This window comes from Balaenoptera ricei, chromosome 16, assembly GCF_028023285.1.
Source record: "Balaenoptera ricei isolate mBalRic1 chromosome 16, mBalRic1.hap2, whole genome shotgun sequence".
NCBI classification, from domain to species: Eukaryota; Metazoa; Chordata; class Mammalia; order Artiodactyla; family Balaenopteridae; genus Balaenoptera; species Balaenoptera ricei.
This window is the reverse complement of record NC_082654.1, coordinates 33,023,881-33,095,969: the sequence shown is the minus strand read 5'-3', so window position 1 is coordinate 33,095,969 and position 72,089 is coordinate 33,023,881. Positions and strand designations below refer to the sequence as shown.

Genomic DNA, 72,089 nt, shown 5'->3' with positions numbered 1-72,089 from the left:
TTTTCTCATTCATGACAGTAATAATATTTGCACTCAGGAGTTATTGTTTATACAATATCGTCTAATACACAACCTATATTTAAATTTTTCCAACTTTCCTAGAATATCTTTTATAGCCTTTCTCTTTGCAATTCAGTCTCCAGTGAAGGAACAAGCATATCATTTGGTTATCTTTTTCCTTTGGTCTCCTGTAATCAAGAACAGTTCTCTTTGTTTCTTTATTTCTTTTCAGTACATTTACCTTTTTGGAGTCCAGGCTAGTAGTCATGTAAAATGTTTGATTGTTTTCTAGATATTAGATTCCAGTTATGATTTTGGTGAGAGAACTATATAGGTAATATGCATGTCCCACTGAATCTCACTGGGGAGGTGAGGGCACATAATATCACTTACCCCATTATTGGTTATGTCAACCTTCTCACTAAATAAAGTGGTATCTCCCAGATGTCTACATTGCAGAGGTTCCATTATTTAATACATAATTAATAAAAATTTATGGCATGGTACTTTAAGACCCTGTGAATATCCTACACCCAAAGCGTTCACCCAACAGCGTTAGCATTTATTGATGGTCCTAAGCTGAATTGTTGCAAAACGATAATTTTTTCTATTTTTATCATCCCTTCTGTGTTTTTAAGCTAGGATAATCCATAGTGAAGATCTCCCCCATATTTTTAAATTAAGGGAAACAAATTACACGGCAGTGATAAATACTCCATAATTGTTATTGTACTTCTTCTCATGATCTCAGAAGAGGTCCTTTTTTATTAGGTCAGACTTCTATTTACAAAAGCCCTGGGAATGGATACTCTGGACATTTCAAGTGCCTACAGAGACTTTCATTTTAAGCCACATGTGAGGTAAATGAAAACTGAAGTAATGAAATAGAGCAGCAGATGGGTACAGACACCAGTGTCCAATCTTGATGAAAGCAGAATGGATTCAGAAGGTCTGGTAGCCAAGCCCCCATGTACTCAGTACTTCAGATGCTATGGGAGGCCACTTTAACAAGATCGCTGCCACTGGCCTTAAACTCATTACTGTTAATTGCTTTGTCTGTCTGGCTTGAAATGCCTCTGCTCTTCTTTGGACCTAGGTTTCCTTATCTGTGGACTGAGTTGCAACGTTTCTTTCAGCTCCATGACTTCTTCATAACACATTCCAGGGCACAACCATATTTACATCTCTGACTTCTGTGCTAGATGATGACAAAGAATTCCCCAACCCAGAGGTGTTTGACCCTGCCCACTTCCTGGATGAGAGTGGCAACTTTGAGAAAAGCGACAGGCAGCAGAAATTTATTTCCTTCAGTATTTCATGGAACAAGATACCTTTCTGAGATCAGATACAACTTACATGGTGTCCACTCTGGGGCTGGCAGGCTTGCTCTTTGTCCATGAACAGAAGCACCAGTCCCAATGTCTATGTGCTTCCCCTGCCTCGTGATGCATCATTATTGGGCCAGATCACTGAGGCTTAGAGTTGACCCAGTTCTTCCAAATTGAGAAAACTAGAGTATGAATTGATGAAATTCTTCCCCTAGACACATCACTGAAATATACAAGAGCTCCTCAGAAAGTAAAACTCATTAAGACTTTCCTTACCTGCTGTGAGAAAGGTTCATAACTCCACGACTTCACTGAATATTTCCTATGTGATATCCCTCTCTCCCCAGGCTGAGCTCTGGATGGGCACAAAAGGGCCTCACTTTTCAGTTAGGGAAGCAGATAAGTAAATAGGTCATTGTAATCCAGTACAACTAGTGCTGTGAAAGAGGGAAGCAGACTTCTGGGGGGCGGGGGGTGGAGTTTTGGCAGAGGGAAAAGTGTGCTTCCTCATACTCTCTTATACTCATACCATGGTGGAAGCCACATTTTAATAACAGAAATGATATTTGAGGTACTTCAAAGGGGGCAGAGAAAAGAAGAGAAGGCAGGACATTTTAAAGGAGCTAATGAACCATAAGAATAGGACATTTGCTCTAGATAAAGGATGTCAGAACCTTCTGCCAAATAACCACAGGGTCAGGGAAGCATTGGGAATGTGGCAAAATACCCTGTAATGATTCCAGTGCACCCTGCTCTTCCTCCAGTCATGATTCTATATCTTGAATATTGGATCTCCACACCTGTAATGTGTGCGCCGAGTCATGGACTCCCCTTCCTTTATTCTATGGGGTTTTATTCCTGCTTTGAGTCTGATACCAACATAAGGACAGAGCCTTCCTTCAAGAACTCATATAACAAGGCTTCCCTGGTGGCGCAGTGGTTAAGAATCTGCCTGCCAATGCAGGGGACACGGGTTCGAGCCCTGGTCCGGGAAGATCCCACATGCTGCGGAGCAACTAAGCCCGTGTGCCACAACTACTGAGCCTGTGCTCTAGAGCCCGCGAGCCACAACTGCTGAGCCCGCATGCCAAAACTACTGAAGCCCGCACACCACAACTACTGAAGCCCACGCACCTAGAGCCTGTGCTCTGCAACAAGAGAAGCCACCTCAATAAAAAGCCCACGCATCGCAACAAAGAGTAGCCCCTGCTCGCCACAACTAGAGAAAGCCCATGCGCAGCAACGAAGACCCAATTCAGCCAAAGATAGATAGAGAGATAAATAAATAAATAAGTTTATTAAAAAAAATAAATATGTTTGATGCTGCACTGAAAAATTTTCTATGAGAAAGCACATGATTTTTTAGAAATTATGAATAGCATTTATGTTTACCATTCTACAGAAAGCTAATGTAAAAGATAGTTCATAATTGCTTCTTAGTTTTCACTAGAAATTAAGGTTTTTAAAGGTTTTCGACTGAAAAAAAAACCCCTCAATGTAAGAGCCATGAGCTGAGCACTATTCAGTGTCTTACTGAAGACTATAGCCTGGAAGACAGCCTCTCAGATACCTCTGAGGAACCCCTCGAAAGAGGTAAAAGAGGAGCCAATATATATATGCATTTTTTGGCTGGGAAATACATGTAGTCAAAATATATTTTGGAGGGCTTCCCTGGTGGCGCAGTGGTTGAGAATCTGCCTGCCAATGCAGGGGACACGGGTTCGAGCCCTGGTCTGGGAAGATCCCACATGCCACGGAGCAACTGGGCCCGTGAGCCACAACTACTGAGCCTGCGCTCCGCAACGAGAGGCCGCGATAGTGAGATGCCTGCGCACCGCGAGGAAGAGTGGCCCCCGCTTGCTGCAACTAGAGAAAGCCCTCGCACAGAAACAAAGACCCAGCACAGCCAAAAATAAATATAAAAATAAAATTTAAAATATATATATATTTTGGTAAAAAAAATTACTGCTGATTAAAAAAAAGAAATTGATTTAATGATTTTAGTGCTTATATATGGGAAAATGCAAGACTCTGGGGTCGTTAAAATTCTTTCTTAGATATGCACCTTAACTATCTAGGGGCCCATATATCCAAAACACAGAATGCTTAATCCTGAATTCCTTTCAGGGTGTACTTGCAGGTCAGCAACTGTAGTGGCTAATGACCTGATCCTTGTAGAACTGGAATGGAGGGCAACATTCTTTGTTTACAAGGTTAACAATTCTGATTAGTATATGTAATTAAAACTACTAAAATTAATAAGGAAAACATCTTATGCAAGGAAGTTTTTTTTTTTTTTTTTTTTAAAGATACAAAGAATAGAAATGCATTTTGTTAAGGGAAAAGAAAGTGAATTTGCCCTGAAGCTGGTTCTTTCTTTTTTTGTTTTGGCTGCGCGGGGTCTTCGTTGCGGCACGCCAGATCTTTGTTGCTGTGTGCTGGACCTTCCTTGTGGCATTCGGAATCTTTAGTTGTGGCATGCGGGCTCTTAGTTGCAGCATGCATGCGGGATCTAGTTCCGTGACCAGGGATTGAACCCAGGCACCCTGCATTGGGAGGGCAGAGTCTTAACCGCTGGACCACCAGGGAAGTCCCTGGTTATTTCTAAATGGAAAAGAAAATAAGGAATGAACTAATATGGAAGTAGAAAGTTGTAGAAGGTTTGTGAGAAAAACAGAAATCTTTAGAAAGGAATTTTATGGGTGGTCAGGACTGGCTAAAACTGAAAAAGTGAATGAGTTTTAGTAGTAAAAGCAAGGTGGTGTAAAAGTAGGATTTGTTTTTCTGTTAAGAGGGCAAAGTTTTCTTGGAATATTGATCAACTTTTGATAACAGATTGTAAAGTTTCTCTAACCTGTTAAGTAATCTGTTGAAACTTTCTGTATTTGCCTTTGAAATCTTTTTGTCTCATTGGTTAAGTAAATAAGTATCGTTTCATAGTGACCTACGATCCTATCTGACCAAGTGTTTTAAAATCTGCTGATATCTTTGACAAACTTCCCTAAGTCAAATTCTAAATGAAGGTCTTTTGACCTCTAGCTAAATTTGGGATGCTTCAGAAGTTCCCTGAAACATCTCAAAGAGAGAGATTAATTAGGCTTATTTGGTATGTTGAATTACATGGGGAGCATTGTCAAATGAGTAAAGATAAACTTTCTTAGGTTATATGGGTAAACATTATTAATATAAATGTTCTAGAAATTATGTGAAATTCCTAAAATTGGATATGTCCTGGTATAATGTTATGTCATAATTTTACTTATCTTAAGATGTTATATGTTGCATAAATAACCAAATTTGTCAATTTCATTGTAATCAGGTCTTTAACCATGCCATTTAACGTCTTTTTTTTTTTTTTAACATCTTTATTGGAGTATAATTGCTTTACAATGGTGTGTTAGTTTCTGCTTTATAACAAAGTGAATCAGTTATACATATACATATGTTCCCATATCTCTTCCCTCTTGTGTCTCCCTCCCTCCCACCCTCCCTATCCCACCCCTCTAGGTGGTCACAAAGCACCGAACTGATCTCCCTGTGCTGTGCGGCTGCTTCCCACTAGCTATCTGTTTTACGTTTGGTAGTGTATATATGTCCATGCCACTCTCTCACCCTGTCACATCTTACCCCTCCCCCTCCCCATATCCTCAAGTCCATTCTCTAGTAGGTCTGTGGCTTTATTCCCGTCTTGCCACTAGGTTCTTCATGACCTTTTTTTTTTTTTCTTTTTCCTTAGATTCCATATATATGTGTTAGCATACTGTATTTGTTTTTCTCTTTCTGACTTACTTCACTCTGTATGACAGACTCTAACTTCATCCACCTCACTACAAATAACTCAATTTCGTTTCTTTTTATGGCTGAGTAATATTCCATTGTATATATGTGCCACATCTTCTTTATCCATTCATCTGTTGATGGACACTTAAGTTGCTTCCATGTCCTGGCTATTGTAAATACAGCTGCTATGAACATTTTGGTACATGACTCTTTTTGAATTATGGGTTTTTCAGGGTATATGCCCAGTAGTGGGATTGCTGGGTCATATGGTAGTTCTATTTTTAATTTTTTAAGGAACCTCCATACTGTTCTCCATAGTGGCTGTATCCATTTACATTCCCACCAACAGTGCAGGAGTTTTCCCTTTTATCCACACCCTCTCCAGCATTTATTGTTTCTAGATTTTTTGATGATGGCCATTCTGACCGGTGTGAGATGATATCTCATTGTAGTTTTGATTTGCATTTCTCTAATGATTAATGATGTTGAGCATTCTTTCATGTGTCTGTTGGAAATCTGTATATCTTCTTTGGAGAAATGTCTATTTAGGTCTTCTGCCCATTTTTGGATTGGGTTGTTTGTTTTTTTGTTATTGAGCTGCATGAGCTGCTTGTAAATCTTGGAGATTAATCCTTTCTCAGTTGCTTCATTTGCAAATATTTTCTCCCATTCTGAGGGTTGCCTTTTGGTCTTGTTTATGGTTTCCTTTGCTGTGCTAAAGCTTTGAGGTTTCATTAGGTCCCATTTGTTTATTTGTGTTTTTATTTCCATTTCTCTAGGAGTTGGGTCAAAAAGGATCTTGCTGTGATTTATGTCATAGAGTGTTCTGCCTATGTTTTCCTCTAAGAGTTTTATACTGTCTGGCCTTACATTTAGGTCTTTAATCCATTTTGAGTTTATTTTTGTGTATGGTGTTAGGGAGTGTTCTAATTTCACTCTTTTACATGTAGCTGTCCAGTTTTCCCAGCACCACTTATTGAAGAGGCTGTCTTTTCTCCACTGTATATGCTTGCCTCCTTTATCAAAGATAAGGTGACCATATGTGCCTGGGTTTATCTCTGGTCTTTCTATCCTGTTCCATTGATCTATGTTTCTGTTTTTGTACCAGTACCAAACTGTCTTGATTACTGTAGCTTTGTGATATAGTCTGAAGTCAGGGAGCCTGATTCCTCCAGCTCCATTTTTCATTCTCAAGATTGCTTTGGCTATTCGGGGTCTTTTGTGTTTCCATACAAATTGTGAAATTTTTTGTTCTAGTTCTGTGAAAAATGCCAGTGGTAGTTTGATAGGGATTGCATTGAATCTGTAGATTGCTTTGGGTAGTAGAGTCATTTTCACAATGTTGATTCTTCCAATCCAAGAACGTGGTATATCTCTCCATCTATTTGTATCATCTTTAATTTCTTTCATCAGTGTCTTATAATTTTCTGCATACAGGTATTTTGTCTCCTTAGGTAGGTTTATTCCTAGATATTTTATTCTTTTTGTTGCAATGGTAAACGGGAGTGTTTTCTTAATTTCACTTTCAGATTTTTCATCATTAGTGTATAGGAATGCAAGAGACTTCTGTGCATTAATTTTGTATCCTGCTACTTTACCAGATTCATTGATTAGCTCTAGTAGTTTTCTGGTAGCATCTTTAGGATTCTCTATGTATAGTATCATGTCATCTGCAAACAGTGACAGCTTTACTTCTTCTTTTCCGATTTGGATTCCTTTTATTTCTTTTTCTTCTCTGATTGCTGTGGCTAACACTTCCAAAACTATGTTGAATAATAGTGGTGAGAGTGGGCAGCCTTGTCTTGTTCCTGATCTTAGTGGAAATGGTTTCAGTTTTTCACCATTGAGGACAATGTTGGCTGTGGGTTTGTCATATATGTGCCTTATTATGTTGAGGAAAGTTCCCTCTATTCCTACTTTCTGCAGGGCTTTTATCATAAATGGGTGTTGAATTTTGTTGAAAGCTTTCTCTGCATCTATTGAGATGATCATATGGTTTTTCTCCTTCAATTTGTTAATATGATGTATCACGTTGATTGATTTGCATATACTGAAGAATCCTTGCATTCCTGGGATGAACCCCACTTGATCGTGGTGTATGATCCTTTTCATGTGCTGTTGAATTCTGTTTGCTAGTATTTTGTTGAGGATTTTTGCATCTATGTTCATCAGTGATATTGGCCTGTAGTTTTCTTTCTTTGTGACATCTTTGTCTGGTTTTGGTATCAGGGTGATGGTGGCCTCGTAGAATGAGTTTGGGAGTGTTCCTCCTTCTGCAATATTTTGGAAGAGTTTGAGAAGGATAGGTGTTAGCTCTTCTCTAAATGTTTGATAGAATTCGCCTGTGAAGCCATGTGGTCCCAGGCTTTTGTTTGTTGGAAGATTTTTAATCACAGTTTCAATTTCAGTGCTTGTGATTGGTCTGTTCATATTTTCTATTTCTTCCTGGTTCAGTCTCGGAAGGTTGTTCATTTCTAAGAATTTGTCCATTTCTTCCAGGTTGTCCATTTTATTGGCATAGAGTTGCTTGTAGTAATCTCTCATGATCGTTTGTATTTCTGCAGTGTCAGTTGTTACTTCTCCTTTTTCATTTCTAATTCTATTGATTTGAGTCTTCTCCCTTTTTCTCTTGATGAGTCTGGCTAATGGTTTATCAATTTTGTTTATCTTCTCAAAGAACCAGCTTTTAGTTTTATTGATCTTCGCTATTGTCTCCTTCATTTCTTTTTCATTTATTTCTGATCTGATCTTTATGGTTTCTTTCCTTCTGCTAGCTTTGGGGTTTTTTTGTTCTTCTTTCTCTAATTGCTTTAGGTGCAAGTTTAGGTTGTTTATTTGAGATGTTTCCTGTTTCTTGATGTAGGCTTGTATTGCTATAAACTTCCCTCTTAGAACTGCTTTTGCTGCATCCCATAGGTTTTGGGTCGTCGTGTCTCCATTGTCATTTGTTTCTAGGTATTTTTTGATTTCCCCTTTGATTTCTTCAGTGATCACTTCGTTATTAGTGTATTGTGTAGCCTCCATGTGTTTGTATTCTTTACAGATCTTTTCCTGTAATTGATATCTAGTCTCATAGCGTTGTGGTCGGAAAAGATACTTGATACACTTTCAATTTTCTTAAATTTACCAAGGCTTGATTTGTGACCCAAGATATGATCTATCCTGGAGAATGTTCCATGAGCACTTGAGAAAAATGTGTATTCTGTTGTTTTTGGGTGGAATGTCCTATAAGTATCAATTAAGTCCATCTTGTTTAATGTATCATTTAAAGCTTGTGTTTCCTTATTTATTTTCATTTTGGATGATCTGTCCATTGGTGAAAGTGGGGTGTTAAAGTCCCCTACTATGATTGTGTTGCTGTCGATTTCCCCTTTTATGGCTGTTAGTATTTGCCTTATGTATTGAGGTGCTCCTGTGTTGGGTGCATAAATATTTACAATTGTTATACCATCTTCTTGGATCGATCCCTTGATCATTGTATAGTGTCCTTCTTTGTCTCTTGTAATAGTCTTTATTTTAAATTCTATTTTGTCTGATATGAGAATTGCTACTCCAGCTTTCTTTTGATTTCCATTTGCATGGAATATCTTTTTCCATCCCCTCACTTTCAGTCTGTATGTGTCCCTAGGTCTGAAGTGGGTCTCTTGTAGACAGCATATATATGGGTCTTGTTTTTGTATCCATTCAGCCAGTCTGTGTCTTTTGGTGGGAGCATTTAGTCCATTTACATTTAAGGTAATTATCGATATATATGTTCCTATTCCCATTTTCTTAAATGTTTTGGGTTTGTTATTGTAGGCGTTTTCCTTCTCTTGTGTTTCTTGCCTAGAGAAGTTCCTTTAGCATTTGTTGTAAAGCTGGTTTGGTGGTGCTGAACTCTCTCAGCTTTTGCTTGTCTGTAAAGGTTTTAATTTCTCCATCAAATCTGAATGAGTTGCTGGGTAGAGTAATCTTGGTTGTAGGTTTTTCTCCTTCATCACTTTAAGTATATCCTGCCACTCCCTTCTGGCTTGCAGAGTTTCTGCTGAAAGATCAGCTGTTAACCTTATGGGGATTCCCTTGTGTGTTATTTGTTGCTTTTCCCTTGCTGCTTTTAATATGTTTTCTTTATATTTAATTTTTGATAGTTTGATTAATATGTGTCTTGGCGTGTTTCTCCTTGGATTTATCCTGTATGGGACTCTCTGTGCTTCCAGGACTTGATTAACTATTTCCTTTCCCATATTAGGGGAGTTTTCAACTATAATCTCTTCTTCTTCTGGGACCCCTATAATTCGAATGTTGGTGTGTTTAATGTTGTCCCAGAGGTCTCTGAGACTGTCCTCAGTTCTTTTCATTCTTTTTTCTTTATTCTGCTCTGCAGTAGTTATTTCCACTATTTTATCTTCCAGGTCACTTACCCGTTCTTCTTCCTCAGTTATTCTGCTATTGATCCCTTCTAGAGTATCTTAAATTTCATTTATTGTGTTTTTCATCATTGCTTGGTTCCTCTTTAGTTCTTCTACGTCCTTGTTAAATGTTTCTTGCATTTTGTCTGTTCTATGTCCAAGATTTTGGATCATCTTTACTATCATTATTCTGAATTCTTTTTCAGGTAGGCTGCCTATTTCCTCTTCATTTGTTAGGTCTGGTGTGTTTTGCCCCTGCTCCTTCATCTGCTGTGTGTTTTTGCTTATCTTACTGTGTTTGGGGTCTCCTTTTCACAGGCTGCAGGTTCGTAGTTCCTGTTGTTTTTGGTATCTGTCCCCAGTGGCTAAGGTTGGTTCAGTGGGTTGTGCAGGCTTCCTGGTGGAGGGGACTAGTGCCTGTGTTCTGGTGGATGAGGCTGGATCTTGTCTTTCTGGTGGGCACGTCCACGTCCGGTGGTGTGTTTTGGGGTGTCTGTGGCCTTATTATGATTTTAGGCAGCCTCTCTGCTAATGGATGGGGCTGTGTTCCTGTCTTGCTAGTTGTTTGGCATAGGGTGTCCAGCACTGTAGCTTGCTGGTCGTTGAGTGAAGCTGGGTCTTGATGCTGAGATGGAGAGCTCTGAGAGATTTTCGCCATTTCGTATTACGTGGAGCTGGGAGGTCTCTTGTGGACCAGTGTCCTGAAGTTGGCTCTCCCACCTCAGAGGCACAGCCCTGATGCCTGGCTGGAGTACCAAGAGCCTTTCATCCACATGGCTCAGAATAAAAGGGAGGAAAAATAGAAAGAAAGAAAGAAAGAGGATAAAATAAAATAAAATAAAATAAAATAAATCTATTGTAATAAAAAATAAGAAAAAAATTATTAAGAAAAAATTTATTAAGAAAAATTTTTTTTTAATTTTTAAAAATATATTAATTTTTTACAATAAAAATAAGAAAAAAATTTATTTAGAAAAAAATTTTTTTTAATTTTTTAAAATAAAAAATAAGAAAATTATTAAGAAAAAATTTATTAAGAAAAAAAATTTTTTTAATTTTTAAAATAAAAAAGAATTATTAAAAATTTTTTTAATTTTTTAAAATAAAAAATAAGGGAAAAATTATTAAGAAAAAATTTATTAAGAAAAAAATTTTTTAAGTAAAAAAAAAAAAACGGACGGACCGAACCCTAGGACAAATGGTGAAAGCAAAGCTATACAGACAAAATCTCACCCAGAAGCATACACATATACACTCACAAAAAAAGGAAAAGGGGAAAAATTAATATATCCTACTCCCAAAGTCCACCTCCTGAATTTGGGATGATTCGTTGTCTATTCAGGTATTCAGCAGATGCAGGTACATCCAGTTGTTTGTGGAGCTTTAATCTGCTGCTTCTGAGGCTGCTGGGAGAGATTTCCCTTTCTCTTCTTTGTTCGTACAGCTCCCGGGGTTCAGCTTTGGATTTGGACCCGCCTCTGCTTGTAGGTCACCTGAGGGCGTCTGTTCTTCGCTCACACAGGATGGGGTTAAAGGAGCAGCTGCTTCGGGGGCTCTGGCTCACTCAGGCCTGGGGAGGGAGGGGTACGGATGCGGGGCGAGCCTGTGGTGGCAGAGGTCGGCGTGACGTTGCAGCAGCCTGAGGCGCGCCGTGCGTTCTCCCGGGGAAGTTGTCCCTGGGTCACGGAATGCTGGCAGTGGCGGGCTGCACCGGCTCCCGGGAAGGGAGATGTGGATAGTGACCTGTGCTCGCACCCAGGCTTCTTGGTGGCGGCAGAAGCAGCCTTAGCGTCTCATGCCCGTCTCTGGGGTCCGCGCTAATAGCCGCGGCTCGCGCCCTTCTCTGGAGCTCGTTTAGGCGGCACTCTTTGTTTCCTGGTGCGAGAGGAAAGGTGATTCAGAGGCAAGAAAAAGTCTCTTGCCTCTTCGTCAGGTCCAGACCTTTTCCCGGACTCCCTCCTGGCTAGCTGTGGTGCACTAGCCCCCTTCAGGCTGTGTTCACGCCGCCAACCCCAGTCCTCTCCCTGGGATCCGACCGAAGCCCGAGCCTCAGCTCCCAGCCCCCGCCCGCCCCGGCGGGTGAGCAGACAAGCCTCTCGGGCTGGTGAGTGCTGGGCGGCACTGATCCTCCGTGCGGGAATCTCTCTGCTTTGCCCTCCGCACCCCTGTTGCTGCGCTCTCCTCCGTGGCTCCGAAGCTTCCCCCCTCTGCCACCCGCAGTCTCCGCCTGCGAAGGGGCTTCCTAGTGTGTGCAAACCTTTCCTCCTTCACAGTTCCCTCCCACTGGTACAGGTCCCGTCCCTATTCTTTTGTCTCTGTTATTTCTTTTTTCTTTTGCCCTACCCAGGTACGTGGGGAGTTTCTTGCCTTTTGGGAGGTCTGACATCTTCTGCCAGCGTTCAGTGGGTGTTCTGTAGGAGCAGTTCCACGTGTAGATGTATTTCTAATGTATCTGTGGGAAGGAAGGTGATCTCCGCGTCTTACTCTTCCGCCATCTTGCCCCCCATTTAAAGTCTTTGACATTTATATTACTCTGATGCTTTTACAAAAATGAAGATCTTCAAGAAGTTTCATAGAAAGGACTTTTTAGAAACATAGGTTTCTGATACCTTTTAGATCATACCACTGAACTGGGTGAGAAATTACAGAATTCTAACGGAAAACCTGATGGCTTCATAAACTTCTAACAAGAGATCAAGATCAATAAGAATTAATTACATGGGACCGAATGAACTGATGAATATGATTTATAAGTTTTCTGACTTTTTGTCTGAAATGGTACTGGCTTTTAATATTTGTTTTCTAGATATGAGGAAACCTTTCCTCTTATGCTAACTATGACTATGTATAATGTACACAAATATTTAAATTCTATCACATATTATCACTGTTTTATACATTTTTTATTTATTTGGAGTTACCCACATATTTAATTTTGTTCCTGCTTCTCCACTCTTTTATCTGGGATTTCCCCTCTTCTTCTTAAAAAATATTTTTTACTATTACCCTTTAGTTCGTTATGCTAATGACAAATCTGTTGTTGTTTTTCTGTAAATGTTTTCATTTTTTTCAAAAGATATTTTTGCTTGTATACAATTCTTAGGTTTGTTATTATAGCACATTAAAGCTACTTTTCCATTGAGGTCCAGTTTCCATTTTTGCTGTTGCAAAATTAATTATCAGTTTAAGTTTTTCTTCTTAGGTGGAATCTCTTTCTCTTTCTTTTCCTTCTTTCTTTCTTCCTTCCTGTTCTCTTTCTTTCTTTCTTTCCTTTCCTTCCTTTCCTTTCCTTTCCCTTCCTTCCTTCCTTCCTTTTCTTTCTTCCTTTCTTCCTTCCTTCTTGTCTTTCCTTTCCTTTTCCTTCCTTCCTTCCTTCCTCCCTTCCTCCCTCCCTCCCTTCCTTCCTTTCTTTCCTCTTTTTACTCCCTTCTGACTAAAGTATACCTATGTAAACAAAGATGAAGCATTTATCTTTTTATCTCTACCTGATCCATCCAGAATTTGGCTTTTTCAGCTGGCTTCCCTCTGGACTTGGTAGTGTACTGTGATCCAGATTGCAACCAGTTATACTAATCATTGTTCTAATTTGTTCTTTGTTGTTTTTAAACTGTTTATGCTTTGTGTCTCTCATTGCTGTACTATAGCCTTATTAATGCTATTAGCGCTATTACTCATACCATATTTTATAAGATTGTTGTTTCTTGTATTACCCAATGTGTAACCAGGTCTCTGACAAAATTAACGATGGTTAACGATGGCTAAATGTCTTGAGGCAATTGGTCACATATATGTATGTGACCAATCTCCATAAAATTAATTGTAATAGTGTAACTCTAAATATGGGAAAAAGCAATAAGGGAGAAACATTTCCTGGATCATAATAGGCTAGTAAGATAGATGATCCGGAGACTCTTTAGGAATAACAAGGCCTAATTCAGAATAGCACACGAATAGCCTATCAGCGAAATCCTCACCTGACCTAGGAATGAGTCTTCCCAGCTCCATGGGACAAATTGGTCATGAAATCCCTACCAAACCTTGGTCAAATTTATGACCAAAAGTGGGAAGTGAACAAAAAAGAACCATGAGCATCAGTCATCACCCAGTTATGCAAGTGGGTTAAATCACAACCCACCGCAGTCAGCCACCAACAGTGCACCCTGAGGGGAATTCATGAAAAGCAGGATGAGGCACTCTGCTTTGGATAAACAGGCCCCTAGATAATTAGATGCATATCTCAGGAAGAATTTCAAGGACCCCAGATTCTTGCATCTTCCCATATGTAGAAAAACCTAAAATCACTAACTTGAGACATCTGTTCTTTGTGATTAGCAGTGATCTTTTACCAAGTTGCATGCCTGACTACACGTATTTCCCAGCCCCAAAAAATTCATGTGTATCCTGGCTCCTCGCCCACCTCTTCAGAGCAGTTCCTCAGAGCTACTGAGTGGCTGTCTCCCGGGTGGGAGTCCTCAGTAAGACCCCGAGTCAAACTTAAACCCGCAATTCTCATGTTGTGCATTTTTCTTTAAGTCAGCATAGGGTTTGGCTGGAGAAATCATCGGGACGCTTTCAAAATAGCTGTCCTACTGGAGGACGGGCAGAATTGAGAAGCCAGAGTGCAAGGCAATTAGAAGAGATTTGGTGGACACATGGGAACAAGGGAAAAGAACATGGTATCTAGAAGCGAAGCAGAAATCCAAGATGTCTTGTTTTAAGGTAGGTGCAGGTTGTGTGGTCCAATAACCTAGCCAGTAGCTACACATGCCTATTGAGAATTTGACACGTGGCTAGTGGCATAGATTAAAATGATAACACTTTGGATATATGGCACTAAATACAATATATTATTAAAATTGATTTATTGATTTTACCTTTTTCTTTTTCTATGTGGCTATTAGAAAGTTTTAAATTACATATGTGGCTTTCATTGTACTTCTTTGGACAATGGTGAAGCATCCATTTACAGATTCATTCACCAAACATTTGTGGACTATCTCCCTGCTCAGTGCTGAGTAGACGAAGCTGATACAGATAGAGGAACAGCTCTTATGGGGGCTTCATTCTTTTCAGGAGACTATGATTAGTGTCTTACGTGATGTGTGCCCAGGAGGTGTGCCCTGGATACAGGATCACAACAGATCCTAGGCATGGTGGGCCAGCAGAGAAGGCTATCTAGAGGAGGGACGCTGGGGCTTCGTCCTGAAAGACCACTGATGTTAACTAAATCAAGAAGTGGAAGAAGAGCGTTCCAAGTCAGAGGGAATCACTTCATCAAAGTCTGTGACTCTGGCTGTTTTTCCTCTCCAGGAAGTTGTCCAAAAGCTTAGTAATTAAAGAATGATGCAAGTCAGATCAGAGATATTCCAATACATTTCTTCCATTTTGCCTTCATTTTAGAGTAAGCGTGACAGAAGAAATAAAATCAGATGAACATGGTAGGCAAGAAGGACAAGAAATAGGTCAAATCTTAAATTGCTCTTGGCAGGAAATAACTCTATCAATATAAACTAAAGGCTGGAGGAAAAGAGGAGTTCTTGGCCACAAAACACAACTTGCACTGAGGACAGTAATGCTGACATCCTGTTTCATTTTTTGGGGAAACAAATTAGCCTTGGAGGCCATGGATAACAGCCATAGTGGTCACTTGACACTCCCGGTATCTGGCCTCCACCGGAAGGGAGGCACCCTGTATGTAAGATCCACTCCTAAGAAGTAATACTGTCGTTGAACAAGAAAAGCATCAGACATTTGGCACATTATCTGAGGAAAAGGACTGGAGAAAGTTCTAAGAATGTATATTACCCATTCATCCCCCTCCAGTCAATAAACCCAAGTCACAGTTGTTACTGTATTTGTAAATGCATCAAACTTGCTGTGGTTCAGAGCTTTCATTTTATGTTGATTTGCCCAAATTACGAAGTTTCAGCCACCTTGCCTTTTACAAACTTAGAAACAGAAAGAGTTTAAAGTAAGGATTAATAGAAAGAGGAAGGAAGGAAGGAAGGAAAAGATAGAAAGAAAAATCAAGAGCTTTAACATGAAGTAATTTTCTGCCTGAAACTTTTTCTTCAGTCTTATAGATTAGAACTGCTTGTGTCTAAACTGTCTGCAGTGTGTCCAAGTTTCAGAGATCTGCAAAGTGAAATCCCAGCGCCACCATCTAACTAGAATCCTTACTATTAGAAAGCTAGTCCCTTCATCAGTAAAGGACATCAGCTATTGCCCGGGGTGATAAGGGTAGATAATTTGCTGTTTCAGAGGAAGAAGGGTTGGTGGAGTGACCTGTCCATCTCTCTTAACAAATCAGTCTCTAGAGCAACGGGGGTGCTACTGTTTGAGCAAATGACTCCTTTAGTGGTTGGTCACCAAGAGATGACCTACGGTAACCTAAGATCTCTGACTCAAGGCCCCTTAACGGCCAGGGTTCCAGGTCTCTTCCTGGAGGAGAATGCATTTGCCACTTCCCTGAGCAACCTGCAGGTTTAGGGCTGCTGGCCACGGTCCTGAGTTTGCTTCCCTTCACAAAGGAGAGGGGTTGTGATGGCAGCAAACCAGCCTGGTAAAGCTCACCATCTGTTATTTGGAAAGCATTCATTTCCTCTAAGTCCCCAAACATCCAGATGTAAAGAAAACATTTCATCACAACATAACTATCTTATATTAGCATCAGAGAAAGATAATTTGGAGCAGTCTTCAAAGAAATGTAAGAACATGGCTGTTGGGAAGTGCCTGGTGGTCCAGTGGTTAGGACTGCGAGCTCTCACTGCCAAGGGCCCGGGTTCAATCCCTGCTCGGGGAACTAAGGTCCCCATTTGCCACATGGTGGGGCCAGAAAAAAAAAAAAAAAAAGGCTGTTTTCAGATGCCAGTTTTCTCACACCTGGAGGAGAAGGTGTGCAAATCTCAGAGGTATGGGAACCCCCAAACAAGAGGAGAGGCCTCAGAAATCTCGTCTGGCTTGAGACAGGAAATAGGATACATGGTCACATGAAAAAGAGACACCACACTGCCTTGAAGTCTATTAATTTATTGGGTGAAACGAAATCATTGTCAGACATATTAAATTTGGTTTGGTTCAAGTTTGGCTGATGTCCATTTGCAGCAGAGATGAATGGAGGAGAAGAGAAGACACAGTGATGCTGGTAACGGGACACTGAACAAAACCATCTTCTGTTAATTATAAAAGCGGGCATCACACAGCCAGCGTGAGTCAGTTAGCTGACGAGCAGGGATAAAACCAAAGCGAGAACTTTCTAGATAAGAGAAGCCAGAGCTTTCAGAGGACAAGATGCAGCAGGGGCTCGTTGGGAGACCAGCGTTCGGTGCTGAGCTGCCGGCTCACTTGGGGAACACAGTGATCACATCGTAGCCCTCAGGTGGAGTGACCCGCTCCCGGGCGTGCTTTTCACAGTAGATCTGATCCTCCACAAAGAAATGGCCCTTCTGTTTCAGGTTGGTGCCACAGTCGGTGCACACGTAACACTCAGGGTGGCGGTGACGGTCCCGCAGCTTCACAAACACGCCGCTGCAGGAGGGAGGGAGGAGAGGGGCTCCTTTAGTGACAAGCACCTGAAGGGGGCACCAGGCCTGGGGGCTCCTCCCAAGGGGCCCATGTGGCAGATCAGGGCCTCCTCCCAAGGGGCCCAGCTGGCAGATCAGAGCCTCCTAACTGGCCTCCAGTCATAAAGGGGCTTTCTCATGCCTGGGGTCCAAAGACATTACCCTTGAAGCCTTCGGGAAGTCCTTCCCACTTCAATAGAGCAGCCCTGCTTTCTCTGGTTTTACATGTTCATACCCTAAGGGTTCTACAGCCAAGGAAAGCCTTCACCACCTGGCTCTGGGACACAGGACCTACCTGGCCTCTCTGCTCCATTTTCCAGGTAGGATTTTTTTCTCCATCACACCCGAAATGTGCAACATCCAGCACTTTCCACATTTTCATGGTTTACCCAACCTGCAGGGCCTCTGATGCCCTGGAAGGCAGATACTCACACAATGCCGGTGCCACACTTGTCACACATGGGCAGCTTCTGGGCATTTCCAATCGATGCAGCCACTTTGGTGACTGGAGCCTTAACACTTCTGAATCCTGAGGGCTTGTTGGGATCCCCTAAAAGGAGGAGAACACTTGGGTTGGCCGGAAGTGTAGGATTGCATAAGTATCATTTAGCTCCTTCAGATTCACTTATATGTATGTTCCAGCAAGGTCATGGGCACTGAAGTCAAACAGACTTGACTCTGCTGTGTGATCCTGGGCAAGTTACTTCTCTGGTCTGCAGTTTCCTTTTCTATGAAACAGGAGATCATTTCCCCTTCACAGTGGGACAAAAAGATTAAAAAAGACACATAAAGCCCTCCCTGGCACATGGTCAGCCCTCAAAACACAAATTACATTACATGCTGATTAAATACATGCAAACTCTGATATGGGACTTAAAAATGCTTTATATAGATAGAAAAAAATAAATAAAAATGTCTGATGATCGAAAGGCAATGTAGTCAGATGCCAAAAGAAACCCACATTACAAAGAGAACAAAATCATTATAGTAGAGTGTGCTACAAGCAGCCAGATAAAAACCACCTGCTACAGGGCAGAGTCGGCAGCAGCCTTCCTGCAGTCAGCTTTCTGTGTACAAAACAAAGCTCCTAAGTTGCTGGGTGCTGAACTGCCTACAGCCCAGTTCATCACCTGTGTACAGCCCTGTGTTATGGTAGCTATTAATAATGGTAAGCTACGAAAATTACCGTTATCGCTATATATTTGGCTGGCTGTGTTTCCACATCACATTTTCTTTTACTGTGATGTGGCCTAGCAAGCATTGTTAGGTTTGTCAGCTATTTACACATGTCTCTCCGTCTGGACTGCAAATTACTGGAGCACCAGAACCCTATTTCATATATTTTTCAATACTCCACAGAGCCTACCACGGGCTTAACAAATAATAGAGGCTCAATAAATACACAAGAAATAGATGATGAAATGCCATGACAAATGCATGATGGTCCCTCTCTTAGTCCAACATGCTTTGGCTCAGGAAGCTGGAGAAGTCTCTACACTCATGGTTCTGAATGGGCATCTGTGAGCATCCTGGGCACCAGGAGAGATTTCATAAAATTCACAGACCAGGCTCTACCCCACACCTGCTGAAGGAGCATCTCCAGGTGCAGGGGCCCCAGGATCCTGTTCTATACTCCAGGTTAAAATCCACTTCTTTAGACTAAGACAGCTGTTCTCAAATGCTGTTGTGCATCAGAATCACCAGGCAGGCTCATTAAAACCCGGATTGCTGGGCCCACTCGTAGAGTTTCTGATCAAGCAGGCCTGAGGTGGGGCCCAAGAATTTGCATTTTTAACAAGTTCTCAGGGGCTGCTGCTGCTGGTCCAGGAACCACACTTTGAGAACCACTGAATAAGAGCGAAAAATGGCTTTCTGTGTCAGGTGAGGGGGCGAGGAGAGGGTCATCCCGTATCTGCAGCCATGCTGGGTAATCTGGGGCCGACAGATGAGGGCCCTAGCTTGCTCGTCCTTTTCAAAAACGAGTCCCCATATGTCGGCTGGTGCTTCTGAACCAAAAATTGAGATTGTGTGTGACATAAGGGGCATTTAGAGTTGGCTAGGCGTGGTAGACTGTATATTTTATCTGCAGTTATCCGTACCCTCCCATGCTTCCCAGTAGGTCAGTGAGTCTCTACTGGTGGTGATCTTGTTCCCTAGCAACAGTTTTGGTTGTCTCAGTTGCAAGGGAGTGCTATTGGCATCTAGTGGGTAGAGGCCAGGGATGTGGCTGTGTCCTGAAACGCACAGGACAGCCCACCACAAGGACTCACCTGGCCCAAAGTGTCAGCAGCACTAAGGCTGAGGAAAACTTGCTCTTGGTGGAGTATACTCCCCCATCCCATCGACTTTGGGTTTGGCCACAAGACTTGCTTTGGCCATCGGAGTGTGAGCAGATGTGAGCCCTCTTTGGGCAGAAGCATGAAGTGCACTTGTGTGGCTTAGCCCTAACCCCACTGAGCTGCTGCCCTCTGCCATAGGAAATCTTGCCATGTGCAACAACACGGATGGACCTGGAGGGGATGACGCTTAGTGAAATAAGTCAGGCAGAGAAAGACTAATGCTCTGTTATCACTTATATGTGGAATCTAAACAATAAAACAAACAAATGAATAGAACAAAACAGAAAGGGACTCACAGATATGGAGAACAAACCAGTGGTTACCAGTGGGGAGAGAGAACGTGGTGGGCAAGATAAGGGTAGGGGATTAAGAGGTACAAACTACCATGTACAAAATAATAAGCTACAAGGATATACTGTAAAGCACAGCAAATATAGCCCATATTTTACAATAACTTGAAACAGAGTCTAATCTATTAAATCACTATGTTGTACACCTGCAACTTAGTAATATTGTACATCAACTATACTACAATTAAAAAAAAAAAAAAAAAAAAAGAACAGCAAGCCCTGGAGAGTGACACCGCTCTCTGCTGGGCTCCCCGATAAAGCCCGCCTCGCTGCAGCTTGTTCAGCTCTGCAGCGCCACCTGCTGGCTCCATTTTCTTCTCTCACCTATTCAGCCAACACTGCAAATGCAAAAGAAATTTCCTTTCTTCCTTCCCTCTCCACTAGCTTACAGTAAAAATAGCTCCTTTCAGACTGTGGGCTACTACAAAAATTTTCGAATCTCTCTCCTTCCAATGAAGCTTGCATCTCAAAGCTTTTGGGAAAAATGTGACAATGAATGGAGTAAAGCACAGCCTTTTTACTATCCACTTCAATGCTCAACAACCCTCTGTGACTACATTACCTATAGAATCAAATTCATGGTCCTTAACCTTGCACCTGGTGGTCCTCCCTGATCTGACTGCAGACCATCTGAGGATTTTCCTGGAAGCCTGGGAACCAGCCAAAATGAGCCTAGATGCTTCCTGAGCAAGTCTCCAGCTTTCTTATCTCAGAGCCTGGGGTCCCCACTGTGTTTCTCAGTCCATGATGGCTGGGGACAGATGAATGAATAAACAAGATGCAGTGTATACATACCACAGAATATTATTCTGCCTTAAAAAGGAGGGAAATGCTGGCACATGCTACAACATGGGTGAACCTTGAGGACATTATGCTAAGTGAAATAAGCCACGTACAAAAGGACAAATACTGCATGATTCCACTCATATGAAATACATGGAATAGTCAAATTCATGGAAACAGAAAGTAGAACGGTGGTTTCCATGGGCTGGGGAGGAGGGAGCCATGAGGAGTGGGTGTAGAGTTTTGGCTTTGCAAGCTGAAGAGTTCTGTGGATGGACGGTGATGGCAGCACAACAGTATGAATGTCCTCGGTGCCATGGAATCATATGCTTAAAAATGGTTAAGACGGTAAATTTTGTGTTAGATGTATATCCCCACAGTGAAAAAAATATACAGCCTCCTTCTCCCTGCAATTTTTAGAACTTGATCCAGAGCAAGAGAAAGTGTGAGGAACCCAGGACCCTTTCTCCTAGTCCAGAGGCTGAATTTCACCCCAAATGAGAAGACCCACATTGAGTCTGGAGATTTATCACCAAGCCCTGCTGCAGCCAAACCTCCCTCGGGGGCCTCACTGACTGTGTGCCTGGCACATTACACGCACCGTTTCCCTTAAGGCTTTAAACTACCCGTGAAGTAGCCATTATTAGCCTCACCAGATGTGTGCAGAGAGAGTAGGACTTAGAGAGACGAGCCACTTGCTGGAGGTCTCGTGGTGCGTCTCGGGCAGATCCTGGACACCAGTGCTGGTGGTGCAGCGCTGCTTCATGAACCACAGGCCTTCTCGAATGACAGTAACCCTCACGGAGTGCCTTTACCATGCACCAGCCACTGCCCTGAGCTTTGACCATTTCATCTCAAATGAAAACAGGTATTTGAGCTCCCTCACTTGAGAGCCTTCTGCATGTGGTAGATGTCTGGATTGGAACTTATGCTGTTCCATTCAGTGAAAATTTAATGCAAGTGCATATTAAGAGATAAGGGAGAGACCACAAGATCTATTATCTCCCTTTTCCTTTTTAGCAAAATTTTTATTTTCTTTGGAGCAAGAAGGTATCCAGCCATCCAGCCCAGGCGAGAAAAACTATAATTCTCAGACTCTCTTGCAACTAGATGGGGCCATGTGACTAAATTCTGGTCAAAATATAAGTGGAATAGTCATGTGGGACTTCTGGGAAAAAGAAAGCTGGTTCCTCTGAAAGGGGGATTCCCCAATTAGCCCTTCCCCTGTTCTTCCTTCCTGGTCCCTGGAAGTAGGCATGATGGCTGGAGCACCAGCTGCCAACTAAAACCATGAGGTAGCCTTGAGAATGGAAGCTGCTGGCTTGGCAGGTAAGAATACCGGATGGAAGGGATGAAGCATGAAGAGCAGGGAGCTGCCACCTCAGGGCAGCTCAGTGATCCTGGGCTTCAAGTCCTTCTCTGTGACCTCTGTGACCTGAGGGCATGCAGTGAGGTGAGCCCTGCAATGTCTGTCTATGTTCTACTTTGGGCTGGAATGGACTGACTTTTCCTCTCTTAACTGAAGGGTTTTGCACCCACTTACTCAGAGTATAGTTGTGGTTTCTCACGTTTTGAAAAACCATCATCCTCTAGGGTTGGCCCCCAAGTCATCTGTCAGTTGGGCTAAGGCTGGAACTTAATACAGAGTATATGACTCATTCCTTCCAAACTGCACAGGTACTCCAAGCAAAGGGGGAAATTGCTGGTAGGGACAATATCCTTCTAGCATAAAAGAAGAATTTTCCTAATATCCTGTGCTTGTAAATTGCCAGTTTCTCTAAAGAACCACCCAAATGGGGAGGAAGCTTGGGTGCGGAGTGTGTTCAGGAGGGAACTTTCAGCTCAGGAAGGACTCCTGGGATGCCAGCTCTGCAGCTGGGGGCTTCCTGGAGGAAGGTGACTCTTCCAGAGGGCACTCAGCTCTGACCCTCACTGGCCGCCCTGGGCAAAGAACCAACCCCTCAGGAGCCTGGCTGAAGCAGGTCTCAGAAACAGAACAACCAAGTGTCCCTCCCAGAAGTACCAACTCTCTTCACAGGCAGGCACACCGGGAAGAAGAAGAGAGCAGGAGAAGGCAGGGCTCCGGTGAGCCTTGTGGAAAGGGACAGCGCAGTGTGTGGAGGGTTGGGCCTCATTGAGACCAGGAAGGGCTGCAAAACCCAACTCCCCAGAACTCACTGGTAGTTAGGCTGATGATGAGAATCAGAGGCACTTGTGAATGACCACGTGGGAGGTGGGCAAGCCCGAGAGCTGTCGCTCACAGGTCACCTTTGTGAGAAGGGGAAAAAAACATCTCTTCTGGGCTTCCCTGGTGGCGCAGTGGTTGAGAATCTGCCTGCCAATGCAGGGGACACGGGTTCGAGCCCTGGTCTGGGAAGATCCCGCATGCCGCGGAGCAACTAGGCCCGTGAGCCACAACTACTGAGCCTGCGCGTCTGGAGCCTGTGCTCCACAACAACAGAGGCCGCGATAGTGAGAGGCCCGCGCACCGCGATGAAGAGTGGCCCCCACTTGCCGCAACTGGAGAAAGCCCTCGCACAGAAACGAAGACCCAACACAGCCAAAAATAAATAATAAATAAATAATTATAAAAAAAAAAAAAAAACTCTTCTGCAACATACCCATCTGCCAGAAATTTCTCCTTGTTGTTGTTACAAAGCTACTGAGACAGCTTTGCTGCCACCCACTTGAAAATTATCGTAAGAAACACAGAGTGTATGATGTGTAGAGGGCAAAGACTATCTCCTGAGACCTGCAGAGCCACATGTGTGGCCCTGGGCACCTCGGGCATTGGAGCTCACGTGTGGACAAGCTAAGGCTGGCCTGGAGCCTCTTGATGAGGTCTCAAACATCATAACAGTTACGAAGCACCTACTGTGTGCCAGTCACAGTGACGGGTGTTTTGTGTAATTTATAACATTTGATCCACACACCAGTCTTAGAGGAAAGGATTTTCATCCCTGATTGACATATGAGCAAACAAGCCTGGAAAGGTTCAGAGACTTGTCTAAGGTCACTCGGTGGGGGGATGTGGCCAAACTGAGGGCCCTCCGGTTCTCAGGAAGCCATCCTCCCTAGAGCAAGAACAAGCACATGGCCCCAAAGTGAAGTTCAGAGCCTGGCTTCACTACTGCTGATTCATTTCATTCTGCTTGTCATTCATATCCCATGGCCTTCACGCACTCACACGTGCCAGCCACCACAGAAACATGGTGTGTGGGCTCAAACCAAACCAGTGGCCAAGGGACAGACGACAGAATCCCACAACAGTCAAGCTCCCCATGTCCTCAGCCTCCCCATGCGCCTGTGACAGGAAACAGCTAGGCAGGTGTGGCTGGGAGCTCATTCATTCCTCCCCCCACTCCACCCCCCTTTTTCTTTTTTTTTTGGCTGTGCCTCGCAGCTTGCAGAATCTTAGTTCCCTGACCAGGGATTGAACCCGTGCCCTCAGCAGTGAAAGCACAGAGTCCTAACCACTGGACCGCCACGGAGTTCCCTCTTTCTTTTTTTAAAAGAGCTTTTAGCCTTTTAAGAGCCATGCCTTGCAAAGCACACTGTGTTCTTTCCACCTCTTCAGGGCTGTGTTCATCTGTGTTTCAGCAATGACTGCTCCTCAGCCCAGGCCTTGAACAAGAGCCTCTGACCCCCCACCCCCCCACACACACACGCACGCACGCACACACACACGACTGATTACCTTTCTCCTCAGACTCCAGGATTTCCTGCAAAACCAGGAATGAAGTGGACTGTTTCGGAGGCTCATTTAACTCTTGTTTCTCCTGAAGCATCTTGTAAACTTCAGATTCTTTGTCAATGACGAGTCCGCTTGGAAGCTGAGAATGGTCTAAGCTGTGAAGAATGTTTGCAAGTTCATTAGGACATGTCAGAAGTTAGGGGAAAAAAATTCACCAGGCACCCCCTTCCAAGAGAAGGCACCCATGAATCAAAGGGTGGAGAGAAATGATCCCAATGGACGAAGCCTTCTCTTAATGCAGCCATAGACCTCCTGCCGATTCTGTGAGGTGTCTGTAGGCAGAGCTGGCTGCTGCTTCCAGACAATAAGAGGCTAGTTTTCCAGATAGTTTCAGTGATTCAATTACTTTTTAGCCTAATCCCATGGAATGGGAATGCCGTGCTTCTTTCAAAATTACATAAACAACATGATGTCGAAAGAAAATTTAGAAGAGGGAAAATGTCAACCACAATCCGAGCACTAAAAACTCAGCTGGGTCCCCTTAGTACGGGCTACATTCTTTCCCCAGAGCAGAAATCAGTGTTCTTTATTGCTGATGACATCGAAGGGCTCTCTCTGTCTCCATAAACTCTCCTAATTCTCACGGCAAGGAGCTCTGGTCTCTTCACCTACCACACAGAAGTAATAGTGTCTGCTCTGCTCAGTTCACACCGTTGTTGGCAAGGATGAGAAAGGCAAGAACTTTGTTTTCTGTTTTCTTGTTTTTTTTATTGGAGTATAGTTGATTTACAATGTTGTGTTAGTTTCAGGTGTACAGCAAAGTGAATCAGTTATACATATGCCTCTATCCATTCTTTTTTAGATTCTTTTCCCAAATAGGCCATTACAGAGTGTTGAGGAGAGTTGCCTGTGCTATACACAGGGTCCTTATTATCTATTTATATATAGTAGTGTGTATATGTCAATCCCAATCTCCCAATTTATCCCTCTACCTCCGCCCCCCCTTAACCCTGGTAACCATAAGTCTGTTTTCTACATCTGCGACTCTCTTTCTGTTTTGTAAATAAGTTCCTTTGTACCATTCTTTAGATTCCACACATGTGTGATATCACATGATATTTGTCCTTATCTGACTTACTTCACTCGGTATGACACTCTTGAGGTAAGTACTTTGTAAACAGTGAAGTGCTGTTCCGTTGAGCGGGGGACAGAGGCCTCAGCTCGGGCCCAGGGACGGGGCAAGCCAGGCCTTGCCGCCCACACCTCCCCCTGTCCTTCTGGGCTCCCCACGACAGGGTGAGACAGGCAGAGCTGGCAGCCTCTTTGCCCCAGGGCCCATTTTCCAGGGGAGACACCTCTGCTGCCTGGTTTCGGGGAAGGAGGAGAGTGAAAGGAGGTAAACTCCAGTCCGCTTTACCTGTGAAGTCTGTCCTGAGTCCCACCCCTTTGCACCACCCCCTCCTCCCCTGTCCCAGCCATGCCATCTGTTAACAGCACGGCTGACCAGCTTCGCAACTTGTCCCTCTGCCGCCACTCTCAGCCCCCAGGACCACCTTACTTTTTTGACCAGAGGCCAGAGTGGTATTTTAAACACGAGAATCAGACTGTGTGGGGATGTGGCTCCAAGTGTTCCCATCTGACTCAGAACCAAATAGTCACAGTTTTAGTAACAAGACACAAGCTTAACCACAAATTCACCTCCTTTGGAGTAAATATTCATTACAAAAAGTAGAAAGGCCCTACAAGATGTGGCTCTGCTCCCCTCTCCAAACACATCGCCTGGCACCCCTTGCTCGCTCCAGTGAGACCAGCCTTCAGGGGGTTTCTAGGACACACCAGCCTCAGGGCCTTTGCATATCCTGCTCCCTCTGCCTGGAACGCTCCCTCCCCAGAGAGCCCCGTGGCTCCCACACTTCACTCGGGTCTCTGCTCAGATGTCCCTCCTCAGAGAGGGTCCCCGACCCTCAACTTAAAACAGTCCACTCCATCCCTGTCACTCTTCCCTTTGCTCTGCTGCATCTTTCTCCATGTTGTTTCTCACTCACCATCAGTTATACTTGTTTCTTTATGGTCTGTCTTCCCCTGGAAAGTAAGCCCCATGAGGGCAGGGCCATGGCCTGCCTTGTTCACCACTGTGTTCCTGCCCTGTATCAGTGCCCGGCACAGGGCTGGGGCATGGTAGGTGTTAGAGAAGTGGATTAAGTGCCTCTCTCCTCCTCACTGCACCCTCTCCCTGCTCCTGTGGGGTCGCAGGGAATCCCCCAGGGCTGTGCCAGGGACATGGGCAGTCCAGCCTCCTGGGCCCAGATCACCTCCTGCCTCTCAGCCTCGGCTGCTTTTTCAGAAGCCTCCACCCGCTAGGGAAGAGGGGCAGTGTGCCCAGTAGAGCCAGAGAGGAAATACCAGATGGTGGTGCAGTTTTATCACCCACCCATTGCATAATCAGTTCACATTCCATTTTAAATGTGACTCAAGGCCCCGGCTGGAAGCAGGGTCACTCGCATCAGTGAAGCTCTAGGTTTTCCCTTTGACTACAACCAGGTTCTCACAATAGAAGACAAAGCCCTCAAAGAGTGACATCTTTTCTGCTGCTCTCAGGGAAGGTCAAAATGTAAGTAGAGAGATTCATCAGCTGGTCACTTGTGCAGGCCACGGTGGGGGGGAAGGGAAGGGAAGCCACCACCCCTGCCCGTCCACAGCCGCTGGTCTCTGTCCGTGTCTCTTTCCCTCCATCCCCCAGGCAGGTGATGGGCCACCCTGAGGAGCGGTTGTAACCAGGGGCCACAGTCTTCCTGTGGCCCACCTTTTTAGCCCTGTTGTCTGAGACACATGCGGGACTCTTTCCTTGGGTCTTGAGTTCTGAGCTTGCCCTATAATAAATGTATTATGTTATTTCGACAAATATTTTTTTCTATTACACTTAGAACTATTTTAAAATCAAGATCAGACCGTGGAATGTTCTTGGGGAGAATTTTTCCCCTTCTTTGGTGTATGTTGTTATGTCTGGAAGCCACCAAGGGACTGCTAAAAATGACAGAAGCCAAACTACAAGGTCATCACATATTCTTCCAGCAAATGGTCTTGGAAAGTATTTCCATGATTAGTGAAAAGAAAACAGCTTACTATTTATTCTCAAATAATGATAATATCTTTCTACCACTTGACAATTTATAAAGCACTTTCAATACCCATCGCCTTATTTGAAGCATTGATCTGCTTAATTCAAAGATAATATCCTAAGACCCAAGTCTTAGATGTTAGACTATCAGATATAGACAAATGACATCACAATATATTAAAAAAAAAATTCTAGGACAAAAACATGCATGAGAAATGGAGCCCCCCAAAAAAGCATTCTCACTTTTTATATATAGTAACAGCATTGAAAGGAAGAATTCTATAGTGATAAGCTCTCAAAAATATGAGCTACATGACTGAGTCACCAGGGGAAAAACTTCTGAGAGTGGGTCACTAAAAGTAAGCGCAGTCTTCTAAACCCAGTCTTTACAATTTTAATAACAAAATACAAGATTTTAATCAAATTTAACTCCTTTGGAGTAACTATCCATTACACTCTTCATGTTTCCTGCTTCTTGTTTCTCCCCGAATCAGACTTGGTGCTGAATGTATGCCAGTTCCCTAAATGTTTGTTTTCTTCCAGTCTTTTAGGCCCTGACCACAGGGCCTGTCTCCCCAGGGATAGCACAGCCAGGTGGCGCTCTGCCTGATGAGGTGGCTGACGTAGCTGGGTGTTTAAGGCTGGTGGTCTTTAGAACGTCAGAAGAAAACTCCACTTGAGCTCGTTTCCAAGAAGAGGATTTCAGAGGCTGAGCCTGCAGACCTTATGTGACACAAAGGCCTGTTCCAGCCAAAAGAGCAGCTGGGGTGAAGGTCAGAAGGTCAAGGAGAACAGAGGAAAAGCACACCCATGGTTTTGCAACAGCAACCCTGGGATGAGCATCCACTTCATCAAAACAGTGAAGTGACTAGAGTGGGGACATAAGAGACTCTTTAATTTTTTTTTTTTTAAACTTGAGCCATCACCCATGGCAGCAACCTAATAATCTGTATATAAATCTCAACTAAAACAAGGAAGCCATAAGAAAAAAATTCCCACTGCTGATAAAACCTTAATGGCATCATTTTCTCACATACTAAGTCAGCTTTGGTTCTGAACTAAAACTGCCTGTGTGTGTGACAAAGTTTGGGACGCAAAGAGGAATTACTTGAATTACAAGATGCATCCAGACGGGAGAAGACATTCTCTTCATAAAAATCGTTTTCCCATCTGGGAAGATGGAGTAGACATAAGTTTCCCTATTCCTCCCACTAAGTACAACTAAAAACCTTAGACATCCTATATAAGATGAACACAAGAAGACTCGGGGGGCTTCCCTAGTGGCGCAGTGGTTAAGAATCCGCCTGCCAATGCAGGGGACACGGGTTTGAGCCCTGGTCCAGGAAGATCCCACATGCCGTGGAGCAACTTAAGCCTGTGCGCCACAACTACTGAGCCTGCGCTCTAGAGCCCGCGAGCCACAACTCCCGAGCCCGTGTGCCACAACTACTGAAGCCCGCGTGCCTAGAGCCCGTGCTCCATGACAAGAGAAGCCACTACAATGAGAAACCTGCACACCACAACGAAGAGTGGCCCCTGCTCGCCACAACTAGAGAAAGCCCGTGCGCAGCAACAAAAGACCCAACGCAGCCAAAAATAAATAAATAAAATTTATATTAAAAAAAAAAAAAAAGACTCTGAAAGGGGGACAGAAGAAGGCAGACCAGCCAGATACCTTGGGACCCAAGGAATGACAGTGGTCATACACTCCAGGCTCCAGTAGGGAGCCCGTATGTCACCCCCACCCAGCAGTGACAAGGCCACCACTCACCTGCAGTGAGTCCGTGGAGGCCATGTGGGTAGCCAGATCTCCCACTCCAGCAATAGTGAGCAGCCTCCAGTAACCTCCAGTGTCAACACAGCAGAATGGGGAAACTGGCCTTCTACCCCCACCTTGGTTAAAACCACTCCTCAAGGTGGCCCATCACCTGACCTGGGGATGGGAGGCTCCCACAGTCCCCTGAGGGTGGGAGGGAGAGAGACAAGAGCAGAGACCAGCAACTGTGGACATACAGGGGTGGTGGCTTCCCTTCCCCCCACTGCAGTCTTTTGCAAGTGACCAGCTGGTAAGTCTCCTCTATTTAAATTTTGACCCTCCCTGAGACCAGCAGAGCATGTTCATTCTGTGAGTTTCATTGCTGTTACTGACCCTGCTTCCAGCTGGGAACCTGAGTACTTCAAGTGCCCCAGGAGGCTGACAGGAAAAAGAAAAAGAGAGGAGAGGAAGAAGTAACTTGGGGAGAATTACCCAGGGAAAACCTATACCTCAGTTTTCTTTCTTTTTTTTAAATTTAATTTTATTTTTTATTTTGGCCATGCTGCGTGGCTTGCGGGATCTTAGTTCCCCTACCAGGGATTGAACCTGGGCCCGTGGCAGTGAAAGCGCTGAGTCCTAACCACTGGACTGACAGGGAAGTCCCTCAGTTTTCTTTTTAAAATGACATGTGAGCTAGTTATACAATGAGTGGATGCAAAATGAGTGAGTAAACATAATTGGAATAATTCATTTGCACTTGTAAAAGTGTCTTCACCCCTAAAGATAAAGTGGTTAGATTTGCTAAGAAAACTGTCGGTAGCCATTGCCTGCATTCTTGAACCTGGGAGACAGCCTGGCAGACTGCAGAGCATATCGCTTTATTTCTCACAAATTAGAACTTGTTTACATACAAACCTATCCTTCTGTATTGATAAATTGCACCACCATCTGATATTTGTTCTTTGGCTCCACTGGGTACACTGTCCCTCTTCCCTAGAGGGTGGAGGCTTCTGAAAAAACAGCCGAGGCTGAGAGGCAGGAGGTGATCTGAGCCCAGATATCCAGAAAAGGACTAGAGGATATGCTGATGGCAAATAAGCTCATGAAAAGATGTTCAACATCATTACCCACAGGGCAAGTGCAAATTAAAACCACAGTGATACATTACTACACACCTATGAGAATGGCTAGAATAAAAAATAGTGGCAACACCAAATGCTGGAGAGGATACAGAGAAACTAGATCAAACATTGTAGGTAGGAATGTAAAATGGTACAGATATTCTGCAAAACTGTTTGGTAGTTTCTGTAAAATTAAACATGTAACTACCTTATGACCCAGCAATTGTACTCCTGGTCATTTATCCCAGAGATGAAAATTTATGGTTACACAAAAACCTGTTCACAAATCTTTACAGCCACTTTATCCATAATAGCCAAAAATAAGACACAACCCAGATGTCCTTCAATGGGTGAATGGTTAAACAAACCGTGGTACATCCATACCATGGAATAAAAAGGAACAAAAGAGGATAGAACAACCAGACAGAAGATTTATAAGCAAACTGAGGACCTGAACCACACTATAGACCAGTTGTACCTAACACAGAACACTGCACCCAGCAACAGCAGAATATACATTCTTCTCAAGTGCACACAGAGCATTCTCCAAGATAGATCACAGGTTAGGCCACAAAAAAGTCTTCACAAATTTAAGAAGACTGGGGGCTTCCCTGGTGGCGCAGTGGTTGAGAGTCTGCCTGCCAATGCAGGGGACACGGGTTCGAGCCCTGGTCTGGGAAGATCCCACAGGCCGCAGAGCAACCAGGCCCGTGAGCCACAATTGCTGAGCCTGCGCGTCTGGAGCCTGTGCTCCGCAACAAGAGAGGCTGCGATGGTGAGAGGCCTGCGTGATGAAGAGTGGCCCCCACTTGCTGCAACTAGAGAAAGCCCTCGCACAGAAACGAAGACCCAACACAGCCATAAATAAAAAAATAAAATAAATAAAAAAAATAAAAGTAAAAAAATTTAAGAAGACTGAAATTACCAAGTATCTTTTCTGACCACAGTGGAATGAAACTAGAAATCGGCAAAAGGAAAACTGGGAAGTTCACAAACATGCGGAAATTAAACAACCCACTAATGAACAATGAGACAAGTCACAACAGAAATTAGAAAATATTTTGAGACAAATGAAAATGAAAAAACTTACGGGACATAGCAAAAGCTGAGAAAAAACATTATAGTAGCAGTAATGCCTAATTTAAAAAGAAGAAAGATCTCAAGCAAACTTTACACCTCAATGAACAAGAAAAAGAAGAACAAACTAAAGTTAGCAGAAGGGGACTTCCCTGGTGGCACAGTGGTTAAGAATCTGCCTGCCAGTGCAGGGGACACGGGTTCGAGCCCTGCTCTGGGAAGATCCCACATGCTGCGGAGCAACTAAGTCCATGCGTCACAACTACTGAGCCTGCGCTCTAGAGCCCACGAGCCACAACTACTGAGCCCACGTGCCACAACTACTGAAGCCCGCGAGCCTAGAGCCCGTGCTCTGCAACAAGTGAAGTCACCGCAACGAGAAGCCTGTGCACTGCAACAAAGATTAGCCCCTGCTCGCCACAACTAGAGAAAGCCCGCGCACAGCAATGAAGACCCAACAGAGCCAAATAAATAAATAAAATAAAATAAATTTAAATAAATAAATAACGTTAGCAGAAGGAAGAAAATAATAAAGACTACAGCACACATAAAACAGAAAAGAGAAAAACAATAGGAAAAATAGAACAAACTTAAGAGTTTGGTTTTTTGAAAAGATCAACAAAATTGACAAACCCTCAGCTAGACTAAGAAAAAAAGGAGAGAAGACTGAAATAACAAAAAAATCAGGAATGAAAGAGAAGACACTACCATGCCTATAACAAATAAAAAAGATCATAAAAGACTATTATGAACAATTATATCAACAAACTGGATAGCCTAGAAGAAATAGATAAATTCCTACCAAGACTGAATCATGAAAGAAAAAAAAAATCTGAACAGACCTATAATAAATAACATGATCGAATCAGTAATCAAAAATCTCCTAACAGGGCTTCCCTGGTGGCGCAGTGGTTAAGAATCCGCCTGCCAATGCAGGGGACACGGGTTTGAGCCCTGGTCCAGGAAGATCCCGCATGCTGCGGAGTAACTAAGCCCGTGCACCACAACTACTGAGCCTGCACTCTAAAGCCCGCTCCTAGAGCCCGTGCTCTGCAACAAGAGAAGCCACCACGATGAGAAGCCCGTGCACTGAAATGAAGAGTAGCCCCCGCTCACCACAACTACAGAAGGCCCGCACACAGCAACGAAGACCCAACACAGCCAAAAATAAATAAGTTAAATAAATAAATTAAAAAAAAAAATGTCATAAAAAGTCTTTAAAAAAAAAAAAATCTCCTAACAACAAAAAAGCCCAGGACCAGATGGCTTCACTGGAGAATTCTACCAACTATTCAAAGAAAAATTAACACCAATCCTTCTCAAAGTCTTCCCAAAAAAATGGAAGAGGAGGGAACACTTACAAATTCATTCTATGAGGCCAGCAGTACCCTGATAGCAGAACCAGACAAAGATACTACAGGAAAAGAAAACTACAGACCAATATCCCTGATGAATATTGATGCAAAAATCCTCAGCAAACTGAATTCAACAGCACATTAAAATGATTATACACTATGAGTAAGTGGGATTTGCTTCTGAAATGCAAAGATGGCTCAACATATAAAAATCAGTCACTGTAATTAATACACTATATTAACAGAATGCAGATTAGAAGACAAAAACCACATCATCATTTCAATTGATGCAGAAAAAGCATTTGACAAAATTCAGTATACTTTCATGATAAAAACACTAAAAAAACTAGGAATAGAAGAAAATTACTTCAGCATAATAAAGGCCATGTATGACAAGTTTACATCTAACATCATACTCAATATTGAAAAAGTAAGTTTTTCCTCTAAGATCAGGAACAAGACAAGGATGCCCACTCTCACCACTTCCATTCAACATAGTACTAGAAGTCCTGACCAGAGCAACTAAGCAAGAAAAGGAAATAAAAGGCATCCAAATTGGAAAGCAAGAAGTAAAATTATCTTTGTTCACAGGTGACATGATCTTATATGTGGAAAACCCTAAAGCTTCCATACACAAAAAGAATTGTTAAAACTAGGACTTCCCTGGCGGTCCAGTGGTTAGGACTCCACGCTTCCACTGCAGGGGGCACAGGTTTGATCCCTGGTCAGGGAACTAAGATCCCTCATGCCACAGGGTGTGGCCAAAAAAAGAGAATTGTTAAAACTAATAAAGGAATTCAGCAAAGTTGCAGGACACAAAATCGATACTCAAAAATCAGTTGTGTTTCTATATACTAACAAAGAATAATCCAAACAGAAAATTAAGAAAACAATCCTATTTACAATAGCATCAAAAGAATAAAATACTTGGGAATAAACTTAGCCAAGGAGGCAAAAAACTTGTTCTGAAAACTATGAAACATCAATGAAAAAAGTTGAAGAAGACAAAAATAAATGGAGGGGCTTCCCTGGTGGCACAGTGGTTAAGAATCTGCCTGCCAGTGCAGGGGACACGGGTTTGAGCCCTGGTCTGGGAAGATCCCACATGCCACGGAGCAACTAAGCCCGTGTGCCACAACTACTGAGCCTGCGCTCTAGAGCCCGTGAGCCACAACTACTGAGCTCACGTGCCACAACTGCCAAAGCCCGCACGCCTGGAGCCCGTGCTGTGCAACAAGAGGGGCCACCGCAATGAGAAGCCCACGCACCGTGACAAAAAGTAGCCCCCACTTGCTGCAACTAGAGGAAGCCCGCGTGCAGCAACAAAGACCCAGCGCAGCCAAAAATAATAAACAAATAAAATAGATAAAATTTAAAAATTTAAAAAAAAGAAAAATAAATGGAGATATATCCATTTTCATGGATTAGAAGAATTAATATTGCTAAAAATGTCAATACTACTCAAAGTGACGTACAGATTCAATGCAATCCCTATCAAAATCCCAACAGCATTTTTTGCAGAAACAGAAAAAAAAAAATCCTAATATTCATATGGTATCTCAAAGAACCCCAAATAACCAAAGAAATATTAAAGAAGAAAAACAAGACCAGAGGTATCACACTTCCTGATGTCAAAACATAGTGGAGGGGAGTTTCCTGGCGGTCCAGTGGTTAAGATTCGACAGTTCCAATGCAGGGGGCACGGGTTTGATCCCTGGTCAGGGAAGTAAGATCCCACATGCCGCATGGCAGGGCCAAAACAAACAGGTGTGGGGGGTGGGGTGGAGAGGAGACCATATTGCAAAGCTACAGTAACCAAAACAGTATGGTACTTGCATAAAGACAGACATATAGACTGAAGGAACAGAATATGCAGCCCAGAAATAAACCCTGGCATATAAGGTCAAATGATCTTTGATGAGGGTCCTAAGGATACACAATGCAGAAAGGATAGTCTCTTCAATAAGTGGTATTGAGAAAGCTGGATATCTGTGTACAAAAGAATGAAATTGGACCTTTATCTCACCATATACAAAAATCAACTAAAAATGAATTGAAGACTTGTTGTAAGACCTGAGACCATAAAACTCATAGAAGAAAACAGGGAAAAGCTTCATGGCATTAGTCTTGGCAATGATTTCTTGAATATGACAGCAAAAGCACAGGGATCAAAATCAAGTGGGACTACATTAAACTAAAAAGCTTCTACATAACAAAGGAAACATTCAACAGAGTGAAAAGGCAATCTACAGAATGGGAGAAAATATTTGCAAACCATGTATCTGATAAGACGTTAATGTCCAGAATATACAGAGAATTCCTACAACTCCACAACAAAAAGACCCCCAAATAACCAGGTTTTTTTAAATGGGCAAAGGACTTGAACTGACGTTTCTCCAAAAAGATACACAATGGCCAACAACCATGTGAAAAGATGGTCAACATCACTATTCATCAGGGAAACACAAATCAAAGCCATGAGACATATCACCTTATGCCCATTAGGATAGCTGCTACCAAAAACCAAAATAAAACAAAAAACCAGAAAATAACAAGTGTTGGTGAGGATGGAAAAACTGAAACCCTGTGCACTGTTGGTGGGAATGTAAAATGGTACAGCACTATGGAAAACACTATGGAGATCACTCAGATAATTAAAAATAGAACTACTGTATGATCCAGCAATCCCACCTCTGGGTATATATCCAAAAGAATAAAAATCAGGCTCTCATAGAAATATTTGCATACTCATGTTCACTGCAGCATTGTTTACAATAAATAGCTGAGAGGTGGAAGTAACCTAAATGTCCACTGACAGATAAATGGATAAAGAAAATGTAGTATATTCAGATAATGGATATTATTCAGCTTTTAAAAAAAAATCCTGTCCCATGCTGCAACATGGATGAACCTTGAGGACATTATGCTAAGTGAAAGAAGCCAGTCACAGAAAGACAAATACTGCATGATTCCACTTATATGAGGTGTCTAAAGTAGTCACTCTTAGAAACAGAAAATAGAATGGTGGTTGCCAAGGGCTGGAGGGAAGAGGGAAAGCGGAGTTGTTCAATGGGTGGAGAGTTTCTGTTTTGCAAGACAAAAAATTTCTAGAGATCTGCTGTACAAGAATATGTATGTAGTTACCACTACTGCACTGTATACTGAAAAATGGTTAAGATGGTATATTTTATGCTGTGTGTTTTTTACCACAATTTAAAAAAAAATATCTTTCAAACAGAAAAAAAAGGAACTACTGGTACCTAAAACAACCTAGCTAAAATCAGATAAATCTCCAGTAAATGATTCTGAGTAAAAAAAGTCAATATCTGAAAGTTACATACTGTGTGATTCCATTAATAACATTCTTGAAATAACAAAATTACAGAAATGGAGAGCAGCTTAGTGGGTTGCAGGGGTAAAGTGGGGTGCAGGGGTGGGAGGGAAGTGGGTGTGGCTATAAAAGGGAAACGTGAGGAATCTCTGTGGTGATAGATATGTTCTGTATCTTGGCCATATAAATGTCAATATTCTAGTTTTGATTTCATGCTTATGGTTTTCAGGATGTTACCATTGATGGAAACTGGGTGAAAGCTATAGGGGATTTCTCTGTTTTGTTCCCTATAAGTGCAATATGAATCTACAATTATTGCAAAATAAAAAGTTTAGTTAAGTTTAAGACAAATTTTCTCCAAATGATGGAGGCTAGACACTAACTGGAAATGATGTAGAGGAGATTTTAGTACGTGATTTTTATGTAGGTGGGGAGAAAGGATGTAGGCTGACTCAGAAAAACTGTTCAAGTCTGAGCTGCCCCAACCTGGTTACCCCAATGTTCACCAAATACGCAATTCTGAGAAACCCTGTGTAATCATTTTTGGAAGGGGAGCCTGGTCAGAATGTTCCCTAAGTTTTAATCTTTTTTTTAAAATTAATTAATTAATTAATTAATTTATGGCTGTGTTGGGTCTTCGTTTCTGTGCAAGGGCTTTCTCTAGTTGTGGCAAGCCGGGGCCACTCTTCATTGCGGTGCATGGGCCTCTCACTATCACGGCCTCTCTTGTTGGCGGAGCACAGGCTCCAGACGCGCAGGCTCAGTAATTGTGGCTCACGGGCCCAGTTGCTCCGTGGCATGTGGGATCTTCCCAGACCAGGGCTTGAACCCGTGTCCCCTGCATTGGCAGGCAGATTCTCAACCACTGCGCCACCAGGGAAGCCCCCCTAAGTTTTAATCTTCAAAGGCCTAGATGTTGGATCTAATAAGAAACCAGAGGAGTAATTTTGGGCACCAGGAGAAGAGGGAGGAACATCCAGACCCCCAAGCCAGTTCTCTGTGGGCTGTGGGCAAGTTTAGTTAGAGGGGCAAACAGCCACCTTCATGATGGAGGTTTTCTTCTGACCAAGCTCCAGTGAGTCAGGGCTAATATAATCCCTCTGGTATCAACTGAACAAAGAACAATGAATGCTTCCCTTTATTTCCACTGTACCTGCTTAGAAATCTGCCTCATGAGTTTATGGGGGGATCACCTGAGAACACAAACTGGAAGAGCTAGTATCTTGGGACTATTGTGGTGGCTATGGGAGCCCAACTGATTATTCCATGAATACCACTCCATCAGGAAGGTAATCAATTGTACTGGTTGGCTGAACTTAAGCTACAGTGCTGGGAAAGAAAGAAACTTACCCTAAGTTACAGCAAGATCTTCTCCATGATATTTGTCTACATGCTTCCACCCTCTGGAGCCCCTAGTACTCAGAAGTGATGGGTATGGAGCTCCTCATGCATGCTGAAATCAGTAACAAGTAGCATTTACTGAGCACCACCAGAGGCCAGCCCCCAGCCTGGATAGTTTTTGCACATAGCATTGAAATTTCCCAATAACCTGGTGGTGAGGTAGTTCGTATTATCTGCTTTATAGATGAAGAGACTGAGTTTCAGAAGTTACGTGGTTTGCCCAAGGTCCCACAGCTAGCAAGAGGCAGAGCTGGAATTCAAGCTCAGGCCCCTCTATCTATAAAGCCTGCACCTTTAAGAAAGTATCAAGCAGTATCACATATATAATGAAATCCAGGCCCCAAATCACCAGAAAATGACCAGAGCCCCTAAACTCAGTGGAAAGGGGTCAGAGGGCAGGTGAAAGCTTTCTGCTAATCAGAGCCACATTTCCTCCACCCACTTGGTACACAGTAGGCACTCAGTAAACAACTGTTAAGCTGAACTGACCCAGAGTCCCTCCCACTCAACCGTGTGTGCTGGGAGAACAGGAGGCAGATGGCGGGCACCTCTTGCCTGCCTTCCCCGTTGAATTTGGCAGTGGCAATGCTCTCTGTGTTCTTGTCTGACGGGGATGGGGCCCTGGGAAATCCTACAAGACAGATAGCCACACACACACCAGGCTGCTTTGAAGGGCATGCGACAAAGAAACTCAGAGTGTGCCCCAGGGTATCCGTGATGATCTCAGATGCAAAGTACGAAGTGAGCCAATTCTGTAACCTCAGCAAATTTCACAGACTAAACAGTGGCGGGTGAGCGCTTGTGACTTCTGCTGACAGAGCGGCAACATGACCTGGTAGCTGCTGGGTTTGCACAAGAATCTTCCTTCACTGATATGCACAAGTGGCCTCTCTAGGAACAGACCAGTAAGCAGAGACCCACGCACAGGGCATTTCCTCTGCCAGGGGTTGCCGGTATTCCCACTGTTGCTGGATTCATCTTCAAAGAGTTTGGGATGGAGCCGAAGCTGGGACCCCTCTGCTGAGAAAATCTGGAAGGAGACTTGTGATAAAGACTCAGAGGCTGCTGTAGCCAAGAAAGTCTGCCACAGGCGGGGAGAGGGGCTGCAGGAAAGGCTCGCACAGTGTCCAGACAGTAGAGATTCAATTGTTTCAGATTGGAGGGAGGGAACAGGCGGGGAGCAGGAGAGAAGAAGAAAGACGACATGAATAAAAGAATAACGGCCAAGGCCATACTAAAAATACTTCCCTGGCACATATTTCTGCCAATGCATAGCAGCCTTTCAATTAAGGATGTGTCATTTCCTGGGTTATTAAATCCAGATCATGGAACATTCCACTCTGGGACAGTAAAAGAGGGTCACGTTCTCAGCCTCCCCCAGCACAAAAGCAGCAAAGAATGGGGATCATGGCTCTCGGTGTTTCCACCACTCAACTCCCCACTGAGCTGCTTGGGAGAAAGCTTCCCTTCCGTGGAAGCTTAGGGGGGCCCAGCATGGCGCTCTTTCTCAGGTACCCCATAGGCCCCACAGTCACCGTGAAGGGCATCATCATCATCTCAAGCCAGTAGGGGCCTGGCAGGACTCAGAATTGAAGGACGAAGAAGCATTAGTAGCCATTTTGCCTTGGTTACTACAATAAATGCTGGCGACCTTTAACATCTTATAAAGCCAAAGTCACACGGCAGAAAGTCTCCCCTGCTAGGCCCTGCGAAGCTTAAAAGGAAATTGCAAGGCCGTCTCAGTGCTGGGCACAGAGACCTGCATGCAGCAGGTGCCCAAAATACCTGCCTCCCTTTTTCGGGGAGAAGGACTATGTGCACAGTATGATCAAGGGGCTCTCGAGAGATCAGGGGGCTCCCCACAATAGCTCTTTCCAAACATTTAAGTAGTTTGGAACCTCTTGTGCCTTAACCTGTCCTAAACTGCATCTGCAGCAGCGGGTTTGCCATTTAATCACCCTAACAGCTGGGCAGAGTCTTGTTAAAGGTGAATTGAGAAGAAATTGAACAGCAAAATTGGCTTCAGAACTAGTATAAGAACTGAGGATTCCAACCCTAAATGAAACAAAAAGACAACCTACAGACTGGGAGAAAATATTTGCAAGCAATACGACTGACAAGGGGTTACTTCCCAAAATATGCAAACAGCTCATACAACTTAATATCAAAAACAACCCAATCAAAAAATGGGCAGAAGACCTAAATAGACATTTCTCCAAAGACAACATACATATGGCCAACAGGCACATGAATGGATGCTTAACATCATTAATTATTAGAGAAATGCAAATCAAAACTACAATGAGGCATCATCTCACACCAGTTAGAATGGCCATCATCAGAAAGTCTACAAAGAGGGACTTCCCTGGTGGCGCAGTGGTTGAGAATCCATCTGCCAATGCAGGGGACACGGGTTCAAGCCCTGGTCCAGGAAGATCCCACATGCCACGGAGCAACTAAGCCCATGCGCCACAACTACTGAAGCCTGTGCTCTAGAGCCCAAGCTCTGCAACAAGAGAAGTCACCACAATGAGAATCCCGTGCACCGCAATGAAGAGTAGACCCCGCTCACTGCAACTAGAGAAAGCCCGCATGCAGCAACGAAGACCCAACAACAAAAAGACCCAATGCAGCCAAAAATAAGTAAATTAAAAAAAAATTAAAAAAAAAAAAGTCTACAAAGAACAAATGCTGCAGAGGGTGTGGAGAAAAGAGAACCCTCCTACACTGTTGGTGGGAGAAAAGAGAACCCTCCTACACTGTTGGTGGGAGAATAGTGGAGGTTCCTTAAAAAACTAAAAATAGAGCTACCATATGATCCAGCAATCCCACTCCTGGGCATATATCTAGAAAAGATGAAAACTCGAATTCGAAAAGATACATGTACCCCAGTGTTCACTGCAGCAGTATTTACAATAGCCAAGACATGGAAACAACCCAAGTGCCCATCAACAGACGTTTGGTTTAAGAAGATGTGATACACACACACACACACACACACACACACACACCCCTGAATATTACTTAGCCATAAAAAAGAATGAAATAGTGCCATTTGCAGCAACATGGATGGACCTAGATAATATCATACTAAGTGAAGTAAGTCAGACAAATATTATATAATATCACTTACATGTGGAATCTGAAAAATAATACAAATGAATCTATTTACAAAACAGAAACAGTCATAGACACAGAAAACAAATTTATGGTTACCAAAGGGGAAAGGGGGGGAGGGATAAATTAAGAGTACAGAACAGATACACACCACCATATATAAAATAAATAAACAACAAAGATTTACTGTATAGCACAGGGAACTATATTCAGTATCTTGTAATAACCTATAATGGAAGAGAATCTGAAAAAAAAAAATATATATATATATATACACCACACACATATAAAAAACCAAATCACTTTATACATATAAATACCTGAAACTAACATAAGATTGTAAATCAACTATACTTCAGTTAAAAAAAAAAAGAACCGAGGGTTCCAAGCGGAAAAGATCCTCCGAGATCAGACAAGTTTGGAGCACATGGTATTTTCCAACAAGTCTGACTGTCAGCAACATCTAAAAATCAGGGGATTTCAGATGAAAAGCTTTCTGACTTCTGGTTTGATGAAATGAATCATCAGAAATGGGAATCCTAGGCCTGCATGTGGTGTCTGGCTGGAGCCAAGGAGTGGTTCCCCCTCTGGACGGGGCATGCACTGTCCAGCTGCCATGGGTCGCTCTCCTCCTCCTTGTCTGCACTCAGAGCTCTGTCCCTGAGTCCTTATCTTCCCTGCCACCTTTGGGCATGTGAGGTGGTAACTCGGGCCCTAGTCCCTCCCATTTTCCACCACAGACAACTGATCCCATCTCTTACTCTCTGTCCTCAAACCCAGTTCTCTACCATGGGCTGTGGGATTCCCAGTGTTTGTGGATTCATCTTCAAAGTGGGAGAGAGTCGACTCTGGGCCCCCTCTGCTGGGAAGATGCAGAGGATCCTTTGGATAAAGACTTAGAGGCAGCTGTGGCCAAAGGCGACAGGCCTCCCCAGCCCTAAGCAAGATGCTTAGACCTCTCCACCCCGGCCACCTGCAACCCTTCCTCTCCCCTGGGCAAGCCCACCTCTGCCTCTGCCCCAGATCTGACCCTGTTCTAACAGACACACATTTATATCCTCATGGACTTCTTTCTGTTATTTCTACTGGGCCACTTGAGGGAAAAAGGCAAACACTGCTTCACCCAAAACTGCATTCAGGTACTCTTCCCTTGCTCAGACCAAATGGCAATCATAAGCAGAAAGCCCAAACTATGAAAACTGAACAGTTTCTTGGGAAGCAGCAGAGCCGTCAAGGAAGGAAAATGGTCACTTCGAAGAAGACAGTGACCACGGAAACCAGGATAATAATAACATAGGTCTCGGTGAATACTCAATTGGTGTGTCAGACACAGTACTGGCATTTTACAGGTTACTTCTTATTTTACAACAGCCCTACAAGGCAGGTGGTATTACCCCCTTTTTAGAGATGAGGAAAATGAACACAGAAAGAACTGTGCTAAAGTAGACATTTTTCTCCCAGGGCTAGTGGCTGAACCTTCTGCCCGCTGCCTGCACGAGCCTGTCCTGGTGTGAAAAGCCTCTTCCAGGACTAGCCCAGAGCGGACCGCGTGGGCCTACTTACGCTCTGCCATTCGTCTCCTGCCCACTGGCTGCCGTCTTTGACTCCAAGGCGTTGTTGAAGTTGGAGATGTTTTCAGAGGAGTAGAGGCCAGCTGGGTTGTTGTACTGGTTTGTGATGACCCTGGGGGCAGGGCTGGAGGCAGGTGAGGCGGTAAAGGGCATGGCACTCCGGTTGTGGGCACTTCCTATGTGTAGGACCTCCTGCGGGCAGAGATCAGAGGACAAATCAGGGGGGTGTCCAATATGCACCCCTCGATGGACGGTACAGGCTGAGTGCCAGGGAGAGAGAGGTGTTCCAATGAGCTATGATGGCCCTGGCTCAATGCCAAACTAGCTGAGGGGCTCTGCCAAACCCACCTGACACAGGGCAAGACCCAGGACATTGCACGAGCCGGGCACGTGTGCAGTTTCATCTGCCAGCTCTGCCTCCTGGTTCTTCCCTGAGGCCCAGCAGAGCCTGATCTCCTGCTGGGTACCCCTGGGCAGGACACCCCCTGATGCCCTGGGCTGTCAGGATCCAAGTCAGAGCTGAAACACCCTTTCAGGGCACATTTCCAGAGGGATTAAGTACCAGGAAGAGAGGAACTGGCATCACTTCAGTGCAGAGCAGAAGATGATTAAAGGTGGAGACAAATTCCCCAGGAAGGAGCGGTTTAGAGAAGCAAGATAAGAGGGTTGTTGTGTCACCAGCGAAGCAGCTGCGGACTAGGCAGAGAAGCCTCAGTGCGCTGGCAGAAGGGGCTACGGGGAATGACTGATCTGGTGCTTTGTGTGGGAGAAGGCCAAGGCTGATCAGGTGGAAGGCTGGGGGATACCTGCTGCAGAGCGGTGCCCAGGGGGGAGCTGCAGGAGAGGACTTCGAGTTCCTCCTGTGCTCACTCCCCTCTTCCTGTAATCTGAGGAAGCGCCCTCCACCTCCATGCTGGACTGCCAGGACTTGGGAGGGTGATCACTACAGCTGCAACACCTAGGAGCTACTTTAAGAACACCCCCGAAAACTCCTTAAACTAACATGCGCTTTTTGAAAAAAATCACGGCTTTTCTGATGACTCAGTTAGCAAGATGCTTTCCGCATGGGTGTTCTGGTTCAAACCCTGCTCCCAGGGGAGAGCGTACTCTGTGCAGCCTACTAAACTCGATGTGCAGCCTACTAAACTCGATGTGCGTCCTATTTTCTGGCTCTCCCAGAAATCCTTCTGAATCCTGGACTCCTTGTTAACACCCAGGCCCAGAACGACTGCTCTTCCCTTTTTTTTTTTTCTCTCTTTCTTCACTAAACCTTCAAGTCTTCCACACTTTCTTAGAAAACGATGATGAAAACCACCAGCTTAATTCACTGTGTACTGACTTAAAAGACAACATGAAAATGTGTTTATGACGATTCAGATAGTTCTCTCTCTTCAACAAGTCGGAATCAGTGCGGTTTTACTGTATACATTACATTGAGCTGACTTTATCCACGTTGGACAAAAGCTCAGTACACACAGCTTGTTCACCAAAGGGGAAGTATAATTAGTTAAGAAAATAACTTCAGCAGTAATCAAAGAATGGTTAAGTACGTTCTACGGCACAACTACCCCAAGGAATAAGAAGTGGTCATTAACAGCAGCAGACTTCCCGAAGGGTGGCCTGGGACTCGGGCCCCCGTCAGTGGCTACCTTGCAGCTCTGTGGGGCAGGTGGACAGCGGCAGCCGGGATTGCAATTCTTCCCTCCTCTCTCCTTCCCCACAGCAATTCCTTAGGAGCATCTTAGGATGCTGAGCACCAGGGAAGAGCCCTCATATTTCTGTCTTGGCTCAGTTTTTTCCCTGTCGCTTCCTGCTCGGCTTTGGGCAAGTTATACTTCTTTCTTAGCCATTGCACAGTGCCCAGCACACAGCAGACAGTCAACCAGTGTCATTCCCTTCTCCTTCCTTAGAAACACATTTTCAGTTAGAATGGAAGTCAGTAGAAAATGCAGGTTGGAAATTCTGATTTTTTACTTTATAGAGAGTCTCCTAAGAATGTATCTGTTTTGTATATAAAAGGAGTATATCTAACCCCATGTGAATTACTGGTCTTTCCAGAAGTCAGGCAGTTAATTCAGGGCCTGCCTTTTGGAAGGGATGATGTCATTGTTTGGGCTTTGTATTTATGTCTCCAAGGAAACTCAATAATGAGGAAATATAAACTAGGTGTGTAACTACACTGACCTCAGATAAGCTGGGGTGTGGGCTAGCCTTACATGAATGAACAAATCCTTTAATTACAGATGAACTCTGCTCTTACTCATTCCTCTATTTGAGAATGACTGGAAGTGGAAGATTTTGGAAAAATGAGAGGCGGGAAGTTTTTCATATGAACAAAGAATTACTGGAATCAAAAGAAATGTATAGTCAAGTTAGATGTTAAAGTATTGGAGATTTTAATCTGAAGAAAATTACCTTCAAAAGATTAATATACGTAGTCAGATTATATGTTTAAGATGAAAATTCAAGTATAATACATATAAAAAGTATAACTAAAATGTAAGCATTGCCTTACTGAAGTGAAAACTAGGATTTTAGATAGACCACATTAAAACAAAATCATTCCTTATATATTATAAAACATATAAGGACTTAACACATTCAAACAACATTTATAGTAAATTTAATGAAATGGCTGAGAACTCCCTAGGAAATTGGAATTGACTGTGGCATGTTTTAAATTAGTTTGCACAACTGCCAGTTTGTAAACTGAATGCCATTTCATGAACTTTCTTTCCTTAGAGGGGCTGTACAGAATAATATGGTCATGTCAGTTTTGAAATGCCAGATGCAAAATGATCCTTAAAGTGACTCTTAGGACTAAGTATTATTTTTATTATATTAATGGGAAAAATTTTGTGGGACTGCATTTCTGACATTTTAATGGAAGACATTTGAGAAAATACCATTCACATACAACCACTCAATTTACCCACACTAATGTACCCAGTGAGTTCAATTTCATACAAGTTTCTGTTTTAGGTATAAAAGATAACTAGCTATATGTTGTCTTTTGATTATATCTCAATACACCATAAAAATGAAACAGTGTCCCAAATTTTGGAAAAAGAAAATTAAAGTTCACATCTTCAATTGGGACTAAATGTATAACAATCACAAACCAGGCTAAAAGAAGTTTACAAAAGCCATTATCGACTTACCTACTAACATACCACTAACAACTCATTAATTTATCCAAGAGACACACTTTGTGAAAAGTAGCATATCAGGTGTGAGGAATTTTACAAAGATGTTCTAAACATTCTTCTCTACGTTTCTCCCCTTGTTTCTAAAGACTACCCATTCATTGTAGATAATTTAGGAGATGTAGTTAAAGAAGAAATACCATCACTTATAATCTATTATGTACAAATATGGGATCTCAGGACAGTCTCCCGTCCAGGAAATTCTATTTGGCCAACAAATTGTGCATTGACTCCCTATCACATTTTCCAACATGAACTACCACTTTATTTTAGTAATTTTAAGATCTCACTGTAAGAAAACTAGAGATTCCCATCCTAAGGCTCTTGGAAACCAGGCAGTAGGACCCGGGACCCGGGGTGGGGCGGGGAATGTCTGGGTTTACTACTAAATTCCCTTGTAGTTCCTCTAGGCTCTAGGCCTCAGGACCCAAACTTCTTTTCGTCCCTGGCATGATTCATTTGCATCTGCAATCCATAATGAGCTGAGTCAGCACCCCTATTTTGCCGTGGTTCTGCCACCCTATACTGCACAGGAAAGCTTCCGCCCGCTTCCCGTATCCCCTTCCTACCCGCTGTGTCCAGCCCAGGCCCTGGCGTCACTGCCCTGGGGTTTTCCAAACCCTTCCTCCCGCAGTTCCCTTACGGGAAGAACCAAACAAGAGCCAGGTCCCAGCAGTGTCAGCGGAGGGCCCTCCCACTGCGTCCTATCCCCTGCCTCCAGGGCAGGAAAAACGCGAGTGTGCCCAGCTGTGTCAAAAGCAGAAAGGCCTCTGGGTGCTGAGAGCAAGGGCCATGGTGGGCAAGTACTTACTTGGGGTTCAGAGGCTAAATTCATCCTGTATGGGTGACGTTTCCCTTCCTCTGTCACCAGAGGAGACCAGATTTTCTGTTCAGATCTGCAACAGATTGACAAAGCTGTTGTTTCATGCATGCTAAATAAATAATAGATACTAAAAACGGAGTGGGAAAGTGTCCCCTCTTGCCCGGCTGCTAGCCTCTGAACTAGCACTCTGCCCCCGCCTTCCCCTCCATTTTGCTATCAGTGTGTGATTTTCGGAAGCACCAACCTCATGACATCATGTCTGATGGCTGTGTGCGCTCAGCCCTGAGGGATTTCCCAAGCTGCTGTCATTCTTCCAGCCTCATCCTCCCCCACTGCGCTCTGTACCGCTGACCCAGCCACACCGGCCTCCTCCGTGCTCCTGAGCGTGCCTGATGCCGCCCCACCTCCGCTCAGGACGGGGCGAGCTCCTCTATCTCATCCCGTGTTCCCGATCCAGACCAGATAACCAACTTGTTCGTGAAGTGCGTCTGGACCAAACAAAAGCGATGCCTCCTTTTCTGAGCTTGGAGAGGATTTCCTTGTACCATTCACACAGCAACTCTCTAGGTCTTGTCTCAGTTTTCATTAGTGTAGCATTTTTTCACTCTTACGGGTAAAGAATATTTGTACTTATCCTTATATTGTCAGAGTGCCCAGCACAGGGCCAGATATATACAAGATGGAGCTATTCAATGTGTTGGTAAATGGATCAAAAAAATCAGTTAATCTGTAATGAATGAATGTCTTGAAGGAGAAGATGTGGACTGAGATAGAAATGGAGACAAGAATGAGGGATGAATGTGCTTTTGAGAGGATAGTAATAAAATGGTGCACCTCCCATGGGGGTAGGGCTCTGAAGTGTACAAGATGGTTTTCATTTCATTATACCGATTTCACTACCTCAAAGTTTTGGTTAGTTGTGTTAGGTCAAATGAAAATGCAAATATCTTAGAGAAAGATGCCCACACTATGAGGAGTACTGTGAAAATTAGAGAGAAAAATGAGCAACCTGAAATTTCAATTCCACAGACCTTCTGCCTGCCTACACCGTACAAGGCACTGAGCTGGGTGGGTAGGGGATCCTGAAATAGGTGAGGTAGTCCCTGCCCACAAGCAGCTTCCAGTCAACCAGAAATGAGCGAGTGTTTCCACGGGCCTCACCTGGTTACTGTGAGAGTCATGCTGTCTGTGCAGCCCTTGATTTTGTTCTGAGCTTCCAAGTGCGTCATATTGCTGGTGTTTTCCCCATCGATGGCTGTGATTACATCTCCAACACATAAATTAGCTGTAGCAGCCTTGCTTCCGGGAGTGACCTGGAAAAAAGGAGAGAGCTGGCTTAGTTACCATCTGTCTCCAAGGAAACCACTGGGTAAGTTACCACTGGATTAAGTATTCACTAATGTGGATCAAAGCATTTAAAAAAAGGAAAGAAGCCTAAAATCATAAGTTTCAATAATAATGATCCTTTATGGTTATGTAATACATTATGGTTTACAATGAGTTCTTTTCTATATACCATCTTATTGGATCCTTACAATAACCTTGTGAAAAAGGAAGGCTAGTATCAGTCCCCATATTGGTCCCCATTTTAGAGACCAAGAAACTGAGGTTTAGAAAGATCTGTGACTTACCTGGGATCACCCAACTGATATAGTACTGTATTACTAGTCATCCAACTATCAATAGTATAATACAGAGCCAGGACTCAAACCCTAAAGCAGACCCAATGTTCTTCCCACTGTCTCTTGCTGCTTCCCTAAAATAAGTCACCAATTTAAAAAAACACACACTTAGAGAACATTATGTACAGAAACATCCTATTTCTATAAAAATCTTAACAATTAATATGCTATTTACACACACAAAAAAATTGAGACACTGCATACCAAACTGTTCACAGTATTACATTTCTGTAATGTTTTTGGTTTATACAATGAGCTTGAATTACTTTTGTAATTGAAAAAAGCAACAAGGAATATTTTAAAATACAACAGTATAGGTTTATACTGGTTCATTTCCTCCCAGCCAGGAAACTATTAGGGTTAGACCCTTTGGGTGGCTGATTTTCTACAGGCCAATGCTTCTAAAACCAGTGGTTCCAAATTTATGGGCAACAAATGCTTGGGGGAAGCCAGCCAATGACTGCAATGGGTCATCAAATTCATCTGCCTACTGAGCATTACATGTGACCTGAATAAATATCAAGCTTCACGTGGAGAGGTACAACTATCTTTCAAGTGAATACAGACGCTATTGTGATGAACAAAGTATGAACTCATTTTGAAGTAGTACTAACCTCAGAGATGTTTTTTACTATTAGGTATTTTCTAAACCAAGGTATACTAAAAATAGGACCATCATCCCAAGGTCAGTCCATGACTTTGACATTAGAAGACCTTCCTTGATGAGAAGTCCAAGCCCTCCAGGAGCAGAGTATGCCCAGACTCTCAGCACCCACAGGGTTCTGGCCTCACCTTGGAGAAGGCCCTTGACCCCTGGGAGCCCAGTGAAGAAGATCTTATGAACATTTGAGGGTCTCCGTAAGGCTGAACCACAGGTAAGAGGCCTTTCAAGACATCAAATCAGGACACAAGGCTTATGTGCTGAGCCTCCGTATCTGATGCAGTTTTCAGCAGGCAGTTTCCAATCAGCCGTTGCCAAACAGAAAACACTGACCCTTCTGAGGTGGGCTAGTGTGATGGCTGCTGTCATGGCCATCCCCCCCATCAGTGCGCTACCCCCACAAAATAAGGGGTGGATGACTTGATCCTTGAGGTTCCTTCCGGTTCAGACATGCTATGACTTTATCAGGCAAAACTCTCCTGGAATGTAGCAGGATGTGGAAACCAGTGCAGAGATCCTGACCTCCTAACCTTCCTTTCTGGCTTTCCCATCATCTGTTTACCAGAGATCTGGCCTTTAGAAAACAAAAGCCCCCAATCCAAGGTCCGGATCTTCTTCTAATGTAGCCACTGGGAAAAGATATTTTATACAGGCGAGTGTAGGCCGCACTCTTTTCAGTTGACTTCGGGGAGTTAGTTCTGAGTCACCCAGTATGTGCCATAAAGACAAATTCCTCTCATTTTCTGCCCGTCTTCCGGAGAAGACTGACCTGGTGTGACTTCATGTATATTTCGCTTTTTCTAAAGAACAACACAGACCCCTTGTTTTACAAATGGCCCTAAGCATCACTTTATTTGGGATGAGCCATGGTTCTGGGTTGGCAAACTCCGTCTCCAGGGAGAACAGCCTGATTGAACTCATTTATCATGACCAACTCTCATGGTCTTAAAGAGAAGTCCCCTTGGATAAAATCCAGAATCACTAATGAAGTTCCTCAGGACTGTGTCATTCCCCTACTAAGCTCTAGCTACAGGGGCCTTCCTTACTTCTTTCCCGCCTCAGGGCCTTAGCACCTGCTGTAGCCACTACCTGATTAACTTCTTGGCTTAAATGACCCTTCTCACAGAAGACTTTCCTGAACCCTCCAATCTAAGTTAGATCCCTTGTCAACCTTCCCCCTGCACCACCCCCCACCCCGTCTACATTTTCATACACTCTCTTCTTCACGGCACTTGTCAATTAGGTTTGTAAATCGATTCTGTGGGTTTGTTTACATAATGCTTGAGAGCCTACTAAACAGTAAGGTGTGTGAGAGCAGGATTTGTCTGCCTTTTGCACTGTGGTATCCCCAGTGCCTAGCAGTGACTGGCACATAGTAGGTGCTCAATAAATATTTGTCTGATGAGTGACTGAATCCAAAATATCTAGCGGTTGTTAAATATGTAATCATGCTGCTTCATTCCATCCTTTAAAAAAATGACTATATCAAAAGGAATCAAATAATCACTTTCCCCAGCATTGCTATCCTGGACTGTCACCACTCACAAAACTAAAATGAGGAGATGGGGGCGGTGGAGTGCAGAAAGCTTGAGAAAATGAAAAGAGAAATTTCCTTTTACTTTCATATGCTCAGCTGCTAAGAACGCTGGAATTTCCAGCATTTGGTTCAAACTCTCTTGGAGGTGAGGCATTTCTGCTAAGTACATCCCGACAGATCCTGGACAAGTTAGAACCAGTCTTAAGAGCCCTGAGTCTGAGTAGTCAAGGCCTGGCCATCCTATCTTTTGGTCTGATTCTTTTTTTTTAAGCCAAATTAATGGGGAGCCAAAGGAAATCTCAGAAAGTTATAAGACAACATCATCAGGTGGGACTCAGATGGAATCACACATAAATAAAGTCCACATTCTTTTATGAGCTGTCTATTTCTGGGGGGAAAATGGATTTAAACAAATTATGGGATTTGCCTTTTACAAAGCCCTTTCACATACATTCTCCTAGTTGAGATAATAATGATGATGACCTCACCACCAACATGTAAGATAATTTTACAGATGAGGAAATTGAAACTCGGAAAAGCTGTGACTGACTCAAGTTCACACAGCTAAAGGTTGGAGCCTGAACTTGAAACCAGATCCCCTCATTCCAAATTCCATTCCCCTTCTGCTTTACCACAATGCCACAAGCAGAGGCTCCAAACCCAACTGTCAGAGCCAAAGAGAAATCCAGAATTAAGCAGACTCATCTGTTGTGGCCTTCAACACAGGGAACTGGAGTGTCGCAAACTCCTGCCAAGGCCTGGGTGCCACTCGCCATCCGTCAGACAACCATCTCCATTGGTCTATGCTGAGCTGGGGCCCAGTAACACCTCCCCTTATAAAATACTCAAGTCAGAACTGAAAAGCCCTCAGGACAGAAGGCCTGTGTCTCCAACTCTGGTTAGTTCCCATCATGAATGGAGGACTCCAATCCTTACTGCACACTAACTATTCATCACAATCATAGCAGTATTTATCAGTTAATGAGTGCTAATTATGGTCAAACACTGTTTGGCAAGGGTTAATTTCCCAGTCCTCCTGAGATACTATCAGGTAGCCAACATTATTTGCATCATCATGGAGAAGGAAGTGGTGGAACAGGGGTTGACAGCTGGTGAGTGGCGGGCTGTGCGGCTCCGAGGTCCGTCCACCTAACCCAGTATGCCCCGCTGTCTGTTCTGATTTCCTCCTGACCGTCAAATTCCATCAGAACCGGCTCAGAATGGAGTCAGCTTCAGTTTCTAAAACAAGTCCTATACTCTCCTCCAAAGAGACAGGCCCATTAATTAGTTCAATGGACATTCTCAAAAACCCTCTTCCAGCTTTCTTCCCCAGAGACCATACAACTTGATCACACAACTCTCGATGCCTGAGAATAAATGGGGTTAGGCACAATTTCCGCTAATGAACAATCTGCCATCTTCTGCAGAATTCACTCATGTCTCTCTCACCCTTTGCCCCCGCAGGCAGACACTTTGCTCAGAGGCCAATCTGTACATCCACCCTATACTGCATCATTAAAGCCTGTGCACTGCCGTCAGACTTCTAAACACAAAAGAAGGTTCATAGGATTTCACTTCTAAATGGCGCAGAATAGGACTATGATGTGGCTCTCCCACTTTCTTCGATTTACATCTAAATAACTAAATATTTCTTTTATACAAAACTGGATGCATACCCACTGGCCACAGCAAATGAAAAGATGACTTTCTCCCTCTGTATTATGGCATATACCTATTTTATCCCTCCTCTGTTACCTCCTTCTTTCATTCATTCACTCATCAGATAGACATTCCTTAAGTCTGTTCTCAAAGACAGTGTAGCTTATTAAGATGTGGCTACTGAAGTTAGATGACCAGGGTTCAAGTCCCGTCTCTGGTGCTTGTGAGCTAAGTACCCTTGGGGGGGATGTTTCACCTCTGTGTGCCTCACTCTTCTCACCTATGAAACAGGGGTGATAAACAGTCCAGGCATCGAAAGGCTGTTGTGAAGATTACATGAAATGATTCAGGCAGAGCACACTGTCAAGTTCACAGTCTCCTGGGGCAGACAGGTATGTACACCAGCTGATGCTAGAAACAAGTAAAGAGGCAATGGGAGCCTAAAGGTGGAATCAGGGAAGGCTCCCTGGAGGAGGCATTGCTTAAAACTGTGCAAAGGCACTACAGGAGGCAGAAAAGAGCATGCCAACTTACAGGAATAGCACGTGGACTGGCATAGATAAAACACAGGAAGTGAAGGGAGAGGAAGGGGAGGAGTCTGGAGATGTAAAAATAGACCAGGCTGTAAGAGTTCTGTCATTTTCTTTTTAACAAGACTGTACTTTATCTGGAAAACAATGGGGAACAACAAAGGAATTTAAACATAGCCTCTGACTCAACTGCCCAGTTACTGCCAAGAAACAACCACTGAGCCCTAGCTCTGTTGAGATTAAGGTGACTGCATTTGTCAGATATTCCCTAATGGCAGCTGAGAGAAGCAGACCCATTCGAGGGGTCGACAATTCAGCCTCTAGGACAGCCATTCTGAGGCTGGCTTCCCCTAGAGGACTTGTCCAAAGGCACTTCCACTTAAAATTACGTGTTTGATTGACAGCCAGATTGGGTTCCTTTAATTCCCTAAGCTCAAGATTGAAAGCTGGAGGAGGCCCATGAAATGAATCCAGTCTACAATCTTGGCTTTTCAAAATTTAAATTACTCTGCCCCCTTTAGCTGAGGCAGACACTCTCCATTTTGTCAGTTCTCACCATGCTCTACTGCCCCCAACACAGAAACCTGGGACCAGCTGCCATTTAGCATCTTTCTTGCAGCTGTTAATTTTTCCACTACCTCACCCTCGAGTCAAAACTCTTTTATGTTGTCTCCGAACCCCTTCATGCAAATGTGCTTGTGACCACTGGCTTAGTTAAAAAATTATATGCAGAAATGTTTTATGAGTAGGACTACAAGACACCCTGGTTTGCCCAGGACGGCAACAGATTTTCCCAGCTTAATTATCAAAAGCACCCCATTTCATTTTCAACAGTGTTCCAGTCTGGATGATAAATTGTATTGCCACTCTTTTGACAGAGATAGGGGTTTTAACCAAATACTTGTCAAACAGTTTAAACAGTTCTGAAGCAGCCTCACCCCACCCCAAGGGAAAAACTGTCCCTGTTCAAAGGTTCTCTGACTTTAATCTGCAGACAGGAATACAGGTCAATCTCCTGAATGTTCACAGAACATTGTTAACCTTGACCCTTGGAATTGGCATCTAAACTTCAGACCAGAAATTGACCCAGCTCACCAATAACTCAGGGGGAAACTGACATTGGCAAGGATGAGGCAATGGTTCCCAAACAAGTTGGTCGTCAGATCCCCTCAGGTTTTAAAAATATAAATAGATCTCTACATCCCACTTCAGATCTACTGAGGGGAGTCTACACCATCGGTCCCCAACCTTTTTGGCACCAGGGACCGGTTTTGTGGAAGACAATTTTTCCACGGACGGGGTGGGCGGGGTTGGTTCAGGCAGTAATGCGAGCGATGGGGAGCGATGGGGAGCGGCAGATGAAGCTTCACTTGCTCGCCCGAGGCTCACATCCTGCTGTGCGGCCCGGTTCCTAACAGACTGCAGACAGTTACTGGTCCGAGGACCGGGGGTTGGGGACCCCTGGTCTACACAGTGGGACCCAGGAATCTTTATTTTTTAAAGCTTCCCAGAAAATTCTGACGCTCACTAGGTTTGGGAACATCAAGGGAGATGCTGACCAGCCTTCCCCCCAAAGTTCTCCCTGAATGAAGTTAACCAGGTAAACAAAAACTAATTAGGATCTAAGATCTCAGCGCCTCCAGAGACAACTTCAAGGCTTACATTCTATTAAAATACATAGAAGGTCCTTAAAAGAAACATCCAGGGACTTCCCTGAAGGTCCAGTGGTTAAGACTCTGCGCTTCCACTGCAGCGGGTATGGGTTCCATCCCCGGTAGGAACTAAGATCCCACAAGCCATCCATGGGGCGAGGCCAAAAACAAAAAAGAAACATCCATTAGAATAGTATTTTCCTATCTCTTACCAAAACAAAGAAAGAAAAATCCCCTACACCACTGGTCAACGTCCTTGAATGCAAATGGAGTATTGCAGAAGTTATTTCATTCCAGATGCCTAAATAACTTAACATGGTTCCTATTTTGCCTCTGCCAGAAAACTCACAGCTAAATATAGTATGCAATTACAGAAACCACCTGATTGAAAGGTCCTGGCACATCTCTTTCTTCTTCCATGTTCCAAATTTTTAACTTATTGATTGACTGGCTGCGTTGGGTCTTCCATGGCTATGCGCAGGCTTTCTCTAGTTGCTGAGGGCTTCTAATTGTGGTGGCTTCTCCCGTTGCGGAGCACAGGCTCCAGGCGTGCAGGCTTCAGCAGTTGTGGCACACGGGCTCAGTAGTTGTGGCTCATGGGCTCTAGAGAGCAGGCTCAGTAGTTGCGGCACACAGGCTTAGTTGCTCCGCGGCATGTGGGATCCTCCCGGACCAGGGCTCGAACCCGTGTCCCGTGCATTGGCAGGCGGATTCTGAACCACTGCGCCACCAGGGAAGCCCCCAATTTTTTGCTGCATCTTATGGTGTGTGTTCTTTTATTTGAAATTTTGTAGCCATGTATTTTGGTGCTATAAATCACCTTACAAGTTGGGTGTATTAATATTAAATAATGATAACTTAGTAATTTTTAACATTATACAAACAAGACTGGAATAAAGAAATTTGGAATTCAAGTTCAATCTCAGTGCCATGTACCTTTAGGGACAACCTCCTTTGAACTAATGGCCGTGTCCAAGTATTTAGGTATAAAATTTTTTTTAAAATAAATTTATTTATTTATTTAATTTTTGGCTGTCTTGGGTCTTCGTTTCTGTGTGAGGGCTTTCTACAGTTGCGGCAAGTGGGGGCCACTCTTCATCATGGTGCGCGGGCCTCTCACTGTCGCGGCCTCTCCCGTTGCGGAGCGCAGGCTCCAGATGCGCAGGCTCAGTAGTTGTGGTTCACGGGCTTAGTTGCTCCGCGGCACGTGGGATCTTCCCAGACCAGGGCTCGAACCCGTGTCCCCTGCATTGGCAGGCGGATTCTTAACCACTGCGCCACCAGGGAAGCCCAATTTTTTAAAAAAAAATAAACTTATTTATTTATGGCTGCATTGGGTCTTTGTTGCTGCGTGCGGGCTTTCTCTAGTCGCGGTGGGCGGGGCCTACTCTTCACTGTGGTGCGCAGGCTTCTCATTGCAGTGGCTTCTCTTGTTGGGGAGCACAGGATCTAGGTGCATGGGCTTCAGTAGTTGTGGCACACGGGCTCAGTAGTTGTGGCTTAGTGGGCTCTAGAGCGCAGGCTCAGTAGTTGTGGTGCACCAGCTTCCTTGTTCCGCAGCACGTTGGATCTTCCTAGACCAGGGCTTGAACCCACGTCCCCTGCATTGGCAGGTGGGTTCTTAACCACTGCGCCACCAGGGAAGTCCCTATTTAGGTATAAATTTAAACGACTCTGAGCTGGATGACAAAGCTGAGCCCCGCCCTGCAGTATGCCATTTAGATGTGGAATTTGAACTCTCCTTAGTCAGACTTCTGACTCAGTTTGTTTGTGGGCCCAGGCTATGGCACAGACTTTGAAGCCACATTATAGACACAGAAGCTGTATGAGCTTATGCAGTTGGCTTGAAAACCCCAAGAATGTTTCAAAATGTTCTTGGTTACTCTATAACCGTTTTCTTAAGAAAATGAGGCAATAAAGTAGTTCAGGTCCAAGTAGCTGAGCTGTGCAGTAATCCAGCTTCACTTCGCACTCGGTGCAAAAGGAAGCTATTAACGCTAAGGGGTGGCCGATCAAAGAGACTTATTGCTCTCTTAGTCTGAAAGACCAACCATCATTTCTTAGGTAGGAATAGAATTAAAAAGCAGATAGCAAAGTAGAATACCCTGACTAATTGATCAAGAAGTCATCAGTCTCTCAAAAGTCCCTATACAAGTCCCAGTGAATCCCGTGTGCTTTTAAACAGCCCCAATAACAGCCACCCATAACCCAAATCCTAACCGTTCACTAAACACATAACCTTGGGCAGTTACACTCTCCATTGCTTCAGTTTCTTCATTTATCAAATAAAATTTATAATAGGGTCAACTTCATTTGTTGTTGGATTAAATGAGATTTCATTTGTAGAGTTTAGAACAATGTCTGGCCCATAATAAGCACTCAATACACAGTAGCTACCATTAATATATTTTTTTAATAGTACCACTGTATCCCGACACCTTCTATGTGTTAGCCATAGTGCTAAGCTCTCTCTAGACATCATCTTACTCCTCACTACAACCTTTGAAGACAAGGACTATTATTCCCGCTTTACAAATGAGAGCACTGAGGTTTCAGAGGCTAACCCTGCCTGAGGACATACAGCTAATACAGGGACAAGACAAGGTTTGAACCTAGATCAGGCTGATACCGAGACTTCATTTTCCCATGACATCAAGATAGCTTTAATTCTTGATTTGCTGCATTAAAAATAAGGCAGAAAGTACAAAGCAGTGACATCCAAATAGTTCACCATGACATGGTAATTTGATTTTTAAAAATGCTACGTGAATGGAAAAAAGTCTGAAAAGTTTTGCAGCAAACCGTTAAACAGTGTTTATCTCTGAGAAGTAAGATTGGGGAAAGGTGTTGGAAGGCTTTTACCTTGGGCTGTCCACATTTTTATATTATTTGATCTTTTATAATAAGCACAAGGGTTGTTAATGTAAGCTTTTTATTGAGGCATAACACTCATACAGAAAGGACACGAATTGTAAATAAACAGCTGGATGGATTCTCACAAAGAAAGCGCACCCATGGAATCAGCACCAAATAAAGAAACAGAACATTAGCTGAACTTCCAAAGGCCCCTCGTGCCTCCTTCCCATCACTAACCTCCTGGCAAAGGTTACTGTGATCCCACCTTTTAACACTATAGATTAATTTTGCCTGATTAATCATATATAACTGCAATGATGTGGTATTTATGCTTTATGTCTGGCTTCTTTCTCTCAACATCATATGTCTGCCTGTCTGATTCGTGCCATTGTGCATGGTTGTAATTCCTTCATTCTCACGGCTGCAGTGTTTCATATCATTATTTATATGTTTATAAATACATTTATATATACCACCATTTATTTCTCCATTCCACTGTTGTTAGACACTTGAATTGTTCCGAGTTTGGGGCTATCGTGAATAGTGCTGCTTTGAAGATTCTTGACATGTCTTTTGGTGCCATGCGGACACATTTCTATTGAGCAGTTAACTAGGAGAATTGTTGGGTCATAGGGTCTGATCACGTACAGCTGTGGAAGTGTAAGTATTTTTATTTTTATATAATTTTTTTTAAAGAAATGGATGTAAATCATTGCTGCATCACCTGAATTTATCTGTATGCATTTGACAACTTTATCCTATATAGGTCATACCTATGTCCTTATCTTCTTATCTGGTATGACATGAGTAGTCATACCTATTAAAATTAGGCCGAGTCCTTGGTCAAGAACCTGGCCTCCTACAAGACCAGAGTGTTCTTCAGAAAGGTGTTTTTCATGTTTATGGCATTTACTGAGAAGGCAGTGTACTACACATATGAAAATACACCACGGACCTCAGTTACAGATGAGCTTTCCACTTCACCCACGCTGGTGCTAATAACAGTATCAACAATCACACAGGGTGCTAAGTGCCATACAGAAATTACCTTTCTCATCTTAGGTTTTCATGGGTACATTTTGTTCTGGACTTGGCTTGGCCGCCACTTCACAGGCCCATCCTTGGCTGGGCAAGGTGGATCTGTCCACTCCCTGGTCATCTTCATTTGCCATAAAAACTGCCCCCAAATCCCCTCCTGGCCACCTACAGAGGCTTTTCTCTGGCAAATCATCCAATTCCTCTGCTCTTCTGTTCTTCCCTGCCCACATGGCCATGGAATCCTATGGCTGGTCTGTCAGTTCTCCCAGGTGGGGCCATGGCTTCTAGCTTTTCAGGAGAAACAGGAAGGGGAGGTGCTGCTCTCTAGGATGCACTCAGGCTGAGGCCACCCCAGCCAACCCCCATGGGCATGAGGGGCTCTGGGGTGAGGAGCCCAGGAGAGTCCTACCCCTCATGTTGATGACTGCCCCGCCATTAGCACTTCTCAGACCTGGGTGCTGGGTAATATTATCATCAATGAAATATTGACAGTTACGGCTTATCAGGGGGCAGAATACTGTGGTTAAAGCTGGCCTGGGAGTCAATCTGTCTGACTTCAAATCCCAGCTCTTCAATTTACTGTATGTATTGTGTGTCCTGTGTCCCGGTGTCGTGGGTTGTGGGGAGTACAGAAAAAGATAATGCAAGTGCACACCTAGCACAGAGTAGCCATTCAAAATATATTAGCTACTGTTAAAACATTATTATGACATAGAGGTTAAGGCCATGGGCTTTGAAGCCAGACTGCTCAGCCGAATTCCAGCTCTATCCACTCACTACTGTATGACAAGGGCAAAGTACCTAATGTTTCCATGGCTCAGTTTTTTCATCTATAAAATGGTTATCTTAATTGTATCTACCTCACAAGATACTTGTAAGGATTACTGAAAGACTATGTTAAGCTTAGAACACTGCCTGGCATATAAAAAGTCTTATATACAGTTTAACTATGGTCATTGCTGCAAGCCAATCAAATAAATACGCTCACACAAATCTTCCAAGTGTAAATGGAGGCTCTTGTGATTAACATAAGAGTCATTTGGGCATAGATATTCACAGATGAATAACACAACCCAAATTCATCTGAAAACATTTCTGAATTCATATTATGTTTTCTCATCAACTGGTGGTTGAAGGTACAATTAATGTCATATGAGAGGTTGGGACACTTTTTAACAATAAAAGAAAGGGGGCCCTCATATTCAAAGGGTACAAAACCATTGGTTTGCTTATTTATTATTTTATTTTATCTTTACAGAGAATTGAGCCCCAGAGAAGGCATGTGACATACCTGGGGTCACCCAGTGTGGTGTTCAGGACTGGAGTTCAGCCCGAGTTCCTGCCCTGGACACTCTACCAGGCACCATACAGAAGTTCTGGCAGCTTCTCCAGGCTCTCCTCTGAGACATACTGGAAGTCAAATCATCCTTTAAAAATTAATTTTCTGACATAGGCTTTTGCTCATTTTTAATGAGCCTTTACCTTTTCCTTTACAAAGAAGTTAAGAAGTAGTTCATTCATTGAAAAAATTTGAAAATTCAAATTACCTAACCTATGGGCACTGAGCTTCTCCCCTGTAAAAGGCAAAGAATACTCATTTTCCTCTCCTCCAGGGAGCAATGGCAAGGTACGGCCTAGGGAATGAGCACAGGTTGAAAGCCACTCCTAACTAGTCCCAGCACAAGAGCAATTCTGGTGCTTTTCCCAGTCCTGTTCAGAGTAGGAGAGTGATCTCAGTGGTTAAATGATAACCTCCTCTCAATTATCTGCCCCGTTGCAATACCTTAACACCATTCTCTGCTCTCTCCTCCTCAAAGACAAACCAGCAAGGTTGGCATCCAGGATTTTGGGTAAGGGGCAGGGTCTCTGGTCAAGGGGACATAACGTGGCTTGGTGAATTTCATGCCAGTAGGCTCAAGCATTCACTTCCAAGCCATTCCCTGTAATTCATCCTCTTCCTCCTCTCCTTAGATCAGCTGGAGCAGCTAATATTTCCCAGGTGATCAATTTCACAGAATGAGGGAGTACTGAGCAAGGGCCATTAATGCATAATGAGCCTTTATGGACAATTCTCACTTTTCACAATCTGACAGATAAGCCCTGCTCTTTCGACCTTAAGGCCATGATGTAAGCCTACTTGAGTCTGGAAATAACACTCTTTAAAGTCAGAAAAGACCCTCTGACTACAGAGTATCCATTATTAAACACTCCTTAGGATACTTGAGCGAAAACCAGAGGCTCTTAGCAAAGACTTCCCCAGGACTCGAGAGGCAAATGAGCAACTCCTCCCACCGAGAGCATCTCCTTATCTCTGGCCCCGCGCCTTCCTGCCTTTTGTCAGTTGCTGGGAGAGGAAAAACAGTCAACATAAACTCAGCAGCAATTTTGGCCTGGGTGTGGATTCTCTGAAGACTTCCATGGAAGGCAACTAGAGGAAATAAGAAATTGACGAGGGGGAAAAAAAAAAAAAAAACCCAACTCAAGGAGATAGACAACTGTAGACCTGGAGCAGGAACTGACAGAGAAAAAAAAATCTCAAGAGGACAATTGCAAATATGTGTCTGGATCGTCAGGGAGTCCAAGGTAGAGGCTTAAATGAGAAACTGGTAAAAGGAAGAAAGATAGTTTATGTCCATTCAAAGTTAGAGAGCTGGATTGAAATTTTAAGTGTATCACAATAACAAAGATGAAAATATTGAGGAACAAAAGCAGCTATTCACACACACACACAAATGTGTTCTGTTTGTTTCTGTTCAGAAACTGGCTAAAAACAAGGAGGTAGGTTAGTGAGCTGCTGAGGTCCTGGCAATGTTCTATTTCTTGACCTGGGTGGTAACTCTACAGGTATGTACTTTATAACCATTTGCTGTGCATTTTTAGTTTATGACTTTTTAATTTCACAATAAAAAAGTTAAAAAAGAAAAAAATAATTTCAAGTATACAAGATTACAGAGTTATATTCAGGAGCATTAGTAGTTTAACAAAAGAATGAAGCCAATACCAGAATAATTCATGCAAGAGAAAGCAAACATAGCTATTTAAATAAAAGGCACTCCTTTCCCAGCCTAATTTTATGGTTTGCTTTGGTGTGGAGGCTCAAAGTCTGCATATAGAAAACCATAGCAAACTGTATCTGCCCCAAATGATGAATCTAGCACACCTACCAACCAGAATGTGTGTATAATTTCGTGGATGCTCACACCTCCTCACTACTGTTCACTGTTTACAGACCAATCTCACATACCTTAACTCACAGCCAATAGCTGGAGTTATCCCCATTGCAGAGATAAAAAAGGCAGCTACAGACAGTAGAAGACTCACCCCAGGTACAGCTCAAGTAAGAGCAAAAATCAAACCTATACCAGATCTCAGACAGCTACCTCAGGGACCCTTTATGACAATGACTTTCCCATTCCCAGGAAGTTAGGAGGCCCACATTTTTTTCCATGTGGGAATAATGAGATGAATAAACAGGTAAATTACTGTCAGCAAGAGAATGTCACCTCCTCTGAGTCACTTTCACTTTTCAATTAAAGCACAACCCAGGGCGTTATAAAGATTAGCTTCCCTCACTGAACCATGAACACCTTGAGAGTGGAGCCGTGTCTTCTCATTTCTGGGACTCCAGGGCTTTGCTCTGTAGTTTCTAGAATATGCTATATGCTCATGAGACATGTGCTAATAAAAAAATAAACAAACAGATGAGGGTACAAACTAAAGAATTCACAGTATTGTGTTTTCCACCCCATACCATCATTCCTGCACAGGGCCACTTGCATTAAGTCTTTTAAAAACAGGCAGTAATTGCCCTTTTAACAGATGGCCAATATATTCTCAATTCTTTTTTTTTTTTTTTTTAAATCACCCCCAATCTGTCCCTCCAGCTCCAGCTCCGGCTCCTTGGAGGAAGCCGTATTCTCCAGTTCTTAAGAAAAGGTTTCATGTCATACATAAATTCAGAAGCTGAGCCGGCTGACAGGTTAATTATAGACACAAAGAGTGGGGACAAATGGACTATGAGGTAAGCGAGTCTAAATGTGCCTTCCCTGGATAAGCATTTATTAATAAGCCTGCAAAGATTTACTGGGCACAGCCAGGTTCAGCTCGGTACCAGCCTTGGGGGCAGGGGTCCAGATTTGGGGAAGGCACAGTTTCTGCGCTTGAGGAATCTGGCTGGTGGCTGGGAAGACAGCATGTACCTGCAAGAATAATCAAAGTTGTCCCCTGGGGACAGCAGGTGGAAGACAGGGAGAAGACAGGGCCTAAGAACTGAAGCACCTGCCCCTTTTGGGAGTGGGATGGTCAGAGAAGACATCACTCCACTAGGGCCCACCTGCAAGGAAATGTGGGTAGGACTGTGGCTGTAGAGAAGCCAAAGAGGAAGCCCCAATTCTTTTCCTCCTGTGCCTCCCACCATATTCTTTCGGGGGCTGGAGGCAAGGACCTAAGTCAAAAAGACCCATAGGGATCTTCCCCTTCCCTCTCCACCCTCCCGCTCCAAGAAAAAGGAGGAATGTTAAGATGGCTGGGGAGGCAGGTCTAGGGTCATCTTCAGAAAGCAGATGAGCCCAAGAATGGAATGATAGGCCTAGCAAAGCTGGGTACCAGAGGGTGCTTTACGCTCCCTTTTTTCATTCAGTCAAAAAATATTTCTTGTCCGCCTTTTGGTGGCACATTGAATGTAGCAACTCTCAGTGGGACATCAACCTTGCCTTTAGCCCAGACTAGATGACCAAAGCCTGGGCCTCCAAACAATGAGTCTGGGCCTCCAAACAATGAGTCTGGGTCTCCCTCGGGCTTCCACTTTATTTGGAGATGATGGACCTGGTCGTCTCCGATTGAACCTGGGCCCTTCCAAACAGATGAGGACCCTCTGAGAATTTTTCAAGCACCAGCTTCCCCCATACAAACACATAAGGTGGGAACCCCACCGCACCCCTATTTATGGGGGAAAAGGGCTGATCAGTTGATAATCCCGATATGCCAGGCAGAAATATGGCACGGCCATCTCCCGCGAAGTAGTGGAATGTCCAAGAGGGTTTATTCGGGTTGGTCTGTTTCCAAAATCCCGCCATTGCTCCAAAAGACATTAGAGAGGTAAAACCTGGCCATGGATCAAGTCCAAAGAGTGAGAAACTAGTTGTTTCGATTGTTGCGTTTAACCTCACTCGCCCTCCCCGCCCCCGCCCCAGTAAACTTCCCATCCTCTCCACCTCACTTTCCAGGTGGTTCCTGCTACTTCCAAACTGCTTTCCGCCGCTCTGCGGCTTGTTTAGAACGGGGAAGCGCTATCTCCCAGCGTGCGGGATCTGTGGGGACCCTGAGCCTTTCACCCGCTGACAAAGCGCGTCCACGCGCCGGCCACGCTTCCGGAGCGAAGGCACGAAAACTGCGCCTTTCTGCCCCGCGGACGCGGTAAGTGGTGCTCCGCAGCCGGCTGGCTCGCCCGGGAGCGCGGCGTCTGGCAAGCGCGGCGGGGACTGCGGGCCCGAGGTGCGCGGAAAGCGCTCGGCGCACCTGGCGCACCTGGCTGCGCCCGGCCGCCCCGGCTCCGTCCCGGGCTCCGGAAGCCGCCGTCTCCGACAGCGCCCGCGGGGCCCCGGCCGCCCCAGGTCCCCTCTGGGTCACGCCGCTCCCCAGCCCGGGATGGCCCCGCTCCCCGCGCGTCCCAGGCTGCTCTTACCCGGGAAATGGCGAGAGGCTGCTCGAAGTCCTTGCCCCCCACGAGGCGGAAGCCCCACGGTCCCGGGCCCTGGAGCGCTATTTGCTGCGTGGTCATGGCGCGGCGACGGCGGTCGGCGACTCCCGGGGACAGACGGGGCAGGACGCGGAGCGGCGCGCTGGGCTCCCCGGCGGCTGTCGGAGAAAGAGAGCGCGGCGCGGGTCGGGGGAGCCTGGGGCGGGCGGGAGCTGGGCGGGAGGAGGGCGGGGGCGGCTCCGCCCAGGCCGCGTCGCCGCCGCCTGCCCCGCCTGTCCTCCCGCCCGCGGTCCGCAGCTGCCCTCCCGCCCTTGGCGCCCGCACAGGGCCTGGCCGAGAGTCGGGCAGAGAGAGTCTGGGGTCAGCTCGGGGGTCTCGGGATCTCAGCAGCCCCGCCCCGGCCCCCAGCGCCACCTCCCTCCCGCGCCAGCCGCCGCCCGGCGGCACTCCCAGCCCCGCCGCGGGCGCTAGGTGAGAGGCGAGTAGGTTCCGGTGACCTCGAAGGAGACAAAGCTTGGCGCTTTTGAAAGAGTTTGGAAGTGCTGTGCAAAGTCATCTCTTTGAGGTCAGCTCCATTTTCACATTTGTTTTATTGTAAACGATAACGATGTTTCAAAGGTGCTTTCGAGTGATCTCGTTTGAAAATATGAAGCAGTCAGAGCATTTATAGACCCATTTTTACAGATGAATTAACTGGGTCGGCCAGAGGTTAGAAGACCTGCCAGAAGCCACACAGCTTGTCCGTGGTGTAACTGGACTGTCGCCCAGGCTCCCCGTGCCAAAACCCCACACTGGAACTTTTCTGGTGCGAATGAGACCAACGTACGAAGTTGTAAGTGAACTTAAAAACCTTCCTAGAAACCTTTCCTCCCGGCTGGATTCACTGTAGGTTCTGCTCTTCCCAACAATTCACACCTCAAGTTTGAGGCGGACCAAGTGCGTGGAAAGGGAACTGGGTCGAGTCCGAAGACCTGGGTTGCTGACTTGCCACTAGCCTCCTAACTGGGCTCTGCCCCCCTCGCCCTGGAGTACGTTCTCCTCGCCAGATCAGACCACATCTCCTTGTCCACTGGGTCCCCCACTTCCCTCTGAGTAAAGCTGAAATGCCTAAAATGCTTGTAGGGCCACCCACAGAATGGCCCCAACTCCCTCTCTGATCTCATCTCCTTGTGCTGCTCCCAGCCCACACTGGCCTGTTGCTTCTGCCTCAAGGCTTTGCGTCAGGGCCTCTGGAATGCTTTTCTCCCAGACATCCTAAGGCTCGCCCTTTGTTCAGATGTCATCATCTCAGTTAGGCCATCTCTGAAAGCCCTATTTAAAGCCTCCTCTCTAGAACACCCTGTCACCTTCCTCTGCTTTTATTTTCCCATTGTATTTATCACCATCTGACATACTCAATATTTCACTTATTTGTACCCCCCGGTCACCCCTAAGCATTAGTTCCCCAGTGGTAGGGGTTTTTATCTGTTTGGATCACTGCTGTATCCCAGCACCTAATAATAGTGCCTAGTATGTAGTATTTAATGAATGCAATACATTGGCCAACCTTATGAACTTTGGGTCCCAGGTTCTTCATAGTTTTCTTGGCTCCAATTCATCCTGGCACCTGAGCCCCAGTGTTCTGTCTCCTTGTGATCCTGGCCTACCTACCCAGAAGCCCTGTGCACAGATTTACACATAAAAGGATCATCTTACTTGTCCAGTTGTGTCACAGCACAAATGCCTGGTTTGGGAATGGTTTGCTTGAATTTAGAAATCAAAGTCGTTTTATGTCATCTATCCATCCCTCTCATCTTGCATCCTGATATTCTTTTTTTTTTTTTAATTGAAGTATAGTTGATTTACAATGTGTTAGTTTCAGGTGTATAGCAAAGTGATTCAGATATACTTTTTCAGATTCTTTTCCATTATAGGTTATAACAAAATATTGAATATAGTTCCCTGTGTTATACAGTAGGTCCTTGTTGTTTATCTATTTTATATATAGTAGTGTGTATCTGTTAATCCCAAACTCCCAATTTATCCCCCCCACTCCCCATCCTGATATTCTTTTTTTTTTTTTTCTAATTTATTTAATGTATTTTTGGCTGCGTTGTCTTCGTTGCTGCGTGTGGGCTTTCTCTAGTTATGGCGAGCGGGGGCTACTCTTCGTTGCGGTGCGCGGCCTTCTCACTGCAGTGGCTTCTCTTGTTGTGGAGCACGGGCTCTAGGCATCCTGATATTCTTGAATCTGAGAAAAAGGAATGGAGTTACAGCCAGGAGCCAACTACCTGCTTCATCGAAGCCAAAAATTATACCCTCTTTGATTAAGATTCTCCTGATTTAAAAACATGCTTGTATTTCAAGTCCCTGCAGAATTTGGGAGAATTGCCAAATTCTGGGTCTGCCCTAAGATGGGTAGCAGTTTTGAATATTTTGTGTCCTAGGAAGAGAAAAAGATTGAAGAGCCACAGCTTCTGTTCTCCCCAAAGGTGGGAACTGCCTCTCGTTCATCCCCAGGTGTCCTGCTAGCATGGACCTGATACATCGTGGGTGCCAATAGTGCTTATTCTATACAATATTCTTTTCAGATATAGGGCAGAAGTACATAGGTTACTTCATTTAGTTATTAAATGTTGTCAGTTGCAGTCTGGCTCTACATAACAAGAGCTATAAAACAGTCGACACTCTGACCAGGTCATCCCCTTTCTGGGCACTAATTCCAAGGACATAATTTAGAAGAAGAGGAAAAAGCTTTATGTACAAAGATATTTATAGCCACATTATTTATAATGACAAAAAAAAACCTGGAATTAAGCAGCAGCAGAAAAGTGGCTAAATATGGTATGGCCATATGAGGGAATAGTATGCAGCATAAAAATGATAATCATGAAGTCTATGAAGGACTTCCCTGGTGGTCCAGTGGTTAAGACTCCACGCTCCCAATGCAGGGCGCCCAGGTTTGATCCCTGGTCAGGGAAGTACATCCCGCATGCCATAACTAAGAGCCCGCGTGCCGCAGCTAAGATCCGATGCAGCTAAATAAATAAATAAATATTTTTAAAAAGACTATGAGAAGGCAGGGAAATGTGTTTTCAAGATATGTAAAAAAGAGTGGAACAAAATTATTTGTAAACCAATTATTATTTGTAAACAAAATTATAGATTTCATGATAAAAAATAAAAATTATGTCTATCTATTGCCCAAAATTAGGAGAAAGTACAAAAACTAACTTTGTATTGGAAGATGGAATTGGAGGAAAAAGTTTTAAAATAATTTCTTCTAACAATGATGTAAAGTTTCCAAAGCAAAAATCAATTAAATGGCCTCAACTCCTTGGATGCAGACTAAATGCTAGTGTTTCTGGGGGTAGGGAACCTCATCTTCTATCTTTTCGATCTCCCTCCGCCTGCTCCAGCAAGCCAGCTCTGAGCTGGGCACACAGCATGTACTCAGAAAATACCCAGTGATGGACTGACAGCTCTGACCCCCAAACACAAGCAACCTTGTTTTATCTTAAACACCATTATTTATTAATCCAAACTCTGCAATTCCCTCACTGGCCACCCTTGACTCCTGCAGAGTACCAGTTGAATGGCCTTAAGCAACTTCTCTGAACTTCAGCTGCCTTGTTTATTATCATTATAATGAATTCCATGAAAGTTTTTTGACCCTAAACAGCCTACATCAAAATACCTGCATATGAGGGGGTGCAGGTGGGGTAGAAAGGATGCTGAAGAAATGGAAGCAAGGACAGGAAAAGGACAGAGGAGCAATGGTCTAGGAAGTCAGGGAATAGTGGGTGTTTCCAACTCTCAGTCCAGTTTAACAAGGTGGACAGGTGGGTGGCATCTGCTGGCGGATCCCCTCCCCCCCATCGGGCTTCTGCAGAGCTGGCTACTCCCACACCCAGGGTGCCACTGCCAGGACCCTCCAGAGCCACTGTGCTGAGGGAATAACAGCCCCATTTCTTAAGGACAGTGAGAGTAGGACTGTACTAGCCTTTACATACGGACTTATTTAATCTCCAGGACAAGTCCTGGACCTGCTCAGGGGACTGCAGAGCTCCCATTGCTGGAGATCGCGGCCATGACCCCTCCCCCCTCTGGGACTGAGCCTTGACCCAAGAGAGAGAGTAGGTGACTCCCAGGCTCCAAGCCTCCATTGGGATCTGCGGCCGGCTCTGCCCAGGGGCTAGAGAGCCGGAAGCGGCCGACGGGCTCAGGGCGCAGCGGCTCCCCAATCCCCAAACCAGTGCAGCTGCCCGGGGTGCCCTGGTCAAATGACATCACAACGATTTGTTTCTTCTTTCTCTAAAAAGAACCGAAACCCAAGCTCAGAAGCTTGCAAAACAAAGCATCTTTTCCCGCTGGGTCCTATCCCCCCTGTCTGGTCCCCATCCACCCTCAACCCCGCTCCCAGGATCAGCGCGTCCTGTACTGGGATCCCACGCGCGGCTGGTCCCACTACACTCCAGGACGGCTGACCGGGGGGGGGGGGGGGGGGAGGTGCCCTCGCCTGAGCCAGGGACTGGTCAGGGAATCGGACGCCCAATTCTTTACTTTCTCCCGCTTTCTGCTCCGGCCCCAGGGGGAGGGGTGGGTGGTGGGTGGGGGTGAAGGGGTGGGATCCTGAAGTGGCCGTTTGGGATTGGGCGCCTGTCGGATTCCACACGGAGCATGCTCCGTGGAGCGTTGGGCCCTAAGGACACCTGGACACCTGACCTGGCTGAAGTCCCCTCCGGGCTGATAAAGGTGTGGACTGCTGAACTGGGAGATCTAAGGCCTGCCGTGTGCCTAGCAGACAAGAAGCTGTTTTGTCCACCTGCCTCCTGGATCCCTGGACACGTGGCACAAAAATCATCAAGTCATCAAAGAGGCCGGACCACTACCATTTCTCAAGCATCCCTGAATATTAAAAGAAGAAATTCCAAAACAAGATCATAGATAAAGTGGTTCCTATTAAGCATACATATTGGAAAAGTTAAGACAAAAAGACAATGTCATATAATAGTGTTGTTCACAAGATAATTAATGGATTAATAAAAAATATAATTTACCTCCTGATACCTAAATTTAAAGTATGATTAACATATTTCATTGCTGTTATTATATTTCAATGGCTTTATATGTAACCTCATAGGGGAAAAACTTCAAAAGTCTAAATTTGAATCTGTAGCGTACATGGACCCACCCGTTGGTCACCTCCCCGAAAGAGGAAAAGTGGCTTGGGGTCAGAGTCACCCAACAGACCCTAGCCCAATACCCAGACAATAAATATTGTCCCCATTACTAAACAGTGACTATGAGTCAGAGTGTGTGCTAGGAACTTGACATATATTGTTGTATTTCATCCACACAATAGCCCAGTGAAGTATTGTGATGCCTTTTTTTTTTTTTTTAAGAGTATTTTTTTTTTTTAATTTTATTTATTTATTTATTTTTATGGCTGTGTTGGGTCTTCGTTTCTGTGCAAGGGCTTTCTCTAGTTGCGGCAAGTGGGGGCCCCTCTTCATCGCGGTGCGCGGGCCTCTCACTGTCGCGGCCTCTCTTGTTGCGGAGCACAGGCTCCAGACGCGCAGGCTCAGTAATTGTGGCTCACGGGCCTAGTTGCTCCGCGGCATGTGGGATCCTCCCAGACCAGGGCTCGAACCCGTGTCCCCTGCATTGGCAGGCGGACTCTCAACCACTGCGCCACCAGGGAAGCCCCTGTGATGCCCTTTTTAAAAAAAAAAAAAAATTTTATTTATTTTTTTGGCTGCGTTGGGTCTTAGTTGTGGCACACGGGCTCCTCTCTAGTTGTGGCCGCATGGGTTTTCTCTCTCTAGTTGTGTTGTGCGGGCTCCAGGGCGCATGGGCTCTGTAGTTTGCGGCACGCGGGATCTCTCGTTGAGGTGCACAAGCTCAGTAGTTGTGGCACGTGGGCTTAGTTGCCCCATAGCATGTGGGATCTTAGTTCCCCGACCAGGGATCGAACCCGTGTCCGCTGCATTGGAAGGCGGATTCTTTACCACTGGACCACCAGGGAAGTCCTGTGATGCCCTTATTACAGGAGGAAGCTGAGGCACTGATGCGCTGCCCAGGTCCCCCTTCATGGAAGGACTTATTTTTCCAGTTCCTGGGAGGTGGACAGCCTTCAACTTTTAGCCCCCTCAGGGACTGCCACTGCCCAGAGAGCAGCCTTGCCCACGGGCATGCCCTACCCCAGTCTGCTTGCATTCAATGACTGATCTTGGGATAAAAGACCAGCCATTTGGGCCCAACATGGGACAACTCTGATGGGTCATTATGGCTCCAGAGATCCCTGTAGCTCAGCTTCTCCCTCTGCCCAATCCAGCTTCCTCTCACTCCCTCCCCCAGGCACTGAGCCCAAGGGCTCTCCTTAATAAACATCCTGCTTAGACACTCTGTCTCTGGGACCAGAGAACTCAGCCTGCAATAGGCCCAGAGAGGTCAAGAGACTTCCATAAAATCACTCAGTAACCAAGTAACAGAGCAAAGTCTGGGCTGGGGAGGCAGAGGAGGAGCTACAGGGTCCAGAGGACTTTGTAACAGAAAAAGGGAGGGACAGGAGGTTATTCAGGGGTTCCTAGGATCCCAGAAGACACCTCATGTCCACAATTCATGGGGGGCCCAAGGGCCAGATCTTCCTTCTCCACTAACAGGGACACCCACAGCCCAAGTGTCAGCAACTCAACTAGACTAGAAGTCTTTGGGGGATGGGTTTTTGGACTTCCTCCTTGGAGGAAGTAGAAATTGAGATAAGCTTTAAAAGTATGAAAAAATATGGAGGCAGAAAGGCCATACTGAGCAGCAGAAACAGAACAAAGTAGTAGGAAGGGTGGGGGATGGTCTGGTGAAACAGCATTATTGGGTGATGGGCAGCCTGGAAAATTCTGTGGGGTGGGCTCTGAGTGCCAGAGGCCTGCTGTGGTGTGCAGTGGGAACAGGCAAAAGCTTTCCTTCCATCTCATCTCATTCCTCCCATTCCAACCGTTCTCTCTCTCTCTCTCTCTCTCTGTGACATCCTCCCCCAAATCCATTTCTTCTCAGGGTTTGATCGTGGTGCTGGCCTGGTCTGGCCATGGCTGATACTGAAACTGACTATTTATAGCATTTGAGGACAGATAGAGTGGCAGGGCCAGTTTCCATGACGCCAGGGCTCCCGGAGGTTGGCTTCCTCTCTGTTGGGTCTCCACCCGCCCGCTCTGGGTCTGTCTTCTCTCCTATTATCTCTGATGCTCTGCTTCCATGTGGTCATTTCTTGGGTAGCATCAGGGCTGCTGCTGGGTACGCTAGCAATGATAACTGACTTCAGATACCACACCTGGACACCCCACTCCTTGTATTAGACCACATTCCAGGCTGAGGAGATGTCTCAGCCATCACCGCTGGGTGGTGAGCCTGGGGTCTTCTCCTACTTCCAGGACTAGCCACCTAGCCTCTGCCTTGAGCTCCTACCCACTGACCACCTGAGGTTATGAATCCCAGAGGGTAGGAAGAGAGGATACAAGTTACAAAAGTCTAGAGGTAAAAGAGGCCAGAAAAAAATTAAGGTGGAAAAATGACCATGAAGACATGTGCTATCCAGCCAGACATTAGCTCCTATTTTGGGTCTTGGAAGCATGCTAAAAAGAGAGTTCTGTCATTGGTCAGTTGTGAGGATTTGACAAACTACTTAGCCTATTGGGGCTGTTTCTTCTGTTTTAGTCAACAACTATCTACTGAATACTCCCCATTTACTATGCGCTGTTCTGTGCACTAAAAAATCAACAGCAAACAAAACAGACGAAAATTTTCTCCCTCGTGAAGCTTACATTTTAGTGTAAGGGACAAACAATAAAATAAATAAGTAAACTATGGTGTGTTTTGTGGATATACGTTTATGTAGGGGTGTGTGTATTTAAATAACTATGTATATCTATGCGTATTTGCATGCCTATTTTCCTGCCAAAAGGGCCTAGGAGCAAAGATACTCCAGAGCAATGAGTATGCTTGCTTTCCTGAACTTGGTTTCTAAATGCCATAAAAAGAACCAGGGCTTCTCAAGGAAATTCTAGGGCTGCAGCAGGATAGGTACAAGAGGAGCCCGGATTAGCTTTTTATGCAGAGAGTATGAAAGTGCTTGAATAAGTGGTGGGCGTATTGCAGGAGAGGGAAATGTCACATCCTGGGACCTGCAGGAGTCCTTAGGGTGGACCACCAAGTGAGGGTTCTTGGTCTCGTAAGCTGGAAAGAATTCAAAAGCAGCCAGAGTAAAGGGAAAGCAAATTGGTTTAGAGAGATACACATTTCTTAGGCAGAATGTGGACTGTCTCAAAAAGCGAGAGCGGCCCTGGGGCATGGGTTCGTAGGTTTGTATAGGTTAAGTAGTTTCATAGGCCAATGAGTGGGAGGAATATTCTTGCTATGTCAGGGCACGGTAGGGATTTCCCAGGAATTGGGCCACTGCCCACTTTTTGGCCTTTTTTGGTCCTCCTCGGAACTGTCATGGTGTAAGGGGGAGTGATTTTAGTATTACAATGAAGGTATAATGAGCTAAAGGTCAATGATTGGACTATTCTCAAAGCCACCTTGGTTTCAACTTATTCCAGCTGGTCTTTATCGCATTCCAACAGCTGCACCCCTTCTTCATTATCTAGCGTTTGTGTCCTGCCCCTTTCTCTCCTGTCTCATTCCCTGCTCATAGACTTTACT

General features: G+C 44.5%; 1 protein-coding gene across 1 annotated transcript; it reads right to left on the bottom strand.

Annotated features, from left to right (window-relative positions):
* Positions 1 to 16,509: 16,509 nt before the first annotated feature.
* PDLIM1 (PDZ and LIM domain 1) lies at positions 16,510 to 63,605 on the bottom strand. The gene is made up of 7 exons (XM_059899857.1): positions 63,399 to 63,605; positions 47,262 to 47,413; positions 46,089 to 46,173; positions 42,064 to 42,263; positions 24,228 to 24,379; positions 17,491 to 17,608; positions 16,510 to 17,023 (listed from the first exon to the last, which is right to left on the bottom strand). Exons 1-7 carry the CDS (start codon positions 63,492 to 63,494, stop codon positions 16,837 to 16,839), a joined length of 990 nt encoding a protein of 329 aa, XP_059755840.1. The 5' UTR covers positions 63,495 to 63,605; the 3' UTR covers positions 16,510 to 16,836.
* Positions 63,606 to 72,089: the final 8,484 nt, after the last annotated feature.

Excerpts from the sequence above, each read along its gene's own strand:
- PDLIM1 (XM_059899857.1), bottom strand. The coding sequence starts at position 63,494 with ATGACCACGCAGCAAATAGCGCTCCAGGGCCCGGGACCGTGGGGCTTC. Across the intron at positions 24,380-42,063 it reads CAGGAGACGAATGGCAGAGC|CTTAGACCATTCTCAGCTTC; the intron begins GTAAGTAGGCCC and ends CATTCTTCACAG. Across the intron at positions 17,609-24,227 it reads CCTGGAGTCTGAGGAGAAAG|GGGATCCCAACAAGCCCTCA; the intron begins GTAATCAGTCGT and ends TCCTCCTTTTAG.